General features: G+C 35.7%; 3 protein-coding genes across 6 annotated transcripts in view; 1 reads left to right on the top strand and 2 right to left on the bottom strand.

The window, feature by feature from the left end:
• LOC144972033 (uncharacterized) overlaps positions 1-10,402 on the bottom strand; it is a 13,803-nt gene extending 3,401 nt beyond the window's left edge. The window contains exons 1-11 of one of the 3 annotated variants that reach the window (XM_078913120.1): positions 10,229-10,402; positions 8,475-8,529; positions 7,281-7,422; positions 6,535-6,638; positions 4,557-4,797; positions 3,767-3,843; positions 2,750-2,821; positions 2,263-2,304; positions 1,855-1,911; positions 975-1,022; positions 573-620 (exon numbers count right to left, since the gene is read on the bottom strand). In XM_078913120.1, the coding sequence (XP_078769246.1) occupies positions 573-620; positions 975-1,022; positions 1,855-1,911; positions 2,263-2,304; positions 2,750-2,821; positions 3,767-3,843; positions 4,557-4,797; positions 6,535-6,638; positions 7,281-7,411 (820 nt within the window). In that variant the 5' untranslated portion in view covers positions 7,412-7,422; positions 8,475-8,529; positions 10,229-10,402. Of the gene's footprint in view, positions 1-572; positions 621-974; positions 1,023-1,854; positions 1,912-2,262; positions 2,305-2,749; positions 2,822-3,766; positions 3,844-4,556; positions 4,798-6,534; positions 6,639-7,280; positions 7,423-8,474; positions 8,530-10,163; positions 10,200-10,228 lie in introns of those variants that run through there. The other 2 variants (XM_078913122.1, XM_078913121.1) reach the window with 2 other exon arrangements.
• A 19,564-nt stretch (positions 10,403-29,966) lies between these two features.
• LOC144970792 (N-acetylneuraminate lyase B-like) lies at positions 29,967-41,917 on the top strand. The gene is made up of 10 exons (XM_078910803.1): positions 29,967-30,124; positions 31,670-31,743; positions 32,926-32,996; positions 34,046-34,139; positions 34,995-35,052; positions 35,557-35,632; positions 36,992-37,084; positions 37,870-38,024; positions 39,327-39,498; positions 40,081-41,917. Exons 2-10 carry the CDS (start codon positions 31,682-31,684, stop codon positions 40,257-40,259), a joined length of 960 nt encoding a protein of 319 aa, XP_078766929.1. The 5' UTR covers positions 29,967-30,124; positions 31,670-31,681; the 3' UTR covers positions 40,260-41,917.
• Positions 41,918-44,703: 2,786 nt separating this feature from the next.
• On the bottom strand, positions 44,704-70,146 carry LOC144970791 (uncharacterized). 2 transcript variants are annotated; one of them, XM_078910800.1, is made up of 14 exons: positions 69,623-70,146; positions 66,223-66,459; positions 64,752-64,844; positions 64,290-64,367; positions 60,119-60,228; positions 59,312-59,544; positions 58,900-58,991; positions 57,385-57,523; positions 56,849-56,956; positions 56,196-56,313; positions 55,456-55,680; positions 51,298-54,027; positions 50,580-50,747; positions 44,704-49,451 (listed from the first exon to the last, which is right to left on the bottom strand). In XM_078910800.1, exons 1-14 carry the CDS (start codon positions 70,060-70,062, stop codon positions 49,345-49,347), a joined length of 4,878 nt encoding a protein of 1,625 aa, XP_078766926.1. In that variant the 5' UTR covers positions 70,063-70,146; the 3' UTR covers positions 44,704-49,344. The 2 variants fall into 2 exon arrangements, with proteins under 2 accessions (XP_078766926.1, XP_078766927.1); XM_078910801.1 differs by having other exon boundaries at positions 55,456-55,677.
• Positions 70,147-72,089: the final 1,943 nt, after the last annotated feature.

Genomic DNA, 72,089 nt, shown 5'->3' with positions numbered 1-72,089 from the left:
AAACTCTAATGTTAGTTAAATTGCAAGTTTGCAACAAAACACTAATCCGCAACTGTCAACACGCAGATATATAGCACCCGTACCACCCACTCCTTGATATATTATACAATCAACAGATCACACACAACATATAGATAGTATGAAGTTGACGTCACTCAGGTCTTTGTTATTGCTTTTTTTGCCATCCGCGTTTATGCGTAATTCTCACTAAACTGTATTAACCAGACTATAAACGTTCAAGGTTACACATAGTTTTGTGTGTTGATCCGTTATATTTCCGGATGACAATGTTGTGAGATTCTTAGCCAAGTACATACTATCTATAGGCAACAGAGCCTTTTCCCACGAACCACAAAGGAATGGAACAACCTGGCAGAAGAAATAGTCATAGTAACAAGTCATGAACAATTCCTGGCTGCTCTGAGCGCATACAACATGTTGCATCGCCTGTCGCCAGCATGATGGAGTTGGCTGACTGATTTAATGACCATTGTGGTTGCCTTAGAAAATAACTGTCCCGAGGTTCAAACTACGATATTATTATTTAATTATAATCGGACTAAAGTACTCACGGGAGTTGCTTTGACTTCCGCCATCATTCCCTTGAAATAGTGAGGCAACTGGGAAAAAAATAATAACTCAAAATGAGAGACAAATATTTAATTTTAAGATATAAAACGTGCGTATCTCAAGAAGAAAAAAAAAGAAAAAACAAGATGGGCAATATCATTGAAAACATTGAGAAAAACATCGACTTTTTTATAGTCACATTATAGGTTACATTGACCGTATGCACTTGATTTATTTTGCAGCAATCAATTAAATAATCGTGAGAAAAAGTAAATCTTTTGAATTTAGTTTTAATATTTTTGTTTGTTTCTTTAATACTTGGGTTACTTATTCTCAAAACTATTTTACCATTTCAATAACATTTATATAATCAAAAAAATTACCCATGTTAGATTACAACTTACATTGATTAGTTGCACCATTTTTATTGAAGTTGCTCATCATGGCTGCAACTGTTGGGAGAAAAAATGTAAACATGTAAAAAATTCATAAATCAGATTTTTTCCCCGTATTTACATGTTCAATGCGCTTCACAAAGCTCGATTTATCCCGTCAATAGCCCAAGTAAAACCAAATGTACATTTCATACAATACATGCCGTCTGTTAAGCGCCGTGTGTTATTGATTTTTTAAAATTTATTATTTTATATAAAAAATTAAGTAGGCTAGGTGTTTGGTAGATTGTGTGTTGGTAGTAGTTGTAGTAGTAGTAGTAGTAGTAGTAGTAGTAGTAGTAGTAGTAGTAGTAGTAGTAGTGTAGTAGTGGTAGTAGTAGTAGTAGTAGTAGTAGTAGTAGTAGTATGTAGTAGTATAGTAGTAGTAGTAGTAGTAGTAGTAGTAGTAGTAGTAGTAGTAGTAGTAGTAGTTGTTGTTGTTGTTGTTGTTGTTGTTGTTGTTGTTGTTGTTGTTGTTGTTGTTGTTGTAGAAGATGAAGTAATAGTACTAGTAACAGAAGTAGTAGTAGTAGTAGTAGTAGTAGTAGTAGTAGTAGTAGTAGTTGTTGTTGTTGTTGTTGTTGATGTTGTTATTGTTGTTGTTTTGTTGTTGATGATGAGGTTGTAGTAGCAGTAAAAGTAGTATTTTAGTAGTGGTATTCATGGTATTGACTATCGTATGGATGAAAGTAAAGAAAATTACCACCGCTACGACGACAACAAAGGTGATGATCTTCATATAATTCTCCTATTTCATATTTTTGATGAATATAGTTTAAAGATATGATATTCATTTTGTTTATGATAGTAGATTACGGTAATGACCATCAAACAGAATTCTAATACTAACATGGATTGGAGTTACCACTATTGCCGTTTGTGTTGCTACCGCCGAATAGACTTGCCACTGAAAATTACAGAGATACATAATGTTAGTAAAAAAGCATCCCCTGCATGGAGTCAGAAACAAATTGCTTGCTACTTGCTAACCTTCTTATAAAGTGCTAAGCTGTCACATATTACATTATTGTCACGAAATAGATTAAATGAAATACGTAAAACGCTTTATTAATATTAATTGCAAAAATAATTTTTGATATGATTTCTTAATATGGAAATAATATTTGGTTTACAAAGAGTATGAGAAGGAATTTTATATATTATAATTATCTTATTTGGTATGTGTGTGTGTGTGTGTGTCTGTTATAATTGTCAGATTTTTAAAATTCAATACATATAATGATTGTCAGGTACTCACATGAGTTTCCTCCTGTTGACTGCTTAAACATGTTCATTAGATCTGATTGGATAAGATAATGATAGGATTTATATTCTGATTTGTTATAAACTTATACCAATATTTATGTTCAATTTTTCAAAATTACCACTTAAAGCTAATAAAGAAATTGGAATATATATAAAGAAGAAAATAGTAAATGTTTTTACACGACCTATGGCAATTAACAGTTAAGTGTAGGGGCGAGCCATTAAGAGCCATTAAGCTCATAAAGCGGGTACGTTTCATTATTTTTGTAGAGTTTAACGAATCATTAAAATTCAAGGCAATATTTTGAACAACACGCTACTCTATTCTAAAGTACTTTCCTCAAGATATAACAGGCATAGCAACTCAACCACTGCACTGTAAACAAGAGGACACAACAACATACCAGTCTCTTTATTGTTAAAGCGGTTATACAGTGAATAGTGGAACAACAATCAATGAAAAAAAGTTATGCACTTACTTTGAGAAGCTCCTTGGACTTGCTTCATTAAGTTGTTGCTCATTTGCAAGGCCTTCTGGGAGTAAGTCATCGCTAGTTAGGGAAAGAAAAAAAAGCGAGAATTTATATAGCGTTAAATCCACTAAGCGTGCTTAAGTCGCTTTACAAAGAGTCCCTTGAAACAGAAACACTTATATAGGGCGAGACATAAAGCCTAATAGATAATATTAAACTTCTTTTTTTTCGACAAGGCTGTTAGTGGCCAAGTATTCATTTCACACCTGAGTACGCTGCTGAGAGAATGTGAGTAAAGAGCCTTTTCCAATGACTCAAATAGGAGTCCCTCAGAGTGGGATTCAAACCCATGACCGTCCGATTCGAATGCCAGTGTCATACCACAAGACCACATAGCCGCATAAAAAAATAATATAGGATGATGAATAACAACATTAGACTGTAACTCAAGGTCAAATCTGTAACGTTGTGACAGAAAATGACAGTCAATACTAAATAGTTATACAAAGGATTGTAAAAAATCATCAAACTTTCATCAGTTTTTCATTCGATTTGAATATAACACATAAGACTGTAATTCAAGGTCAATTATGTAACATTACAAGAGAAAAAAACACCAGTTTTAATTAATTGTACCAAGAGTCCCTAAAAATCACCTTGTTTTCATCACTATTTCATCCCATTTGAGACTTTTAAACAAGTTCAGGGTCCTTTAATCGTCTAACTTTTTGTTCGTTCATTTGGTTTAAAAACTATGAAATGGCCAACGGGCGTAGAGACTGGCACCAAAAGAGTGTCTCAAGAGTTGTGAACTCTTTTGGAAAATGAAAATATGAATACATTTAAAATATGTACTTATGATATCCAGGCATCGGTTTGATCTTTTTTTTTTTTGTATTACCTATTATAAATTTATATCTGTAAAAACGCCAGGGTATTTAAAGGCCTTTGGCCTATGTTATCCTTAATGATATCTGATGTGATATGCTATGAATATAATATATTAAATATATTAAGCCTTACTTGTTGGGTCAGCATAAAGTGTTACTTCACTCTTGACGCCTGTCCAGAAAGTGGTAAAGTTTTCCACAACGGTTGCTCTGTTAGGAAAATAAACATAGTAGAAAGGAGCATTTAGAGTCAATTTAACCACAAAGTCAACAAAACTGTACAAAATATAAATTTTACTGAATGGAGGTCCCTATGGCTTAGTTGGTAGAGCATTCACTTCACAAGTAAAGGGAATCAGATCGATCCCAGGTGAAGTCGAGATTCACTTTGGGTCTCAGCAAATTTAGAATGCCCGTTTCTTTCTTTGTTTTTGAAATTGTTTTCATGTCCTGTAATGATTTGCCAAGCTGAGCTATGGAATGCTTTTGAGCTAATTTGGCAATTTAAATTTATGTTTCGTGCAACCACATTAAACAAAGAGAATGTTATTGCCCAGTTGTGTCCGAAAAGGAGAGAAAAATGAGGTCTTTTAAGATCATTTTCATTTTGCTAAATTTGATGATGTGATGAAGGTCGATGAATGATAGGCATAAATGTATGCCTTTACCCTAGAAGATGGTGAAAATCAGATGCAAATATCTACAATTGTTGTAGAATAATAAGTCTATAAAATCAATAAAAGACTTTATGGACACTATATAATATAATATATATATATATATATATATATATATATAATATAATATATATATATTGAGAGACGGACATACAGAGAGAGAGAGAGAGAGAGAGAGAGAGAGAGAGAGAGAGAGAGAGAGAGATTGGTTACTAATTGTTTGTATAAGATGGACAAAAGACTTACGTGAATTGCACATGGCCAAGTTGGAAATCGGGAGGAGTCCAGTTACAAATGATTTTAGACTTGGGCATTGCGTTTGTATGTGTCACTCCACGTTTGCTGCAGAAAGTCACAGTCTTGCCCTGGTTGTTAACGCATGCGATATCTCCGGCGAAGGAGCCCTCTGTACTATCTCCCTGGAGGAAGAATCCTTTGATCTTCTTTGGCGATTGGCCTGTCGTTGATGGATGCTCTTCGATCGTGACTGTGGGAGTTACAAAAAAAACGTTACAAACCTATAGAAGGAACGAAGTTGAGGTCACTCAGCTCCTTGTTATTATTTTTAGACATCCTCTAAGTGATTAGTAGTTACTACATTACATCAGTCAGACTATAAACGGTAAAGGTTACACACGACTTTGTGTGTTGGTTTGTTTAATTTGGTTGGCGGACAATGTGAGTATTTTACCTAAATGCATATCATCTTTTGATCTTTGAATTGTTGTGTTGTATTTGGGGCATTATGGTACAGCAGTATGGTCTTTGTTTCGAACGTAAAAGGTACTGAGTTCGTTTCCCAGTCGCCCTGTGTGGCCTTTGGCAAGTCACCTCGCCCTTCTTCACTTTGAGGCGCTGCACTACGGCTAACGCCAAAAGTACTTTACTTTGGAATAAGCCAAAATTCCCCTTTGTAAAGAATGAAGGGAATCCTAATTATTTATGTATTTTGTTGATTTAGAAAATTGTGATCGTGTTTAAATGATGGTTGACAATGAATGATGAAATTACATTTGAGGGAGACATTTAAAAAATGTGAATAAGGAGGATAGTAAGAGAAAAACAAGTAGGGAAGGGGAAAATTAAGGAGAAGAATAAAAAGAAAAATGGAGGAGAGGAGGAGGATGAGGAAGTGGATGAGGAATAGGAGAAGGTGAAGAGAGCTGAATATGGGAAAAAGAAAAAGAAGAGTCAGTAGTAGTAGAAATAATAACAATAGTTGTAGTAGTAGTAGTAGTAGTAGTAGTAGTAGTAGTAGTAGTAGTAGTAGTAGTAGTAGTAGTAATAGATAAATATAAATATGGCAATTTGTCATTTAGTTACACTTGTTATGACGTTATATGATAACTATAACATTGAACAGATATTTCACTTCTACTTATTTTCTCTCTCTCTCTCTCTCTCTCTCTCTCTCTCTCTCTCTCTCTCTCTCTCTCTCTCTCTCTCTCTCTCTCTCTCTCTCTCTCTCTCTCTCTTTCGCAATTTGTTACAATTGTGGCAATTTGACACCAAAAAATTATCATCATTATCAATTGGTCAGTTAATCTAACATTAAATAAATTAATCAGTTAATCAGTCAACGAATCAATCCTTGGTTTTGCTGTACCATATGAAATATTCAAGATTTTTATTGCTGATGGAACGAACGTCGATTTATACTTGATAGTTCTACATTTAATCTGACAAAACCTTCTCCCAGATGGAAAAAGACTAAATTCATGGTATAAAACATGTTTTTTATTGTTGGGAATTGAGAATGCTTTCCTTTCGATTGCTTTTCCGTGAATTCTTGCTACTCCATCAAGAGGATGGTTTATTATTCTTGATGCCTTTTTCATAGATTTTGAAATTTTTGATTTATCTTTAAGTTGGCATCGGTGAATATATTTATTTGTTTGAAATAATTCTTTTCGGTAACTTTATCTTTTAATAAGTCAAGAATAGCAGCAGCAGTAGTAGTAGTAGTAGTAGTAGTAGTAGTAGTAGTAGTAGTAGTAGTAGTAGTAGTAGTAGTAGTAGTAGTCATAAAAGAAGAAGAAATGGAGTAGTAGTAGTAGTAGTAGTAGTAGTAGTAGTAGTAATAGTAGTAGCAGCAGCAGTAGTAGTAGTAGTAGTAGTAGTAGTAGTAGTAGTAGTAGTAGTAGTAGTAGTAGTAGTAGTGTAGCTACAGCAGCAGTTATAGGAGTAAGTTTGAGCTAGTAAGTAGAAAAAGTTTTTCTCTTACTTGTGACAACTTTATTGGGTGAATACATTAACCCATGCGGTGATGTCACTTTGATTACGTAAGGTGACGGGCTGGCCTGAGGTAGATAGGTGCCGTGATTAGGCCTGACAGAATGAAAATGAAAACATGTTATTGAAATTGTTTGTATATATGGAGAAAGGTTGTGTCAACGTGTTGATCTTCAAGATATGCTGATAACTATGGGTTATTTTTTTTAATGAATACTCACGTCATGCTTTCTCTCATTATTTTGGATTAAAACTACGTTGTGATGTCCTGACCTCGGCTGGAATCTTTTTTTACAGAAGAATAAATAGTCCATTTCATTTTTAGAGGGAGATATTTCTTACAGTTATTTATCTTTATATCATATTATATACTTTTTAGCATTTTGAACGTGCTCATCGTGGGACTCCTTTATTGATTCTTGTAGAGATTTTAAGTAGCCTCAGAGTGGACTCGTATAATACATACGAGTAGATTGCTCTTGATTCTGCCTCTTTTCTTCATCTAGACGATTCCTTTCGTCTCGCTTTATCTTGAGTGCTCAAGTAAGAGTAATAAACTCTAGATATGTTTTCTTTCTCCCATATCAATATCATTCTTCATTGTATCTCTTGGTTCTACCACTTGTCTTTATCTGGACGTGTCCTTAAGTCTCAATTTATCTAGATATGTTTAATTTTACCCAAATCAATATCTTTCTTCACTGTACTTTAATCAAAGATTTGCCCACCGTTTATTACCTGAAGTTTCCAGCAGTGCAGTAGGATGAGAGTGTATCCATCGGATTGCTGCCATTGTTGTGGGCTCCGCTAGGGAATGCCCAAGAAAGGGAAATTACCACGGGTAGAAGGAAGAGGGCCTTGAAAAACATGGTTGTCTGCTCTGGATAGGAAGAAAAACACGATTAGCGTTTCAACTGATCCCATATGAATTTATATGATGATGATGATGATGATGATGATGATGATGATGATGATGATGATGATGATGATGATGATGATGATGATGATGATGATAAGATGACAATCATTATTTTTTTTATAAAAATAATGATAAATGAAAAAAATGATAATAATGATACTACTACTACTACTACTACTACTACTACTACTACTACTACTACTCCTACTACTACTACTACTGTTACTACTACTACTGTTACTACTACTACTACTACTACTACTACTACTACTACTACTACTACTACTGCTACTACTACTACTACTACTACTACTTACTACTAATAATAATAATAATAATAATGATAATAATAATAATAATAATAATAATAATAATAATATTGATAATAATGATGATTATGATGATGATGATGATGATGATGACGATGAGAAGAAGAAGAAGAAGAAGAAGAAGAAGAAGAAGAAGAAGAAGAAGAAGAAGAATATTAATAATGATGATGATGAAGATCATAATGAGGATGATGATGATGATGATGATGATGATGATGATGATGATGATGATGATGATGATGATGACGATGATGATGCATAGATAAACGTTTAAAATTAATCAAGATATGGGTTATACATATAATGCAAATGTTGTTACAATAATATATAAGGCAGGATACAATAGATACTATGGTATGCAGTAGTCACTAGTATGCAGTCGTAAATGAATATTATAATCCATCCCTGTATTAAAATTTAACGTATATGAAAACTGGAGCAAGGGGACTAGACGTGGACTTAGGAGAGAGAGAGAGAGAGAGAGAGAGAGAGAGAGAGAGAGAGAGAGAGGGAGGGAGGGAGGGTATAAGCAAAGGCGTAAGAGAGTAATGTCAACAAACTTTTAATTGTTGAAGCTTGGCTTTTATCCTTTTTATTCTCTTGTATTTATAAATCCAGACAGAATATTTTGATTTTTTGTTAATTTGCATGAGATTAAATATGTTTCTAAAACTAATAACTTACACACGAGTATTGGTTGGGGTTGTTCTTAGACCGGTTCCAATACTGTATGGCTTGACTGTTGGAGGTTAAATATGAATGGAAGAGAATAGAATTATATTATTATTTTTGATAATGTTGATATTGGTTTAAGCGATTAATATTAGTTATTTTGTTTTTCATATCAACGGGAAACCCCATAGCTAAACTGGTAATACGTAATAGCGATGAGCGCCGTTTCGATCCTGGGTTAAGCAGAGATTTTATTCTGACCCTTTTGTCTCATCTGCAGTGCGTGGGTAGTTTAGAAATGGCAGGAGTATTTTTCGATAGACTAGCTTTATGTCTAAATGGTAGCAAGCAATTTCTAATTTCCGTGACACGCTGTACGGACACTAGAATGCACTCCATCCAGTTACATGATGACGGACTTGTATATCATTGTGCTTTAATTGAAGAATATGCACAATGAGGAAGATGAAACATGAAACATATGTAATGAAATGAATGATACATTCATTTTATTTCTTGCTGTAAAAATTAGACAATGGATTTAAACGGCCTTGTTTTCTTTTCTTTTTTTTTATTATTTTGTTGGTTTTTTTGTTGTAGTGGGGGGGGGGGTGTAATTTGTAATATCACCTTATAGGCGCCATGTCTTGTTCTACATGTTAAGTCTTGCTGTTGGCTAGGCACCCCTTGTAAAGCGCTTTGTGCGATATTGCGCTATATAAATCCTCAATTTGATTTTTTTTTCTTTTTCTTCGATCGTATTATTTGCTTTTTAATATCAAAATGATAACACCACAAAAATCCCGACCATTCTTTGGTAAAGGAATAAAACTATTAATGTTCTGCATTAATTTTTTTGTACAAAGCTCTGCAATAAAAATAAAAACACTCCACATCTTGAAACTGAGACACAGAGGGACACATGTGACCCTCTGTCTCAACACCGTATTATGTCGGGAAAAGCTAGATGCTAGAAATTTTGTAGCCACAAATATGAAACTATTTTTCCAATGGTTACGGTGGAGAATAAATACAAGTATCAAAATTCGAGTTTATTTACTCTTAGGCTTTTAGGCCAATAAGTCATAATATTTGATAGCAACATACATGAAAGAGAAAAATTGTAAATTCAACTAAAAAAATAGATATTTAATGATGACATAAATAACCACAAAGATAGAGTGAAGTTGACGTCACTCAGCTCTTTGTTATTGCTTTTTGTCATCCGCTTCACAATTATAATCACATTTTTATTATTTCGAAGAATGTTTCAATCCTTACCTTTTTGCTTACAAAAAAAAAAACCGTCTAGAACAGTTCTATGAAAGTACACATTATTATGACAAGATAAACTAGATGCTAGAAATTGAAATTATAGCCACACAAATGAAACTTAGAGTTATTTTCTATTCGCTGTGGTGGGGAATAAATACAATATCTCACATTGAAAAATCCCAGTAATTAGTATTTCTTCTCATTTTAATTCTAAATCGACTTTTCGAGGTCCCATTCATCCTGACAAAATACCTTTTGGAAACATGTCACATTTCACAATTAAAATCACATTCTGTTTTGTTTTGTTGTTCTGTTGTTTTTGTTTTTTTTTCTTTGTTTGTTTTTTGTTTTGTTTTTTTTTTTATTTTTTTTTTTTTTATTTCATTTTTTTAATTGTCTCATTTCGGAGTAAATTTCCTTTCTTACCTTTTTATTTACCAAAAAAAAAAAACCCTCATAAAACCGCACTGAGAAAATACACGATATCTCACCTTGCTAATTTTTCTCTTTCCGCCCTCTTCCCAAAGCCCAGGTTAAATTATCCCGAGCGTCAACTTTACGAGCAGTTCTCAGCACCTAGCACACGGATCTTCCCTTCAACTGTGTCACAAGGACAGATAGAGGGGGAGAAAGAGGAGGAGAGAAACTGCAGTTTGGTCAACTGCCTAATGGTCGTCAAAAAGTGGTATATGCAAATAAAAAAAATAAATAAATAAATAAAATAGGACCACTTCGCCTCAAAATGGAATTATCGCGGGACTGCTTGGTTAGTGAAGCTTGAAATTATAGCCAAAAGGATGATACTAGTGCCAACATTGTTTCCGTTTTATTGAGAGGAAATAATATAAACTGCTTTAAGAGCTAAAAAGTTTATTGTCGAAAAAAACAATGCAAGTGCTCTCTAATATATAACGTCACTTACGTCGGCAATTGGTAGGTTTTAAGGAGCAATTTCTGCCCAATTTCGAGCAATTTATTTTGATCCCATGGGTTCACTTTCTCTTACTTTATTTAAAAGTTTGTTAAATAGGCAATGCCAGTGTCTCATCCTAAAAAATGAATGATCTTTAAATAAAAAATCAATAGATAGATGGATGGATAGATATATATATATATATATAATATATATAATATATATATATATAATATAGATGATAGATAGATAGATAGATAGATAGATAGATAGATAGATAGATAGATAGATAGATAGATAGATAGATAGATAGATAGATAGATAGATAGATAGATAGATAGATAGATAGATAGATAGATAGATAGGTATATAATAGATAAATGGATAGACGGATAGTTAGATGGATAGATAGATAGATAGATAGATAAATAAATAGATATGTAGATAGATAGATAGATAGATAGATAGATAGATAGATAGATAGATAGATAGATAGATAGATAGATAGATAGATAGTAATGGATAGATAGATAGATATGATAGATAGATAGATAGATAGATAGATAAATAGATAGATAGATAGATAGATAGATAGATAGATAGATAGATAGATAGATAGATAGATAGATAGATAGATAGATAGATAGATAGATAGATAGATAGGTAGATAGATGGAGAGAGAGTGAGAGAGAGAGAAAGACAAAGAGAAAGAGAGAGAGAGAGAGAGAGAGAGAGAGAGAGAGAGAGAGAGAGCATGTCCGATACAACACATTAATAGGTGGAAAGAGTGGACAGAGTGAGTATAATACTTTTTGTAATCAGTAATAAATTTCAACACACCGAAACATTATGTTCACTGTTGCACTTTACTCATAATGGATGTCTGTAGCTGTTGTAGTGATTACTGATATAATATACCCATAACTATGTGCTTAAAATATATAATGTTTCAACCATGTCAACCACTGAAAGTTCCGTTTTGTAGACAAAAAAATTATCATTATCATTAAAAGAGGTCCAATATATTTTTTAAAAGACGTCTTACAACATGTAAAACTTCTTTTTAAATTACAAAATGGTTTTAATGAGAGCAATTCTGCTTTCACAAACTATAGTAATTTATCTGACAAAAAATTGATTGAAAAATTAATTGCACAATTTGTACTGCATCATATATCAAATCAAGAGCGGTGTATGTTCACACAATTGTTGGGGTTTTTTCCACTAGTGAAACTTGAACCCAATATTATGATTCCCAGTTTCATTTTTTTTAAAGTGTTGATAGGTAGCTTTTTCTTTTTTTTTTTTTGTTTGTTTGTTTTTCGATATAAAATTGATTTTTTATTAAGTATATTATCTAAATTATCTTTTCTTTCTTTTTTTCATTATTAATCAAAATTTTGATTTCAAGCAACTCCGACACAATACAGATTTGAGGCGATGTGGTACCAATGTTACTATTCCTTTAATCACGAACCTAAAGCTATAAATGCATACACATACTCCTTTTTTAGTGGTAAGTAACAAACATTCATTTTGCCCTCTCGATGACACATCACTGTTGCTGACATGCGTCATAAGCGGTGACAGTAAATGACGTCAAAGACGAAGACAAATGACGACGACCCGTGAACTCAGTTGTCGTATCACAGGTGAACATCCTCCCTTTTTGTTCTACATACGTATATTGTTACTAAATATAGAATGAGGATGTGTAATCTTAACAAAGACCAATGTGCTATCTTTTGACAAGAAATAGAAGGGTTTTTGTAAAAGTCCGAGTTATGATTTATGACTAAAACAAACCAAAAGAAAAAAAAATGAAGACGAAACAAAGTGATTTTATGGATGACAATATTATTATATTGACGAGAGAGAGAGAGAGAGAGAGAGAGAGAGAGAGAGAGAGAGAGAGAGAGAGAGAGAGAGAGAGAGAGAGAGATGGAGAGAGAAGAAGAAGAAAAAAAAGAAGAAGAAGAAGAAGAAGAAGAAGAAGAAGAAGAAGAAGAAGAAGAAGAAGAAGAAGAAGAAGAAGAAGGAGATGAGAAGGAGGGGAGGAGGAGGAGGCGGAGGAGAGTAAGGAACAGGAAGAAAACAACAGTGAGAAAAGCATTGTTTGTGACAACATAAATAAAAAGAGAAGGTAGAATCGAAGGACTTTCAGAGTTATAAGGATGGCAAAGTGATGATGATGGTAATAATGATGATGGTAATAATGATGATGATGATGATGATGATGATGATGATGATGATGATGATGATGATGATGATGATGATGATGATAAGGAGGAGGAGATGAGGTACAAGCGACGGAGTTTGAAAAGAAGAATTGTTAAGTACCCAAATTATGAAAATCTGCTTAAATAAATTGATGAGTGATTTCCTTTATTTGTTTAACCCTCTCCTACTAATGTTTCGTCATCACAATATTATTTTCTGTCCAGATTATTTTTGTATATCTTATCATAGCACATTTAGAATGAAAAAAAAAAAACAAGCAAAGAAAAAACAATTATCACCGTTTCTTGTCTCATCAGATGAACTTGAATCTGAAAATAACAACCGACATCCAATATCAAATGGCCTGATTTTTTTTTTAGTTAAACAAAGACAAAACCATGGCAAATGCAAGTTCCATCGTGCCAAATCTTAATGTTAATTTTAAGACAGAAAACCTAGATAAGAAATAACTAATAAGCTATGTGCGGCTATGTGGTCTGCTGGTATGACACTCGCTTTCGGATCGGAGGGTCCTAAGTTCGAGCCTCACTCGGCGCATAGTTGAGTCCTTGGAAAAGGCTCTTTACTCACATTTTCTCACCGTACTCAGGTGTAAAATAAGTACCTGGTCGTTAACAGCGTTGTCTCTGTCCCAAATAATTGTAATATCGCCGAACAGGCGTCATGCCTCGTCTTATATGTTATGTGTTGCTGTTGGCCAGGGTCCCATTGTAAAGCGCTTTGAGCACGTTTAGTGGATATTGCTCTATATAAAAGCTCATTTAAAAAATAATTAAGCTAGGCAAATATTAAACATGTGGATGGCATACCAAACATAAGTGTTCACCTCAACGACGCACTAGCATGGTGCTACTGTGATCTGTAAGGGACGAGTGGACCTATTGGATGAGGCACTGCACTTTCATCCGGGAGAGTCCGGTCGATTTAATTTATAGTTATTTTATGGAGCAAGTAATGTAGCTTGTATTGCTTTAGTTGTGGCCCTGCACTGAGGCTGATGCCTGAGTTATATTGGGCTTTCTTTCAAGATACACCCCAAAGACGTCATTCCCAATGTGATGAATAAGTGGAACGTTATCTTATATATATATATATATAATATATATATATATATATATATATATATATATATATATATATATATATATATATTAATATTTACCACAATGTTTGAGACAGTCTACATTAATGTTTCAGGCCTAATTAGCCATCGTCAGGACTGAGTTGGTTTGTTGACTGTTGTTGTTTGTTGAAGTGGTCCGGTTTGTAGTTGATTAACAAGAACTTCCGGCAATGTGGACACGTACCGTACATCTCATTTTTCATGTTGAGTGTGGCTTCCTGAGGGTGTTTGATTATAGTATATTTCTCTTCCAGGCATAAGCTACATTGTTTTGATGTTGGTGTGTATCCTGTTGCTTTAGATAAAATTTTCCATGAAATGTTGTGGTCTAGTTTGTTGTCTTTTAATTTCCAAATATGTTAGCTAGTTTTGCGAATGTTTTTTTTATTAGTGTGTCTAAATGTTGAGGTGTGGAGGTTGTATCTTGTTTTGAAATTGTTTTCCGTTAGTCCTACAGGTACCATATTTGTATCAAACACGATTCAATATATATATATATATATATATATATATATATATATATATATATATATATATATATATATATATCGATGGCCCGTTGATCAAACCTCTGAAGTATAGTATCGCAAAGAGGCTACTTCAGAGGGTTGATCAACGGGCCATCGATATATATATATATATATATATATATATATATATATATATATATATATATATATATATATATATATATTAGGGGACGAAGTGGCCGAGTGGTTACGGCATTGCACTGTGATCAGGGTTCGAGCCCCGCTTCAGACACTTTCGTTTTTTTCCTTGAGCAAGATTATTAACCCCCAATTTGCTCACTTGGACAACATGGGTGATTCCTGTTGACATCAGACATCTTGTTTGATGAAATATCTATATTCCTTCGTGGAATGCCTAGGCGATGATGTCTTTTGATATCGTGGCGCAAAAGGCATAATTTTTTTTAAAATATATTTATTATTATTATTATTATTATTATTATTATTATTATTATTATTATTATTATTATTATTATTATTATTATTATTATCATTATTATTATTATTATTATTATTATTATTAATATTATTATTATTATTATTATTATTATTATTATTATTATTATTATTATTATTATTATTATTATTATTATTATTTCAGATGTCACAAATGTCGTAAAATCCCCAAAAAGAAGTAAAACATAATAACATGATAGTGATATAGAGAAGACATTATACTCTCAAGGGATTTGATAACTCGTCTTTACCACAACACCCGGATTAATTATGTGGGTCGATTGGGGATTACTAAGGTTTCTTCTCCATCTTACCCACTCCTGTCTAATTACCACTGAATGCGTTGCTGTATCTAACTTTCAGCTCTTAGAAAGAGCTGTCATATACAAATGTCCTGTCGAAATTAGATTTAATGGTCTGTTTCGCCCCACAGAAATCGGGCTATGCTTCTTGTGGACCTTTGTTGTATATTATGGTAAGGAATGTGCCTTTGGATCTGTAAGTCCCTAGTGAGTCTTTGAAATGGACTCTAACTCATATTTTCTCGCAGGAATCGGGTGTAAAATAATTATTTAACTTGTAAGAGCGAAGATACATCGAAAAAGAAATTGTGAAAGCGCCTTTCATGTGTCATTTCTCGTCATAAATGTTAATCGTTGCTGACAGTTTGGGACTCTTTGTAAAGCGCTTTGAGCACTAAAGCTAAGCAGTATCGAAGAACTGCAAGAGGTCACAAACTGGTTGACAAAGGCAGTAGAATCGCACAGATTGGAGATCAAGAAAGGACAAGACAGCGCATAATGATGGGCGATAGCTTGCGAAACTGCAACCTCTGCAATCTGATCGTCGGTCAACTAAGGAAATCAAAAGTAAAATTTCACTGGCGGCCACCTCTGCTTTAACGATTAAAGATTTATTTTAGGCAATTGTCAAGATGATAACAACATAAGAACACTGGATAAGATCTGGAAGACCAAATTAGATGCATCGCCATTCTAACCAAACTAAAACTATACAAGTCCTTTGCGTTGTCCATCCTGCTAAATGGATGCGAAAGCTGGGCCTTGGAGACAGAAACCACTAAAAGAATCCAAACATTCGAAAACAAGTGCATGAAAGAGACATCTTGGAGTTTCATGGAAAATCTATAAGACCAGTGATTATGTACATGCTCAAATTGAACACATATCAGGCCCCCAAGAACCGTTGCTTGTTATTGTCAAATGAAGGAAGTTGACATGGTTTGGCCATGTGACCCACCATACTAGCCTCTCGAAAAGAGTTCTTCAAGAAACCTTACAAGAGGCAGAAAAAAGCGGAAGACTGGATGGACAAATTCAGTGGTTAGACACGTTTAGACAGCCCAACCCTGATAAAGAAAGAGGAGGACATGACTGGTTGGTAGCAGCCTATAATGGTTTCGTCTCACACTACAATATTATGACGCTCTATCTTGGCTATTCATTCACGTACAGTCGCGAACCCGCCCGGTATCCTCGTCAAAATGCAACGCTCAACCAGATGCTCTGCGGTTTAGGGATCTTTGCTGGTTCATATGACTGATTGGCGAAGATTGGCTGACTCTCTATGTCTTCTCTATGACCGTTACTGTCATGAGAATGAGGCGATGTGGGGTGAAGTGGGTTAGATAAAAGTTCAAGTTTCAAAGATCTCGGCGGGCGTGTTAGACTCTAAGAGATCCATTTTTAAAACTCTATTTCAACCATTACTTTAGTATCGAGTTAATATAAGTAACAATAATGAAATTGACACTAGAATTAAGCTGAAGAGAGATGACAGCTCTTTCCGTTTGGAAAATGTTCTGACTTTGATTTGGAGACGGAAGTGGGGTCACACCAACCAGAATCCAACAAATATTAGAAACAGACTTTGGCGTGGAGTCCTCCATGAAAGATAAAGATCAAAGCTAGGAAAAACTGCAAGCGTTCAACTGTGGAGGGAATAGGGGGAAATGGAAATACCTGGAGAGTGCTGTAGAAGATGGACAAAAGGAGAAATGAATGGAGAAAAGTTGTTAAGTAGATTTTCAGTTGATTTTATTTTTTTTATTTGTCTATTTACATATTAATTCAGGCATGTTTCTATTTTAGTAACAAAGAAGGATACTTAATACAGCAGAACAGTCAAAGCTTTGATTTTGCATCGGATAAATATGAAGAGCGCCGCCAGAATGACTCTATCGCCAAAAAGACTCAGAGTTAGATTGGCGGCCCCGCCCACGCCAATTCTACTCTCTCCACGCTAAAAGCACTCTACAAAGGGAAATAACTCACACTGGAAAATTCAAGTAACCGAGAGTAATCTCCCTTACCATCAACATCTCAAGCAGGACTGGGTGACCACGTACATCCGCTAAACTAATTAAAAGAGCAAGGTTCTAGATTAATAATAATATAATACACGTGAAAGGGTAAATCAATGAATGTACGTAGAGGGGGTGCACATCATGAGGCATAAAATGTGAAATACTCTACAAGGTTGAGAGATATGATCTTCATAGCAAATTTACTTCACAATGCACATAGACGTCTTTCCAATTTAATACAACAAATTAAGACTGATTTCAAATGTATCCAGTTATTAAGTTACTCACTCAAACTACTCACTCCTCTTCCAATTCAATTTTAAACGGTCCCAATTTCATTCACACATCATTCCTCTTTTCCACCACCCCCTCCCTCTCTCTCTCTCTCTCTCTCTCTCTCTCTCTCTCTCTCTCTCTCTCTCTCTCTCTCTCTCTCTCTTTCTTTCTTTCTTAATCTCTTCAACACACACACACACACACTCTTTTTCTCCCCCCCCCCCTCTCTCTCTCTGTCTCTATCTATCTCTCTTCCTCTCTAACTCTCTATCTTCCTCTCTTAATCTTCAACACAACCAAACACAAACACTCTTTCTCCCCCTCCCCCCCCCCTCTCTCTCTCTCTCTCTCTCTCTCTCTCTCTTTTTTTTTTTTTTTTTTTTAGCTTTGTATTATATCATATCGCTTTCCCACATGGTTGAATGACTGATTGATTTGATTGATTAAAAGAGTCTAGGTTTTGCTTATTGTTAATGACATTAATACGTAAAAGAACAACCGTGTAAGTAAAATTAAAACGAAAGGAAGTTACACCATGAAACTTGGAACGAACTTATAAAGTAAAAAGGTAGAAGGGGGTGGATTGACAGTGAAAGTTGAAGAAGGGGAAGGGGGGGGGGGCGGGGGGAGAGAGAGAGAGAGAGAGAGAGAGAGAGAGAGAGAGAGAGAGAGAGAGAGAGAGAGTGTCACAGTAAAGGTTGTTCACAATTATCTTATTAAATTTTATTTTATTAAGAACTGAATTCATCTCACTCCAGTTATATTTCGGTAGGCTTAGATAAACTTTACCTTCTAATATTAGATCGTCTTTCCTTTTATAGCCTTCCCTCGAATTAATTTCTAATTAGTGAATACTTTTCGTTCTACATTCTGTCACGTAGCCACTTATTATAAAAGCTGATAGGTCTAACATTCGACACTCACTTTCTCTCCACAATCTATGCCGGACGGCCAGTCACTCTATTCCTATATATATATTGTAAGATTTTTATCTTTTGGGACTTTGTAGATATTATATCTACACCATTAAGACGCCGGAGCTTTTAACTTTGATTGTATAATCTTCAAGGATCAAACCCAAGCCCGCTGTACTACATTATAACTCCTTACCAGTTGCCTGGAAGTGGAATTTTACGAGTCCAATCCTGTTATCAGAGGAATAGATCATCCAAGCCCATCAACTGCCTGGAAACGTAAACTTATGAACCTGACATATTATTATAAGTTACGTAAAATATTCATATCTCTATTTGTAACTGCCACGATCACTGTTTATCTCTTTTAATTAAATTTCATCATCATTTTTATTTCATTGTAAACAAATCGTTAATTGTTTTTCATTTATAGTAACTAGTAAATTCTGGGGCCTCATTCTACATATATTTTATGCATAGTCGAGTAGCTCTTTACTCACTTGAGACCATGACATTTTGGAGGGGACACATATAAAGAATTGAATTTATTTAGTTACTTATATCTATTTCATCTAACTTTAAAGTTTAAATTGTAAAACTCTTAATTGCCCCACTTGATCATATTTTAATTGAACTCCCTATTTACAGGATTAATTTTTTTTTCTTTTTCATTTCTTCATTTAAATGGAATAGCAATTTATCCATTCATTCTTTCATTCAAATTGAATAGCATTTTATTGATTCATTCCTTCATTCATTTATTCATTTATAAATTATTCATTCATTCATTCATTCATTCATCCATTCATTCGTTTATTCACTCATTTATCCAATCATTCATACATTTATTCCTCCCTTCATTCTTTCATTCATACATTATCCATTCATTCATTCATCTATTCACTCAGTTTTTCATTCATTCATTCATTCCTTGTCCACTTTGTTATTATATCACTCATTTCATTTTGTTGTTTGCCTCATTCATGAATTGTTTTCAATATGTTTACATTCCATAACGATTCATTCACCTGTCATCAATCAATCAGTGTTGTGAACACATTTTGTAACTATTGTAAATCTTACGATATTTTATTGTTTTGTATTTCAGACATCACTGTTAAACACTCTTCAATGCCTAATTACAATTGTTGAACAACCATTGAACAAGAGAGAGGTCCCAGCCACGAACTGAGTTGGTAAATATATCCTTCATTATTCTCTTTTACATGAGTTGGGCATCACATAGTAACTATAGACATCGTGATTTGTTTTGCATAGTGATTTGTTTTAAATGCATTTTTGGCATATTACTGTTACCGAAAACCACTTATATATTATGTTCTGAAAAGTGAGTCTTTAAAAACTAAATAATAATAAAAGGAGTCTACTAGCCGTCGTGTTATATTTAGTGATAGATAACTTGGGATTATTTTGGCATCCTATTATTGTTATCACACTCTAGTATATTAGCGTCATTGCGAATAATTGTACACAAACTAACGACGAGTCACACACATTGGTGATACATTTTTCGTAGTAACATAGTTTAGAGTACACGCGATTGACACATTGTTATTGACACAAGTCATAATAACTCCGCATTGTATTGACACATTGCTTTATAAGATATAACGATAAAAGGCATCAAATTCAACATACATAATAAGTTGAAATAAGAGAGAGAGATTTCTAAAAATAGAACAGTTCATTCCAGTAAGTGTAAATAAATAAAACAGTCAGTAACAGTATCCTGTCAATATAATATATATAAAACATCGTAACTAATTTATTGCAAAAATGGAAGCATATAAAAGATACTTAAGTCTCGCAAAGGACTTAGAAATACCCCAGGAAAGGATATTTTCATGGTGCGAAGAGAAAATAAAAGAAGAAAAAGAAGAAAGAATTCGTAGAGAAGAAAATGAAGAAAGAATTCGTAGAGAAGAAAATGAAGAAAGAATTCGTAGAGAAGAAAACGAAGAAAGAATTCGTAGAGAAGAAAAAGAGCACGAAGAAAGAATACGCAGAGAAGAACGAGAAGAAAGAGCCCAAGAAAGGGAACTAAAAAGACAAATAGCTTTAGCAGAAGAAGAAACCAAAAGGACCCAAATGATGCTGGAAATTGAAAAAACAAAAACCGGTCATGAAAGAAAACATAATAATAGTGATGAATTTTTCGTGAAACTTCCACGCATGCCAACATACGATGAACGCTCAGACTGTCTAGAATCCTTCTTACACCGATTCGAAGTTCAGGCTAAAGGTTATCGTTGGCCAGAAAGCAAATGGGCCACAGCCTTGATTAACTGCTTATCCGGAGAACCGCTAAAAGTTTTCTATACCTTAACAACTGAAGATGCAGATGACTATGGTAAAATTAAAGACGCTCTACTAAAAAGATTTAGATTAACGGAAGATGGTTACCAGGAAAGGTTTCACACTGCAAAACCGGAAAGTGGAGAAGACTTTAATACATTCGTGAACCGAATTACTCAATTTCTAAATCGGTGGCTTGAGTTGGCAAACGTAAAACAAGACGACTTTGCAGGCCTTTACTATCTCACGCTGAAGAATCGAATCTATCAAGCTTGCAACCCAGATTTAGTCGCATTCTTTAAAGAGAGAAAGCCAGAAAACTTGGACAAATTAAAAATCTACGCAGAAAACTTTAACAGCGCACATCCATTGACACCCCTTAGCAGAACATTGAAGGAACCATACTACGCTGCTGCTGCTCAGAGTCCAGGTACACCTAAAGTTCAGTACTCAAATAGAACGAGCCGATCAATCACTCGGAACACGCAAGTGAAACAAGATGATCATAGTAACAAACCATGGAACAAACAGTTCAATAGAGACCATAGCCGATCCTATCAAAACAAAACAAGAAATAGCACTGACAATAATACTGAGTATAAGAAAACCAACAAACCTATAATTAAATGTCAATATTGTGGAATGAAAGGCCACACAGCAGACAAATGTTACAAAATCGTGGGATATCCAAAAGAAACTGCAAATGCATCACTCCAAACAAGTGTAAACAATCAGACACGAATAATGTCAGGAGAAAATATAAATGTGTATTGCGTGAAAGGTATGTCACTTTTAACACAAACTCACAAATCAGGATCGCTATTTTTTTGTGAAGGCAAAGCTAATGGAACTGATTGCAAAATATTGAGAGACACAGGATGCAGTACAGTAGGAATAAAAGCATCTTTGATCAATGACGAAGACAAAACTGGAAAAACGGTACAATGCATCACATTCAGTGGCACAGTCGAAACCTTTGAAACAGCTAATGTTACATAGAAACCCCATACTATACAGGAATAGTGGAATGCTGTATACTTCCCAACCCCGTCGCTGATGTTATTGTTGGCAATATAAAAGGTCTTAAAGACAACCCAACAGATGTAAAAGAATGGTCATTAACCCAAGAAACAGCTTGTCTAGCAGAAACAAGAAAGATGACGAAGACAACAGAGAAGCCAATGACTATTTCTCTTGAACCACAACAATTTGACAGGAACAGGTTCATTGAAGAACAGAAAAAGGACCCGACTTTAACTTCATATTTCAATATCGCAAACAAAGAGACGAAATCAAAAGTTGAATACATCATTGAAAAAGATATTCTGTTCAGGTTACATAGGAAAAGAAACAAAATAGCTAAACAACTGGTCACCGCCGAGTATTTACAGAAACAAATCCTTGGAATAGCGCACGATTCAATAACTTCTGGACATCTTGGGAGCTCTTCCACATTGAAGAGAATATCCGAGAATTTCACATGGCCTGGAATTACTAAAGACGTCCGAGAATATGTGAAATCGTGTGACACATGCCAAAGAAGAGTCGCAAAAGGCAGAATACCGAGATTGCCATTAGAGACAACCCCAGTTATTGAAAAAGTTTTTCAAAAAGTTGCAATTGACATTATAGGCCCTTTAACAAAATCAGATAGAAACCATACACACATACTAACACTAGTCGATTACGCAACCAGGTGGCCAGAAGCGATAGCATTGAAATCAACTACATCGGATCACATAGCTGAAGCATTGATGACAATTTTTACTAGAATAGGCATACCAAATGAGATACTGTCGGACAATGGACCCCAATTTACATCACATATGATGCATGAAACCATGAAACTCATGGAATCCAACACTCATTCACAACTCTCTACCACCCCCAAGCAAATGGTCTTTGTGAAAGATTTAATGGCACTCTAAAGAATATGTTAAGAAAAGTGTCAGCAGAAAAACCAGATGATTGGGACAGATACTTACCAGCAATCCTATTTGCATATAGAGAAATACCCCAAGAATCTACAGGCTACTCCCCATTTGAGTTGATGTATGGACGATCACCTCGCGGCCCGATCAATATAGTAGCCGACATTTGTAAAGGGAATGAGGAGGACAATAACGAAATTATGTTTGCTTACGAATATGTAAGAAACCTGAAAGACAGAATAGAGGACACGTGTAAGCTAGCACAGGAATCCGTCACTAAAAAAGCAGAGACATACAAGGAATACTCCGATCGAAAAAGCAAGTCAAGAAAATTTGAGATTGGTGACAAAGTACTAATACTCTTACCCGATGACTCGAGTAAACTTTTAGCTACATGGAAAGGACCATTCAAAATAACAGCAGTAAAATCTAATGTTAATTACGAGATTAAAATTAACAACACAACAAAGACATTCCATGCAAATATGCTAAAAAAATATTTTGATAGAGACACAGTGTCGCAACCTATGTTTACTAATATCGAAGCTTCAAATGCAGGATTGATCATACCGTTGGTCATGGGACACAGACACCCGAGACAGAAAAACAAACAAAAATCGCACAATTGCAACCACCTAAGACAAAAAAAGAAGTACGCAAAGTACTTGGGCTCCTAAATTTTTACAGGAAATACATTTACAACCTCGCGCACATCCCCGACACCGCTAACAAATCTGACAAAGAATGGGTCACCGAACAAAATTGTTTGGACAGAAGCGTGTCAGAATAGCTTTAACCAATTAAAGGCATTACTCTGTTCAGAACCAATTCTTAAATTACCCGACATATCAAAAGAATTTGTTGTAAGAACTGACGCGTCTGATAAGGGCATCGCAGGTGTACTATTACAGGAGCATGAGGGAACCCTAATGCCTTGCTTATATGCAAGCAGAAAATTATTGGACAGAGAATCACGATACTCTGTAATAGAGCGTGAAGGACTGGCCATCGTCTTTGCTTTAAAGACATTCAGCAGATATCTACTGCTAAAAGAGTTTGTGGTCGAAACGGACCATAAACCACTCACGTACATAAGAAATAACAAAATGAATAACAGTAGAGTACTAAGGTGGAGTCTATTTTTGCAAAATTACACTTTCAGTATCTCTCACATACCAGGTTGTGAAAATATTCACGCCGACCTACTTTCTCGATTAGTGTAATGACGTGAGAAGGGTATAACTTAACCTCCCATGCATACTGTTAGTTACCTCGCAAATTATGCCAAATCAGAACGCACAAATTCGATAATTTTATTTGTAAACATGATGACCCAACTTAATGTAACATTGAGTATTGTTTGGATATATATACCATACCCATTCATGATTTGGGAAATCTTCTCTTTATCTATTATTGTTATGAATTTTCACTCATTTATGATTAATAATTGAAATGTCAATATTCCATTTACATTTTCATTCATTTCATTCAGTAAATTACCTTCATATCATCGACTTAAATCATGCATCATTGCCATCACTATTGTTTATCACAATGATTTGTAATCACATTGCCATCATGTTGTTCATCACAATGATTTGTAATCACAATCTTTCATTGTTATTGTCACCCATTCATATACCTACGTTAGTATAAACATTTCCATGTCTAGTTAATAAATAATTTAATTGTAGCACAAATCATAACAATGGATTAATGCTAGAGTATCATGATAGTAAATTTACTTCCGTTTGTAAAATCTATCTTTCCCATAATGGTTAAAGAGTATATTTTAAACGTGGGTGGGGGGTGTCACAGTAAAGGTTGTTCACAATTATCTTATTAAATTTTATTTTATTAAGAACTGAATTCATCTCACTCCAGTTATATTTCGGTAGGCTTAGATAAACTTTACCTTCTAATATTAGATCGTCTTTCCTTTTATAGCCTTCCCTCGAATTAATTTCTAATTAGTGAATACTTTTCGTTCTACATTCTGTCACGTAGCCACTTATTATAAAAGCTGATAGGTCTAACATTCGACACTCACTTTCTCTCCACAATCTATGCCGGACGGCCAGTCACTCTATTCCTATATATATATTGTAAGATTTTTATCTTTTGGGACTTTGTAGATATTATATCTACACCATTAAGACGCCGGAGCTTTTAACTTTGATTGTATAATCTTCAAGGATCAAACCCAAGCCCGCTGTACTACATTATAACTCCTTACCAGTTGCCTGGAAGTGGAATTTTACGAGTCCAATCCTGTTATCAGAGGAATAGATCATCCAAGCCCATCAACTGCCTGGAAACGTAAACTTATGAACCTGACATATTATTATAAGTTACGTAAAATATTCATATCTCTATTTGTAACTGCCACGATCACTGTTTATCTCTTTTAATTAAATTTCATCATCATTTTTATTTCATTGTAAACAAATCGTTAATTGTTTTTCATTTATAGTAACTAGTAAATTCTGGGGCCTCATTCTACATATATTTTATGCATAGTCGAGTAGCTCTTTACTCACTTGAGACCATGAGAGAGAGAGAGAGAGAGAGTTTGAGGAAAACATAGAAGACCAAGAGATAAATAGAAATAGAAAATAAGAGATAGTGGGGCGGGGGCGGGGGCGAGGAAAGGAGGGTTGAAGGTTGTACTTTTGCTTTGTTTTCTCCAAAAGGTTGATTGAATGGGACAGAATCAAATTATAATCTATCATTCTATGGGTGGTCATTGTATGTGGAACCGTTACCATTCTGTACAGACAAACCAGAGTTTTTAGGCACAGCTTGGCTCAGCGGTACGATCTTTGCTTCGTACCCGAAAGGTATCGAGTTGGATCACCCGCCGCTACGCTGTGTGGCCTTAAACAAGTCTCCTCGCCCTAGCTCAATTTGCGGCGCCGTACTGCGGCTGACGTCTTCTCTTGGAATAGACCCTAGAGACAAATTTCCCCTATGGGATGGATAAAGGGAATTTTATTTTATTTTTTGAAATTATTTATTGTTCAATGCCTGGTAAGGCAATACAATTTTTTTCTGTAAGTCATCTTTCTTTTGCTCACTCAAAATCCTCAATTTATTGGGACAGCTGTGTTGCAGTGCTTGCGATCTGAATTCTAATTTAATTAACCATTTTCCAACTCTCAGAAACGATAAATATTAATATTAGGCCTTTTTTCTGTAAGCAGTTATCCGCCCTTGGGCTAGAGTCATTTTCGCGTGAATAGAGTCGATCTGGCGGCCGCGAGACAGACTCTAGAGTATTTTTAGCGGCCGCGAGACTAACTCTAGAGTGTCCCTCTCGTACGCCAATTTAACTCTAAAGTCTTCTTTTTTTTATTTTTTTTTTTTTGGTAGAGTCGTTCTCGCGTTGTACACCGCCTTATGCAGATCTATATTATATATATATATATATATATATATATATATATATATATATATATATATATATATATATATATATATATATCAATTAACGCGACCAAGATAGCTAAAGGTTGGAAGTTTGGGTGAAATAGGGAACACCGCTGCCGCACATTGACAAAACACTTTTATCCCACCTTGGCAAGTAAACGTTTACTTCAAATAATGATCACTTTAAATAATCAAAATGTCACAAACCCGAGAATCCGATATCTCTGATTAGAGACTCTTCGACAAGCTGAGAGTCATTTGATTGATCGGCATTTGAAGTAAAGGTTTCATGGCCAAACTATTTTTTTAAATTGCGTTTCGTCAGTGTGAGGCGGAACATGTAAATGTAAGTGGTGATTGACCTTGAAATGATAAAGGCCAGAGATAGTAGTCTTTAGTGCCTTACTGGCATTGTCATGTGTATGTATTATATGATCCTCTTGTTGTACAGGTCATGTACGGGTTTATAATATTATGCTATGAAAGATTCTCATTTATAATATACGGTCAATACATGTAAAAGGCTCCATACACGCACGGTTTTGATAGGCATCCGAACCACGATCAGGCAAACCGGGGTGAAAACGCAATGTGTGTGGCCAAATACCTGGCCGATAAACCTAGGTACGGTCCATCGCTCGCAAAGCCGCTTTGCTTAATATTTTTCGAGGCGATCGGCGATCGGGGGCGTGGCAGTATAAAAAATTGGACAATTTTTTTCGGATTTTCGTTGTTTTGACGTCAGATTCGTGATCAGCGTCGAATTTACAATAGGTTTGATACCAAGAACTATGTTTTTACTCCAAAAATTGATGAAATTAGAAATAAAATTTAATTAATATTGAGGTTATGTAGCCGACAGAACAGTGCTCCTCCCTGTTTTGTGGTATGACTCTCGCTTCCAGATCGGAAGGTTCAGGTTTCGAGACCCGCTCTGCGTTGCGCAGAGTTGAGTCCTTGGAAAATGCTCTTTACTCACATTTTCTCACCGTACTCAGGTGTAAAATGAGTACATGGCCGTTCGTTGAATTTGTTAGGAAAAAATGTCACATCGCCTGACAGGCTTCATGTCTCGTCTTTCAAGTTTAATATTGCTGTTGCCTTGGGACCCCTTGTAAAGCGCTTTGAGCACGTGGATATTGCGCCAAATAAATGCTGTGTTATTATTTTTTAAAAATAATATTTTTATAAATGTTGCGCCAGGAAGAGGTAGATGGCAAAAGTTTCGTTCTTGATCATCGTAAAATTTATAAAGGATTTCATACAAAATAAAAAATAGTTTTCATAATTTTCAATGTAATGATATAATAATATGCCAGTTCTTTTTTTTTTTCCTCCTCACCCGTTGACGCGACATGACGGTCGACCTTGACACAGACATTTGGGATTGGCAGATGCCAAAAAGCCTTGACTACGTGATGACAGGGGTGGGCATTGTAACCCTGAATTATACTCTACAAACAACGCCCCCCCCCCCCCCAAAAAAAAAAAAAGAGCTGTGTGCGTGTGTGTGGTGGCGGTGGTGGTTGGGGGGGGGGGGTGCGAATGCGAGTAGTCCCGAGGAGTACCCGTTTCACCTGCCACGGGAACACTGTCGATTTGTTTTATAAATAATAATAATAATAATAATATAATAATAATAATAATAATAATAATAATAATAATAATAATAATAATAATAATAATAATAATAATAATAATAATAATAATAATAATAATAATAATAATGACGATAAATAACAAATCTTTATTGTCCACAAAATTGAAAAATTTCCGTGGTCTACGTTGCTTTTAAACTTAAATCGGATTGCAAATGTATGGATGTTATGCGTATTGGAAAAATACTCACGACATCTCCATCGGGGTATAACATATTAACACACAAAACTGCAAACGCGAACGTTCATTGTCTGATTGATATAACTTAGTGATAAGTTAATTATAAAATGCTGTCTAAAAGCAATAACAACGGGTTGACTAACGTCCAATTCATTCCTTCTATTGATGCTCTGTGTTAAATTAAAATACTCACAAAGTCCGCCAGCCAGAAATATCACTCCAGCCCAAAGATCTACATGGAATCTTGTACGTTATAGTCTGATATATTTTAATGAGAACTAATCATAAAAATGGGTGTCTAAAAACAATAACAATGAGATGAGTGACGTCAATTTGGTTCCTTCTATAAATATCCAAGAACTTTACTCACTCCATCCGCTCTCTCCTCCTTCAATACATATGAATCTATTCTCTCATCACTTTTTTGTGCGGCTATGCATGTGATCTTGTGAATTGACACTCGCCTTTGGATCGGACGGTACTGGATTCGAGTCCCGCTCTGAGTGGCGCATAATTGAGTCCTTGGAAAAGGTTCTTTACTCGCATTCTCTCACCTTGTTCACTGTTAAAATGAGTACCTCGCTGTTTACAGCGTCGTCTCTGACGGGAAACAATTGCAATATCGCTTAACAGTCATGTCTCGTCTAACATGTTTTTATGTTGGCCAAAGACCCTTATAAAGTGATTTGAGCACCTTTATTGAATATAGCGGTATATATAGCGCAAGTAAATTTTTCTCTCTCTCTCTCTCTCTCTCTCTCTCTCTCTCTCTCTCTCTCTCTCTCTCTCTCTCTCTCTCTCTCTCTCTCTTATAGTTATTGCTACATATGATGGGAATATCTTGGACGGTTATTGATGCTATGAGTTTAGGTAAAATGCTCACAACATCCACCAGTCGGAAATAACGTACCGTCACACAAAACTACAAGTAACCTTGAACGTTAAAAGTCTGATTGATATAATTTAGTGAGAACTAATTACCAAAATGACTGCCTTAATACAATAACAAAGAGTGGAATGATGTCAATTTCGTTCCTTCAACAGTCTAATTGATATAATTTAGTGAGAAGTAATCACTATTGTGCGCAAGACGAAAGATAGAATAACAGACAGTAACTGGGATCGTAGCCTCACTATTAATTAAAATTTATTTCTAATTTCACCAATTTTTGGAGTAAACACACAGTTCTTAGTATCAAACCTATTGTAAATTTGACGCTGATCACGAATCCGACGTGAAAACAGCGAAAATCCGAAAAAAATTGTCCACTTTTTTATACTGCCCCGCCCCCGATCGCCGATCGCCTAAAAAATATCTCCCCGTATGTGGGCAAAAATCATCTGCGATAAACGCAGGGATCGGGTCACAGCGATAGGTCATCCGTCCCGCTATCAGCGGATGTCGGCGTCTATGGGGGGCTTAAGTAAGGAGTAAGAACTTAAGTAGGCATCGAATAGTCCTAGAACAGGGTTGCCAGTTTGGCATCCTTAATGCCAACACCCAAAAGCCAATATTTTAAAATTCGTTTGGCATATTATCATAATACCTTCAACTCTGCTTCTATTTGGAAGGGGATATGTAAGAGGAGGTCATTTGATAACTAGTTTATTATTAATTACATCAGAATAATTACACAAATCTATATATCTACCCATAGTTTAGGTATTTCCCTGCGGAAAAAGTCATAAAAGTTGCCTTCTCCAATGGAAAGTAAAAATTAAAAAGTTATTTATCTGTATAACATTACGTTTTTACCAATAATTTAACTTAAGTTATGTCAACATATAGAGAATATCACGTAGCCTACATACAAGTAATTTTATATTTTTCTAGCGTTCTTTTTGTTGCATTTTTACATTTGATAAAAATCGACAAGCACACGTTGTTTTTCAAAATCTATCTGGTAACTTTTATCTTGAGTCAATCTAAGCATAGATAATGTTTAACAGCCAGCAGTCATGGTTACACATATCAAATAAGTGTGCTGAACCTAGACAGAGGACAATCTGTGTCTGTGTTTGCAAATAAAAAAGAAGCATCGTGCGTTTTTATTGGAAAATATTTAGCCTTTACTGGAGTTATACAACAGGTGGGTGAAATGGCACAAGTCTTTATGAAGAATATATCAGATTGCTTAACTAATAAGACTGTATGCAATGTTCTTGTGGCTTTCGTCTGTCACTCTCAGAGTCTTTGCGCCTGGTAAAGTCAGAAGTGGCAGCGCCAGACGTGGCTGGACAGGCCAATTTGTGAGCTGAAGATCATTCATGTTGCAAATGGCAGCAGGTGAATCCCTCGCAATTCTCCCGGAACTGCCACTGATGCTGATGCTGACCTCTGTCGTCTGCGTTGCCATTCCTCCTTCCACTGATCCACTCTTCTACTCTCACACAACGTTATGCTGTTCACTGTGAGCCTATTAGGAAATGTGAATTTGCCCGTTGCCACCAGGATGGTTATACGTGACCCATCCCCTCAATCTGGTTCGTAATACGTTGGGATGATCAGACCCCGATAGATAAAGTACAATAATAGAATGGAATAGGAGCTTCAATTTAATTTACGGAGGCAGATGATGTTCACTTTTCGGGTTTCCCCCTAGTCAACAGAGCACGATGAGTGAGACACTAAAGACGTTTAGTAAGCAATACACGATGAATGAAAAGCTAAAAACAAATTCGTCTTTAATGTCTCTTGCATCGTGTTTTAGTTGACAAAGGGAAAACCCGTACGTTCACATCATCTGTCTTCGTAAACTGGATTGAAGCGTCCATTCTATATTTTTATTGTTATTCATTTCTTCGAGCTTCAAACAGCAATATTCAATTGTTTTTGACCCCGAAAAGTGAATTTAAAGCTAAAATGCTGAGAAATATGTATCTTTTTTAACTTCAAGAAACGTAATTCCCTGCTAAAAGTTTCATAATTTTTCTGGCTGTCGACAGAAATAAAATAAAAGTCCCAATAACTCACCCGGTAGAGCACTAGCTTCACACGGAAAGGGACCGAGATCGATCACGTGTGAAGTTGAGATTCTTTTTTCTTCTGATTCCCTGATCCACCCATCAATCTGTAATTAGGTAGATGGGTCTATACGCTCTGACGGAAAGAACTTTACGATGGACTAGCGTCCTATCCAAAGGGTAGCAAGCAATTGCTATTGGTCGTTTCATGCTATAGAAACCGGGATTAAGACCGGCTCTATGACGTTGAAAGACCAAAATGAAAGGATAGTAAATGCCCTAATTAAAAAAAATAATAATTGAGCTTTTATATAGCGTAATATCCACTAAACGTGCTCAAAGTGCTTTACAAGGTGTCCCTGGTCAATAGCAACATTTAACATGTAGAACGGGACGCGACGCCTGTTTGGCGATATTACAATTTTTTTGGACAAAGACAACGCTGTTAACGGCCAGGTACTCATTTTACACCTGAGTACGGTGAGAGAATGTGAGTAAAGAGCTTTCTCCAAAGACTCAACTATGCGCCGAGCGAGGCTCAAACCCAGGACCTTCCGATCCGAAAGCGAGTGCCATACCACAAGACCACATAGCCGCAAACAAAAACTCTTAACTTAAGTTCAAGAAGCCTTAGCGTGTGATTTGAGTCAAACTTGTTTAAATTTCAACAGGTCGTGTCCAACATGGAATCGTTCAAAGTGAAAGGTCTGGTGTGTGCGTCATTTACTCCCTTTGACGATGATGGGTAAGCGATGTGTGTACTTATTTACAGGTCTGATAAACTAACTATGTTGTTATGGTCTCATCTTTGCAATAAAAATACTCTCAGACCAGCTCAACGTATTGTCTATTACAACCATATTATTAAATGTCTATGGTTACCAGACCTGATAATAACTGCACGTAGTGGGTGAGCTACATAACAATCTTCTGCTCGTAGTGGCAGTTGGCAAGTTTTGGAGGGTTCTAAAAAAATTTGTTTTAGGTTTGTTTGCTTTTGTTTTTGGTTTTGGTTTATGCTATGTTACATTTATTTATTTTCTGTTTGTTTGTTTATTTTTCTTCATTTTTGTTTTGTTTTGCTTTTGGTTCGTTTTTGTTTTTTTTGTGGGTTTTTTTTTTTTTTTTTTTTTTTTTGGGGGGGGGGGGGGAGAGGGGCTTGTTTGTTTTTTGTTTGTTTGTTTTGTTTTGTTTTGATTTGTTTTTGTTTTGTATTTTTTGTTATTGTTGTTTTGTTTTGTCTTTGTTTTGTTTTTTTGCTTAGTTGTTTGTTTGTTTGTTTTTTGTTTTCTTTTTTAAATTTTTTTCTTGTTCTTGGGACTCTGCTTCCTTTTACTGTTTCATAATCAGTGTACTTCATCCGTGCTTTACATTGGATTTGTATTCAATATGTAAACTACCGAATGGACAGAATGAAAAGTGAAGAGGTAGTGTAATAGTAGTAGTAGTAGTAGTAGTAGTAGTAGTAGTAGTAGTAGTAGTAGTAGTAGTGGTAGAAGTAGTAGTAGTAGTGGTAGTAGTAGTAGTAGTAGTAGTAGTAGTAGTAGTAGTAGTAGTAGTAGTAGTAGTAGTAGTAGTAGCAGTCGTAGTAGCAGTAGTAATAGTAGAAGTATAGTAATTATATATTATCAGTAATATCACCATGCATTATCTTTATTTTATCATCATCATTGTCGTTGTCAATATCAATAATTAAATATCATTTTATTATTGATAGTATCGTTATCACTATAAAATCATTGTTTTCATTATCCTTTTTACTATTATTAGTATTTTTACTGTAATTGTTATTCTATTGTTATATTGATATCATTATCATAAACAGTCCTGAACATCATCATCATCATCATCATAATAATAATAATCGTCATCATCATCATCATCATCATCATCATCATCATCATCATCATCATCGTCGTCGTTTCAGGAATTTAAATCTGTCAGTGTTAGACCCATACCAAAAGTACCTTATAGACAATGGTATCAAACACATGTACCGTAAGTAACCGCCATTATGTTTTTCTACCTTTTTTGTTTCACTATCAATACATGTTATAGTTTAAATGGATAGTTATCTTTCAATCTAAGGTTCACTCATTATAAAAGTGTGGCAACTTACACGTTAATCAAAATTTGTAATCGATTTTACTAAGTTTAAATCTTAATATTCAACTATATATTCTTATAAGGATTTGCTAATTTTTCATCAAGATTTCATCTCTAGTTTGAGATTTCGTGTTTTGAAAGTGGAACAAGGAACGAAAGCATAACAACCACATTTTTCATCTTCCAAAAACAAGCCAGTATGTCATTAGGTGATTTTACAAAATAATAAGATAAAAGCATATTTCATAACTCATGTAAAACGTTCTAATATGAAACAAAGGATTTATAATTTCAATTTATTTCACTTTTATTTCCTATAGCAACATGATCTCTGTTTTATGTTTAGGGTTTTTTCTGTACCAGAAAATTTCATTTCGATACTCAATTACTCTGTGGACAAACTCTTTTCATTGCAATGGCATACCCTTTCTAGAAAATGACCATTTGCTAGTCATTGAAGTTTATAAAATATCTTCATTGACTCCTCTTTAAAATAAAAATAAAACTAAACAAAGACCGGCACATCAGGCATTGTTGTATTGATTTTTTTATTCCTGAACCACAAAACTTTTTTTTAACCCATTGAAATTTCGAAATATAGTCAACAAATTCGGTTTCATGAAAACCATGACATTGAGATTGATAACCAACATATAACCTTGCCTACGTTATCATATAGATTTTATAAGAAGAAGAAGAAGAAGGAGGAGGAGGAGGAGGAGGAGGAGGAGGAGGAGGAGAGAGGGGAGAGGGGAGGAGAGGAGAGAGGAGAAAGAGAGAAGAGAAGAAGAAGAAGAAGAAGAAGAAGAAGAAGAAGAAGAAGGCGACTAATATGTTCCATATTTCAAATTGTGTGAGATAATCATTTGGCGACGTAATTAATCTGTTATAAAATAAAATAAAACCGGTTATCTTATTTCAACATTATGCAAACTTTTCAGTGAATGGCTCGACTGGGGAAGGGACATCACTCACGGTTGATGAAAGGAAGCAGATTACTAACAAATGGATGGAGTTGTCTCGCTTGCCAGGGAGGTACATAGGATGAAAGATTCAATTTAAATCTTTTTTTTTTTAACTAGTACGTTTATATAGCGCATTATCCACTAAACGTGCTCAAAGAGCGTTACAATGGGCCCCTAGCAGACACACTTAACATGTAGGACGAGACATGACGCCTGTTTGGCGACATTACAATTTTTTCAAAGACAACGCTTTTTGCGTACGATGAGAGAATGTGAGTAAAAAGCCTTTTCCAAGGACTCAACAACATCCGCCAACCAGATTAAACATACCAACACACAAAACTGTGTGTAACCATTAACGTTTATAGTCTGATTGATATAATTTAGTTAAAATAATCTCTAACTCGATGCCTAAAAATAATAACAAAGAGCTGGGTGATGCCAATTTCGGTCCCGCTATTGGTACAGGTGAGTTATACTATTTGAAAGCATACCATCTATAGAAGGAACGAAATGGAACTCACACAGCTCTTTGTTATTGTTTTCAGAAAGCCATTTTGGTGATTAGTTCTCATAATTAGATCAATCAGACTATAAACGTTCAAGGTTACACACGTTTTGTCATGTGTAATTGTATCTTATAACCGGCTGGCGGATGATGTGAGCATTTTACCTAAACGCACCGTCAATAGATGGATGATGTACTTCAAAGTATTTCAAAGTATGAAGTATTTCAAATATCATCCGCCCCGCTCCACCACCCCCCCCCCCCTCCCCCTCCCACCTCCCTCTCCTCTTTCATGACACCAATGGTGACCAATGACGTGGTCAATATCAATGGGTTAAAAGATGCTTAAATAATCCTTTTATTCTTTATATCTACATGTAGATTTTATGTGATATTCTTTTCTTTTTTTTTCAAAAGAGAAATGACCATTTTTGTCCAAGTTGGGGGTGGTAGTTTCAAGGACGTACAAGAACTGGTGAGTTGAAATACTGGGTGGTACTCTACTCTCGAATCGACTCCGTTAAAAACCTGCCTCAAGGCATCGTCTCTTAATCAGTGGGGACTTGCCACCTATCCAACATGTACCCGTTGTGGTCAAGAGAGTTTTGTTATTGCGTGAAACGGCTAATATTAATATTAATTGCTTGCTACCCTTTGGATAGGGTATTCAGCGGTCAATTGGCTTGAATAATCCATCAAATGATATAGTATGATATGATATGATATTTTCATTTATCATAGTTTATTAGAGAAAATATATTGTTTCGGTTTGTGAGGTATTTAGATTGTTTTGGGTTTTTTGGAGGAGAGGGGGGGGGGGGGGGGGGATTGTAAAACAAATTGATATGTAAACGTAATTTCAAGAGCATTTTCAAACATTTAAAAGTAACAACTAACATGTGCAAGACAGTTGTCAAAATATTATTTTCGATTTGTAAAGTTGAATGATATCTTATTTTAAGCCTTCTTCTTTCAACAGACAAAACACGCCGTCAAACTGGGCGTCGATGCAGTTTCAACTCTTCCCCCTCTGTATTTCTCTCCAACCAATGTCGGTATGAACTTTTTATTGTTATCCCTTATACATTTGTTTTGCAGATAATCGGGCGAATTTGTGAACGAATTTATATAACATAATTTAACTCAACCTCCGCGATCGTAAACTGACATAGATATGTGTGGAATATAATAAAATAAACAAGACAACACGGATATGAGTTTCTGCTTCAGCACGCTCTTAGAGCTAGCCTCCTTTTTTTTTAATTTATTACTTTTTCTTGTGTGATGAACTATTAATTTACCTATAATCATTTCACTGTCCCAAAGTATTCCTGGCGTTTATAATACGATTTAAATGACTTAAAACTCTCGTAATCGCCACTGAACTTGTGAAAGGTTACTGGATATCTTGAGATCTGGTGGAAGTTAAAGAAAGGAGCCGGTCACTTTATTGTGCCATGTCAGTGACGATACAGGAGTATAGAGGGAAATGTGTGAGTCACTGATTATGTCCCTTGGTTGTGCCCATCATTGTGAACACAATAAGAAGGACAACTCTCATAGAAACAAGGTTTCGAATGTCTTGATGACTATTTATTAGAAGTAATCAAAGCTCAAAAATCACACGACTCAGTATAAACAATTATTAACGACAATACTAACAAGTCCTGTATATTTGGGTCCTTGTGAATATTACTCAGTCAATAGGATTCAATAATCGGATGTCACATCCGCACAGCAAACAGCAGCTTGGTTCTAAAAAAAGAAAATCAGTACTCTTTATTCTTCGTGATGACTCTAACTTTTTCACATGTCATGTGACCAGAATTTATAAAAATCAAAACATGATTTTCTCCACTGGATACACTTTTATGCTCGTCGGAGAAGTATTTTATAAGGGCGGTGATGGAGATAATGGCGTCCGCCCTTGTTCTGATAGTTTAGAATCAGTTACTATGAGTCATTACGAGGGAAGTGACGTCACGACTGTTGAACCCTATTGTCAAGGGTCTGAAGTAGGTAGCAAACGAATTTATTCTATATGTGACCCCCCCCCCCCACCCCCCATCAATGCGGTATAATGTCGATGAACCTGTGACTAAGTTTTAATACATTATGAAACTTTAATTATGCACTGTCATTGGGGAAAGTGATTCTGGTTTCTAAACTTTTAAAAAGAAAAGAATATATAAACTTCTAAAACTAATTAAAGTCACTTTTACTTTATAAACTCATCTCTTTTTAGTAGGTTCATGTCGACTTAATACCAGTTTGGCGCTGTTATTCACATATTATACTTTTCTAGCAAAACAATGATCGATATTTATTTTAAAAACGAGTCCAGCTTTATTTTCGTTCACTTCTTGCCTAGGAATGCATAGAACTTAAACAGATATGTTACTTTACATTAACAGATGAACTTGTAGACTACTGCAGAGCTGTCGGGGAGCTGGCCCCTAACACACCACTGTACTACTACCATATACCTGATCGTACAAATGTTGTTTGTAAGTAATTTGTTCTGAGAATTTGTGTCAGACAAATTTTTAAACATCTATAAACTATTTTTTTTTTTAATATCTAAAACAAAACAAAATATAATTAGTCCCGATTGTTGAAGTGGTAGAGTAAGATTTACACGTTAACTTGGTTAATTCGAATCTTCTAAGTCGTTTTATTTTCTGTCCCACACTCACTTATATTTAGCAGCTATTGATTTACTGGGTCTAAGTTGATCTGGCGGCTAGCACTTTAAATACACCAGAATCCTATCCAAGGATTAGCAATTGTTTCTGTTTGTTTAACGCAAAAGAAATTATCTAGATCTAGGTCAAAACTTAACTTTATTAGAGTTTTGCACCAAAACAAAACCTACTTGAGCTTTTTTTTTTTTTTAGCTTTTATATAGGACAATATACACTAAACGTGCTAAAAGCACTTTACAAAGGGTCCCTGACCAGCAACAACACGTAATAAGTAGAATGAGACATGACCCTTGTTAGGTAATAACGCAATTTCTTTTTCGGACAGAGACAACGCTGTTAACGGTCAGGTACTTATTTTACACTTGAGTACGATGAGAGAATATAAGTAAAGAGCCTTTTCCAAGGACTCAATTATTCGCCGAGCGAGGCTCGAACTCAGAACCTTCCGATCCGAAAGCGAGTGTCATAATACAAGACCGCACAATACGTCGTTTTCAAAGATGGTCAGGATCTTTTTTTTCAGTGTCCCATGTCACTTAAAATGCAATTTCTTCAGTCATTGCATTATCATATTTATATATTATCAGACAACATGGAAGAATTCCTCCAGAAGTGTGCTAAGAAGGTTCCATCTTTACGGGGCATCAAATACACTAGCAAAGACCTCTACGAGGGCAGTAAATGCCTGAGAACTCTTGATGCCAATGGAGTTCCCTATGATATTCTCTATGGCAGGGACGAGGTAAGTAAACCAGATGCTCAAATGAAATGATTAGCATGGTTACTATCTACACTATTATAACATACGATAAAAGATTAAAATAACATTTTGGGAGTATATTATTGTAATAATGATAGATTTGTGAAAGATCGTTTTCTGTTGTTGGCCCAAAATTTAGGAATCATCAGGTCAAAGTGCCCGAAATACTTAAGAAGTTGGCACTTTTTACTAGCATTTATAGAGCGCAATATTCACTAAACGTGCTCAAAGCGCTTCACAAGGGGTCGCTAGCCAACAGCAACATTTAACATGTATGGCGAGACAAAGCGCTTGCGAGGCGATATTACAATTTTTGGAGACAAAGACAACGCTGTTAACGGCAACGGTCAGGTACTCATTTTACACCTGAGTACGATGAGAGAATGTGAGTAAAGAGGACTCAACTATGCGCCGCTCAGAGCGGGTCCCGAACCCCGTACCTTCCGATCCGAAGGCGAAAGCCATACCACTAGACCACATAGCGGCTGAGCACTTGAATGGATTTGTTCGCTATATACATTCATTGATTATGTTATGTTTTAATCCCCCGTGATCGATATCGTGAGCCTACATTTGCGAGTTATATTTGTGCTTTTTTAAAAATATTACTCTTATTCATGATGTCTGCGTATCTCAGCTCGTTAGTCAAACAAATCCTTGTTCTCTTCTCTTACTACGTTTCATTAAACCCTAATTCTTGAGCCTAAAGAGGTTTCCACATGACACCGTTTTCTACTCTCTCCAAACCACGTAAGATCAACCATTTAATATTTTTTTTAATAGAAGATGTTAAGTGTATCTAATACTTTTAGAGAAAGTATCTTACATAATCAAAAACAATTGCAATTGAAAATATAGAATTCTTGAATTTTTGTGTTTTGAATTTCAAACTTGTTCTCTCAATCCTGGTGCGATCTTTGGAGAGTTCCATTATTGGGATCAAGCGTCAAAATCTATGTTGTTATTTTTTATTACTGTATTTGTTATTATTAAGATGGGTGAGACAGGATATGTATATTTCCTGTATTCTTTTAAAAGAATTACAAAGAATAGGCATTCTACATTACTATAATGATGTGCTATTAAACTCGGGTTTTCCTCATAATAAAATATTTTATTTGTTGACCTTACATAATCTTGCGAGAATCTGATATTGTCAACATGTGCAAAGCCTCTCTTTGTCAGCGTATTTCTAATTTTTCATCTTTACCGGACCAAAAAGTCGATAAACCCTTGAAACAAAATTAATACTTCATTTTCCTTTAAACTTTAATGTGTCTACAGCAAGTCCTCTCAGCGTTTGCCATTGGTTTCCAAGGAGCGATCGGTTCCACTTTTAACTTCATGCCCAAACTGTACGGCTGCCTGAAACATGAGTATGAAAATAAAGAGATGGAGAATGCCCAATATTACCAACATAAAAGTGTGGACGTTATCAAGCTGATGTTTGAATATGGCAAGACATTTACTTATAAAACTATTTCAATGACATCTAATTTCTAAAATAACTTTCGTACCAATACACTTTTCGAGCCTCGCTCGCGGCTAACGGAATGAAGTTTATCTTGAGTGCGAAAATGACTAATAATGCTTGCTACCTCTTAAATGAGACTTTGGTCAATGATAACTAATCATACTTCTCAATCGTCATCGTTGCTAATTACTACTACTACTACTACTACTACTACTACTACTACTACTACTACTACTACTACTACTACTACTACTACTACTACTACTACTACTACTACTACTACTACTACTACTAAATACTAATGCTACTACTACTACTACTACTATACTACTACTACTACTACTACTACTACTACTACTCTACTACTACTACTACTACTACTACTACTACTACTACTACTACTACTTACTACTATTGCTACTGCTACTACTACTACGACTACTACTACTACTACTACTACTACTACTACTAATAATAATAATAATAATAATAATAATAATAATAATAATAATAATAATAATAATAATCCTACTATTTAATGTCATTGTTTTAACCCTACCACAGGTTCCAGACTCGGTGGCATTATGGCAGCCCAAAAAGCCATCATGGAAGCCATAGACATCAAGGTCGGGCCTCCCCGATATCCCATGAAACCTCTCGACTCTGACGTCAAAAAAGAATTCGTTAGACGACTCAAAAATCTCGGAGTGTTTGATGAACGTTACACATGTGTAGGAAAATAACTAAAACAGTGAAACTTTCAGTCTGTTGATTGAAGATATCTGAGACCCATCACTCCAAAACAGTACAAAGTCAAAAATTCTAGCATAAATCAAAGTTATAGTATATAGGTTTTAAATGTAATTAATCGTCTCAAAACGATATCATAATAGGGTGAATCAAATGTTTAAACCGATGTTAAAATGAATTCTCTATGTCTGTGGCTTAAACATTAAACACAGTACTCGCTGAATTCCAACACGCCGCTATGCTACACGACACGCAGGAGTATGGTAACCAAATTTGATCTGTATTAATTATAGTAATTCGTTACCGCGCATTTCGGCACGCTCGGATTATAGCACGCCTTTTGGCTTCATCGAAAGCGTGTTAGAATCTAGCGAGTACTGTCTTAAGCTTTACTAAATGAAGTTAAGTTTAAACAAATACCGTCAATAAGGAGAATAAATTTACTGTTTCAAAGTTTAGATAACATAAATGTCCTAGTTATCATTATTTTTACTTGCAACTCAACAGTCTCCACTCCGACATAATTCCAGAATGATGAGATCAGACATTTGTAAGACTTTCTAGAAGATTGACGAGATAGTGTAACAACCAGACATTTGTGAGACTTTCTAGAAGATTGACGAGATAGTGTAACAACCACATTTGTAAGACTTTCTAGAAAATTGACGAGATAGTGTAACAATAGACATTTTCATTTGTAAGACTTTCTATATGTAGGGTTCCAAGAGTATAAGATTCATGTCTCGTCCTACGAGTTAAGTGTTTCTGTTGGCTCGAGACCCCTTGTAAAGCGCTTTGAGCACGTTTAGTAGATATTGCACTATATGACCCAGTTTAGTTTAAAGTTCACTTATTGGAGTGCTCTACTTACGTGTGAAGGTAATGTCCATTCACGAATTGCGTAGAGATTTTCTTTTTCTTTTTTTACATTTCTCTATTTTCCAAACAATAGTGTTTGGATTGTTGGGTTTGTTTGACTTGGCGTAGAGTATTTTGCATAAGCAAGCATCCTACCGAGAGCACCGCAAGAAATTGTTACCGTCCAATATACACAGCAGAACCAGGCTTAAATTTATTCATGGAATCCCCTAAGCTATCGAAATAAAAGGGTGCCTCAATCGAAGCGTTTTAAAAATATATTTTTAAATTTTATCTATTTTTGTTGTTGTGTTGTTGTTGTTGTTGTTGTGTTGTTGTTGTTGTTGTTGTTGTTGTTGTTGTTCGGAACTGTTTAGTCCCTGGAAAAGACTCTTTACTCACATTCTCTCACCGTATTCAGGTGCAAAATGAGTACCTGGCCGTTAACAACGCTGCCTCTGTCCGAAAAAAAAAATGTAATATCACCCATTAACAGGCGTCATGTCTCGTCCTACATGTTAATTATCGGTATTGGCCAGGGACCCCTTGTAAAGCGCTTTGAGCACGTTTAGTGGATTTTGCGTTGTATAAAAGCTCAATAGAACTGTAATTATTTACATGTTTCCACTTGACCAAATAGATAGATGAAACTCTGACTAATTTTATACAGTTTTGAAGAATGGGTCACATATTACAGACAACGGATACATAATGCTTTTTATTGTGTAGTTTTCAGGACGCATCATAAAGTGAATAAAGTATATATAATGTTTATTAATAGATAAACAACTTTGATTTGTACTTGAGTTATTATTGATTGATACGTTTTATGTCTTGAGTTGTATAAATCAAATTTTAATGATCTCATTACGAATAATCAAATGTAGCATCAATATTAGCTGCATGCAGCTGTACAAGCTGGGTTTTTGGGGGGTTTTTGTTGTTGTTGATTTAATGATTATTTAAATATCTATTGTTTATTGGGTTTTGTTAAACTTTCCTCCCTTTTTTGCCGTATCGTCGTTGCTGATCTTACCGGTTTTGTTGCGGGTTTTTTTTCTGCAGCTGCTGTTGTTATTGTTGTTGTTGTTGTTGATGATGATGATGATGATGATGATGATGATGATGATGATGATGATGATGATGATGATGATGAGGGGGGGGGGAAACACATCCCCTTACAGTGAGAACGTCAACATATCATTGCGCATGCATCTCTCTTATCAACTTAGGAAATCTATCGTTTGGTTAATGAGATATCACTGGCTAATTATATTTGAGAAATCACTTTTCAAAATCTTATTATATGCATACTTTTATAAAATACAAATATTATAACCAATAAACTTATTTTGATGAAAAGTTCACAGTGATGCACCAATTAAATCGTTTCTCAGCCATCTTTTAGTCGCAGTTACCGAACCGTGAAGTCAGTGATTTCTACGGCGGATATTCTTAATCTTGGGTCCATTCCTTATTATTTTTCATTCTTTGCAACACATCACTGTGGACTTTTCAACAATATAAGCTTATTGGTTATATTTATATTTTATAAAAAAATATGTATATAATAACATTTTGAAAGGTGATTTCTCAAATATTGTGATATCTCGTTAACCAAAATAGATCTCATTGGTAAAGAGAGCTGCGCAAGCGATGTAATTCTCTCTAGGGTGTGGGAAAACACATTATCGTGCAATAACAGATACTCGCAAGCTCGTAGTGTTATTGGGCACCATAAAATTAACTCGTTTAATATATACAAAGAAATGAAATAATTGTATATCATTCCTATCTAAACAGAGATCATTGAGCGTAAAAATATCAATTGGATTTAATAAAATGATTTACAAGGGAGATAATCCTATCCAAAGTGCCTGAAAATGGTCGCGTAACTTTAACAGGAGATGTAATCCACTAAATATAAAGTATAATTTACAGAAAGTCACAGATGGGTTGCATCTCTTGAACTTAATTTTTTATATTACTTATGGGATGCAACCTAGGCTACCATGCAACTCATCTAAGGCATTAATTTGTGCTTTTATATTTACTTGATTAAATCCCTAATAGCTTATTTGTCCCCTTTTATCACTTGGAAAAGGATTATTTTCCTTTACTTTTCAAATTTCTGAGACCCCGGTAACTGATTCCGAATAGTGGTCATGTTTGTGACGTGAGTTTTACCAGATGGGTTCCCTCCACCCCTTTCTTCCCAGGTTCCTGACACTACAACATCTTCCACCTAAAGCTATAAAGGATGTGTGTATGTTGGTCAAATTGGATGATCCAGTGATATAATAAGTTGGCTTTGCCATTTCTTTTTGATTGATTTGAATTTGATTTTAAAGGTTTTACGGCGATTGCGACAATACACAATTTAGGTCATATCAGCGCCAGTAAAAAGAGGACAATGGAATAGTCAAAATATTCTAGATTTACAATCAAAGCATCCAAGAAAAATTAAGACAAATGGGAATTGATTCTAATAGGGAACGGATGTAGATTCCAAGAGCATACCATCATGTACTTTGTTTTGTTCTTAAGGGTTTTACGGCTCTTGCCGTATTTAGGTTATATCAGCGCAAGTAAAAAGGAAGAAAATGAGATAGTAAAAAGCTCTAGAATTACATACAATTAAAGCACCCAAGAAAAAGTAAGACATAGGGGAACTGGGAACGAAAGGGATCAGATGTAGATTCCAAGAGCATAGCACTAATGTACTTAGTTTGAGATCACCTATAAGTCTCATCCGGACACAAGCACAAAATCCAACAAAGAGGAATACACTCAAATGCTTACCAAAATAACAAATATAATATTACAGAACAGAGAGATGATTTACAACGAAAAAAAAATATCATCTCCCAAAACAATAACTATGCATTTGACCGTTTCCCTCCCAACTAGGACTCCGGCCAGGGCCAGGACAAAACCAAGTAATCTCATTCCAAGACAAAGACAGAAAGCATGTTGGAAAACAGATATAAGGGGATAGAAGAGACAGCATGTACCCCCCTGCCCACTATGGGAGGTGAGGAACCCCACCCAGATGTACTTAGTTTGAGTTCACCTTAAAGTCTCATCCAGCCACGAGCACAGGATCCCACTAAGAGGAACACACTCAAATGGTTACAGAATGTATAACTAACAATACATTTGACTGCTTCCCTCTCAGTCAAGGACTGGACAAAACTAAGTAATCCCATTCCAAGACGAAGACAGAAAGCAACTGGGAAAACAGATATAAGGGAATAGAAGACACAGCGTGACCTCCTGCCCACCACAAGCGGTCAAAAGACACCGCCCAGCATTCCTTTTTGGGTGAAGATATTATCAACTTTTATTTGAATTTGATCCCGGGATTCAAAGAATCTGTTAATATTATCTGATATGTTTGTATAGTACTCATAAATAATGACAAAAACGTCATTACTAATGTCATCCACTATTACATCATCAATGTTTTAGTCAACATCATCATTCTGAAAGCAAACATTATTATTTTGTTCTTGTCCATTCTTCTGGGAGATTTTCATTTGATGATCATATAAAAATAAGAGAAAATAATTCGTGATACTTTGTATTATAGTTTTTATTTCATTTCAAGATTTTGCATAAAAACAATAATTCTAAAAATACACAGGTCTCTACTCCATAATACTAAGATTCAGAATCACACAGAAAAAAAGTAAACACATAAGTCAATAAAATAATACAGTGAATGTTCGAATTTGTTCACAAGGTGGAATATCATATAAATCATAATAACTGTTCATTTCAACGAGTATCAAATAGTCTTGTGTAATGCAAAGAATTATAACACATTCTATAAGCACAACACATCTACGTTGGGTTTTTTAAAATGTTCACATCAATGATGAAAAGAAAATAAGACAGCACAATATTTGTGAGAGGTCTTGTGTTTATGTGCTTTTAAGGTTTTACGGTGCTTGCAACACAATTCGGTCTTTTAAGCACCAGTAAAAAGGAAGACAAAAGAATTCTCGATCCACCATTAAAAGCACATGAGAAAAAGTAAAGACAATAGGAAACATGAAAATTCCAAGCCTCCCAGCTAGGACTCTGGCCAGGGAAAGGACAAAATCAAGTAATCTCATTCCACGACAAAGACAGAAAGCAGACAAAAAGGGATAGAAGACATCTGTGAGATTTCACATTAGTGATAACCTGATGCATATTTGCTGTTTCTTTGTTTTTTAAGGGTTTTACGGCGCTTGCAAGACATTTAGGTCATATCAGCCCTGTAAAAAGGAGGAAATGGGATAGTCAAAAAAATTATAGATTTACATTTGAAAACACACAAGGAAAAGTAAGACAAAGGGGACTGGTTTGAATAGAGAACAGATCATGTAGATTCCAAGAGCACACCATCAATGTACGTTGGAAAACAGATATAGGAGTATAGAAGACACAGTTTGCCCACTATGGAAGATCAGGAATCCCAACCAGATCTATTTGTTGTCAGTTTAGTTGCTTAAGACACTCATTTTAGACACAAACTTCATCTGAGTAAAACATGTCAGAACTTGATCAAACATTGAACAATAGTTGACCATAAAAGCAATCTATTTGCTTATCTAGTCTGATTCTGAGACTACTGAAAAGTTAAGTCATAAAAAAATCCAGCATAAAATATCTATAATGAACAAACTCAAACTATACAAGATATCAATAAATTAACAAAAGAATAAATTCAAACAGATAAATTATGAAGAAGTAATGTTTTGTTTTTAGGGGTTTTAAGGTGTTTGAGATACGTTTAGATCATTTCAGCGCCAGTAAAAAAGGAAGATGACAGGGAAAAAGTTGTATATCCGAAGTTCAATTCACCAAAAACAATGTAAGACAACAGAGTTCAGAAGATTCCAAGCGTGATATATCAAAGTATCCATATTGGTATTAAATTAAAGTCCCATCTAGGCGCAAGCAAAGTGAGGATGAAGGACATACTCAAATGTTTTCAAAGTACAATATATTGTTTACAAGGAAAAAATATCTTCTGCAATATGTACTTGTTTGGATAAGTCGTAAAATATAAATCTTTCATTTGATGACAAAATTTTGAATATTATGAAGACCATGACGATGTTAATAGGTATCCCAAACTACTGTTGTTAACAGGTAAATGTTTCTTCACAAATCATCAAAAATGAGGTCTCTTTGAACAGTCTCTCTTTCTCTTGAATTTAATTTATTGGTGGAAAACGTATACCATTAAAATCAGCAACCTTTGAAGATTATAATATCCCAAATTGAGCCAGCTAGCTTGTTTCAACACAAAGCACCATCCATGTAAACAAAGCCCGTTTTTCTTTTCTTCCCCATTACAAGATTTGTTTTTTTTACAAATAATAAAAAAATGAGGCCTAATTGAAAAGTCTCTCTGTCTTGAACTTAAGTTAATGGTGAAAAACTTATACCATTAAAATCAGCAGCCTTTGAAGATTATAATAGCAAAAATTGGGCCTGCTAGCTTTTTTCAGTGCAAAGCGCGATTTCTGTAAACAAAGCCTATTTTTTTTCTTTCCGTAACCAAGATTTAATTTTCTTCACAAACCATCAAAAAAATAATGGAACTTTAAAAACCTATAACTTTTTTCATTTATTCTTTGCTTGTGATAAATAAATCGCTATTTTCCATGGTTTGGGAAGCAACATGTGGCTGTGTAATTTAATTTTTGCTATTTGTATAATGAAATTTTATTTTGGGATACCTACTGTTAAGGTGAATTCGTCTTAACAACGCCATCCTCTCATCTCTAATTCGTCTTAAGTATTTGAGTCAAGTTTGTTATAAAGGGAAACTCAAAACGTCCATATCATCCGTCTTAGTAAATTAAATCGAAGCTTTCATTCCATTTTATTATTGCATTATTTCAATCTTCTTAGTACATACAGATAAATGCTGTTATTTCCTAAAAAGGAAGAAAGAATGAATGCATCTATGTTATAGTGCTTCAAATACGTTAAAATTCACTTTATGATTAGTTACATCAAACTTAACAAATGATTAACCTTAAAAGATTTCATTATTTTGTGAAGCTTTTACTTTTAGTGCTTGAAAGTTCTCTTCTAATTGTCATTGAGATCATACTTGTATCGACGTAAATTTTCTGTGATTTGTTAAAAGAATATTTGGCAAGATTAATCACATAAAGTAGATTAATATAAAGTTTTACATCAGTTGTAGCAGTGGACCGTTCTCTCGTGTTCAATTTTACTTTCCAATCAAATAACCCTGCAATGTGACTATATCTAGAAATCTACATGTGCAAAAACAAGACGTAAAACGGTCATCATAATGTGTCAGTTATAAATAGTTCAAACTTTATACTTACATAAGTGAGACTCATATTTAATCTAATGTTATAATGTATTTAAAAATTCAACGACAAATCATTCAACTATATTTAAAACTAATTACAGCTAATATACACATATTATATAAAAAAAAAAGATTAATTACATGAACTAAATGTCAAAAACTTGGCAATGGATACAAAAATTACAAGATTCCCAAAATTTTGTTTTGTTTGTTTTTAAAGGTCTTATGGTGGTTGCGACACATTTAGGTCATATCAGTGTCAGCAAAAAGAAGAAAATAGAATTGTCAAAAGATTATAGATTTACAATTGAAGCACACAAGAAAAAGTATGACAAAGGGGAATGGTACAACTAGGGAATAGATGCAGAATCCAAGAGCATAATGTCATTGTACTTAGTTTGAGATCACCTAAAAGTCTTATCCAGACACAAGCACAGGTTCCCACGAAGAGGAACACACTCAAATGTTAACAAATCATAATATAAGAAAAAGAAAAAAATAATACAGTACATAACTGAGATATTAAACAAGGAAAATATATAATCTCCCAAGACTAACTAGACATTTGACTGTTTCCCTCCCAGACAGGGCCTAGACAAAACCAAGTAATCTTATTCCAAGACAAAGACAGAAAGCAAATTGGAAACCAGATATAGGGAATAGAAGACACACACAGTAAGTACCTCCCTAGATGATTCCCAAATGTGATCACTCCTATTTTTACTTATTCCCTTCCCATGAAGCACAGCCAAAAAAAAAAAAAAAAAACATATTGGATTAGATATCTTTCTATTTTAATATGGCAATAACCATATGTGAAGAAAATTTTATAAATTAATAACAATATCTAGCCAAGAGTTGTCTAAAGTTGCTTCATGTTTATTGCGACATCAATCTTCAGTCATTTTTGGCCACTAATATCAGTATACATCAACTTATAACAATAACAAGAACACAAATGTTGTAGAACAGTAACATCAGCATTACGAAATATGTTTTCATAGGTGTAAATTGAAATTATACTTAAGGCTGGAAGAGTGAGAGAAAATCTGGAAACTGAAGGATCCCCAAACAATTTAAAAGAGATTAGTTAAAAACAATCCATTTTGACAATATCTTCGAGTTTGTTATTATTAGAATCACTTAAATGCTGTATTTTCTTTGTGGAAATAAATTTCTAATTTCAGGGCATATATTTGTACAATCGTAAGATTCATGATACCACACTGTTTATTCATAAATCACAACTGATTTAGAATAGACCCAATGTTATTTGCTAACGGTAAATAAAAGAGACTATTTTGAGCATTTCAGTCTGAAATTTTGGTTTCAAAGTCCAAAGTCCGACTTTGGAGAGGATTACCCAAAATCAGAGAAACTATAGTTTATTGGGAAAGGTAAAAAGTGGCAGTCTGATACACTTCATTTCTAACAATTCAATACCGATATCAATGTAAACTGGGCCCTTTTAATGGCAAGTGGGCTATCACATAATGTTTCAAAACTCATATCTTTACTTTCTCACTTAAAAAAAAACCCCGTCAAAGTCAAATTTCGTTCAGCACACAGTTACATCAAACTAAATAAATGCCAGTGATTTGAAGTTGGACCTTAAAGTCTTTGAGAATGAATGCTCTCTAAATAAAAGAGGCCTTTTCAAAAAGCAGTACCAAATGAACTTTGTCAAAACCTTTCTATAATACAGGAAATACAAAAGTGTCCCTAAAACCCAACAATTATGAATATTCTAAATTCCAGAACTTTGATAGCAGGGAAATTTCCATCTACCATTACATTACAATAAAATTTGGATGATGCCTCATCAACACCATCAATATAGTTATGCCTATATAACTTAATCATCACCATCCTCATCTCCTGCCTCGACGGGCACCTTTCCTTGCAGCTGCTCTAGGACGGTGGGCAGAGCCGGGATTTTGAGGAGTGAACATGTTTGGAGTCCCTGGGGTCGTTGCACCTGATAGAAAGTCAGAAAATAAACAATTATTGTTTTTGTTTTGTTTTTCAGGGTTTTAGTTTTAAAGTGGAGGAAATGGGATATAGTCCCAAAAAAAAATAATCTAGATTTACATTTGAAAGCACACAAGAAAGAGTAAGACAACGGGGAATGGTTCAAATAGGGAACAGATGTAGATTCCAAGAGCATACCATCAATGTACTTAGTTTGAGATCACCTAAAAGTCTCATTCAGACACCAGCACAGAATTCCACTGAGAGGAACACACTCAAATGTTTAATTCACTCCATGACAAAGATAGAAAGCAAGTTGGAAAACAAATATAGAGAGAAGAACAGTAAGTAACCTCTCTGCTCACTATGGGAGGTCAGGAACCCCACCCAGAAATAAACAATTAGATAAATAATAAATAAAAATCCCCTTTATTTCCCCAAGGGAAATTTTTTCATCTAGGATCTTTTCCAAAGGATGATTGGAATAGTCAAAGTGCCATCAACGCAAAGTGAGCTAGGACGAGGCGACTTGATTGTGGTAAATTTTAGGGTAGAAATAAAGACCATACCGCTGTGGCACACTAGAAGTAAGTAATGAGGCAGAATTAGCAGTTCAAATTTCTTATATATTTGTGGTAACCAATACGTCTTGGAATAACAACATAAACTCAACTTGGTTTTAAGGCTTAGAACCCCCTATTAGATAATTAAAAAGATAGCCACAGTGTTCCCTTAATGACATTTTGCACATGCATTCCACATCCTGTCAGAGACGTCATTAAATACAGAACTCCCTATATAAAGCAGTATAATCTTAGTCAAAATCTTGTAATAGCAGCTAATAGGCTACATGTCTTAATCAACAGAGCTGCCAACCCCAAGATATGATCAGGCCATAAAAAGGGGAAGATTGAGGGGAAAAAAGTGTACAATCCTAGCTTGTGCAATAAGATACATATACTAAATAAAAGAGAAATGGCAATAACTAATTGAAGTTGAAGTCATAAAAATTATTTACACACTTTTGCAATTGCGATGTATAAAATCCTCTATAAAAAGAAACATCTTTATGTTGTCTTCAAGAAAATTCTCATCTACATTAAATTAAATAAAAAGATTCCATTGAAAAACTTACTGAAGTTAAAAGAAGGAGCAGACACACCACCAGGCGTAAAATTAAATCCTCCATTGTTTGGCATGGTGGGCTGGAAAGCAGGTGTGGAAGGAGTGGCAGAGAAATTGAAACCACCAGAAGGATTGGCTGCTGGCTGGGTAGCTTGGCCAAAGTTAAACCCAGATGAGGCTGGAAGAGAAAAGAAAATAATGTTTATACAAGAACTAGTACAAAAACATCTGACAAATAAAACAAGACTCCTGAAAAAAAAAAAAAAAATTAATCTTAAATCTTCTTTTTATCACAATATCAAAAGCAAATCCAAAATATAATAAAGAAGTAAAGTTAGAGGAATGTGATATTAAATATAAGAGTGCTTTTACTTTACGAGTCTGTCGGATGACATTTGAGCAACAAAAATAATGACAATGAGACTGTCTGCCAAAATATTACTTACAGAAATTTCACTTTCCCAATTCAGTGTGAGTGTGTGAATTTTGCTCTTTCTTTCTTTGCATTGGTTATTTTCTCCTCCCCTAAAAGTGTTTGTAGCCAAAACAGTACTCAATGGGTTCTAGAACACTGAATTCCAATGTAGAAAATTATTTTCGGGCCTATCCTATAATTCAAAATATCTGTAACTATTTTTTTAGTTTATGATCTCCCTTAAAACTGACACTGTAGATTCTAAATATCAAAGCATCGCAACTTGCACCCAAGGACAGAGCCTGCTACTTACCAGTACTTGTGGTGGAAGCTCCAAAAGGTGAGGCTGCATTCTGGCCAGTTTGGTTTCCACTAAAATTAAAAGCAGCTCCCTGAGCTGTGGTGGCTGGGGCACCGAATGGGTTAGCATTGGGCTTTGGGGCACCAAACCCACTGGAGCTTCCAAATGGAGAGGTTGCAGAATTCTGACTTGCACTCCCAAAGACTGGTGCTGTGGATTGTTGGGTGGGAGCTCCAAATGCAGGAGTGGATAATGCTGTATTGGGTGGTGCACCGAAAGCATTAGTACTTTGTCCTGCACCAAAAGCGGGTGGTGCAGCAGGGGTGGGTTGTGAAGATCCAAATACTGAAGGAGTAGCAGATGCACCAAAAACATTTGATTGATTGGCTGCCGTAGTTTGACCAAGCCCACCTCCGAAAACACTCCCTGGTGCAGTTGCTGTTTTGTTGCCAAAGACATTCGAAGCCCCTCCAGTCGAAGACCCTGCTGCTGAGTTAGTACCAGCACCAAATACAGAACCTCCAATGGTGCTGCTACCAAATGCAGATGGGGCTGGTTGAGTGGTTGAAGATGAAGGCTGAGCCCCAAATACAAAAGGCTGATTGGCTGGGGTTGTGGTGCTGGAGCCAAAGGCTGGTGGAGCTGGAGTGGTGGAAGCAGTGGCCAAACCAGAAGAACCAAATCCAGGAGATGTGACATTGGTGCCAAATGCATTTGTAGATGGATTAGGAGCGCCGAAAGCAGGCTGAGTTGTTCCAGCAGGGGAGAAAACAGATGATGAAGCTGTTGATGGTGCTCCAAATATGGATGGTTTGGTTGAAGCTGGTACAGTTCCAAATGGAGTAGGATTGGCACCTGTACCAAATGGACTTTGACCTATAGCAGAGCTATTACTGGCAGGATTTCCAAACGTGCTAGCTGAGGAGGTACTCGCATTGGTTGTGGATCCAAATGTAAACATCCCTGCATTTGACGTAGCAGCAGTTGAACTACCAAAGGGAGTAGGGTTGGTGGCTGCTCCAGTTGGTGTTGCACCAAAAGGACTCGGTATAGCTGTGCTGGTGGTTGCTCCAAAATTAAAAACACCTGAAGCTCCCAACCCTGCCCCTGGTGCTCCAAAAGCAGTACTGGTATTACCTGCAGTAGCTGAAGGTGCTCCAAAAGCAGCGCTGGTACCACCTGGAGCTGAAGGTGCTCCAAAAGCAGTGCTGGTACTACCTGGAGCTGAAGGTGCTCCAAAAGCAGTGCTGGTAATACGTGGAGCTGGAGGAGCTCCAAAAGCAGTGCTGGTATTACCTGCAGCTAAAGGTGCTCCAAAAGCAGTGCTGGTATTACCTTGAGTGGCTGATGGCACTCCAAAACTAGTATTACCTGCAGTGGCTAAAGGTGCTCCAAAAGCCGTGCTGGTATTACCTGCAGTAGCTGAGGGTGCTCCAAAAGCAGTACTGGTACCACCTGGAGCTGAAGGTGCTCCAAAAGCAGTGCTGGTACTACCTGCAGTGGCTGAGGGTGCTCCAAAAAGATTTTTATTTACTGAAGTAGTCGCAGCATTATTGAATGGGTTAGACTGTAAACTGGTAGCATTTGTTGCTCCAAAATTGAATGAGGTGGATGGTGCAGTGGAGGCTTGATTCTGGGAGAAATTAAAACTTGTAGCACTTGGCTTTGCTGTGGACGCAGCAAACATTGGATTTGAGGTCAATGACGCAGTCTGATTAGCTTGAGTTGTTGTAAGGCTTGACGAAGCACTAAATGAAAAACTATTTGGGACAGTAGATGTTGATGAAGTTGCAGAAGCAGTTCCAAAATTAAAACCAGAGACTGGATTGACAGAAGATGAGACAGGATTTGAAATTGTGGTGGCTGTGGCAGTAGTGCCAAATGCAGGTGGAGCTGAAGGGGTAGCCTGAGCAGAGAAGTTGAAACCACCCCCGACACTAGTTGAAGTGGACGTACTCGTTTGTGGTGCTCCAAAGGTGAAACCTCCACCCTGAGGAGTTGATAAAGCCGAAGTTACTGCAGTGTTTGAGCTTGGCTGTGATGAGGCGAGCCCAAATTGAAAACCACCTCCACTAGAAGTACTAGGAGCTGATGATGCTGCAGTTGCACCAAAGCTGAAGCCCCCAGCTTGGGATGTTCCTGGTGCTACTTGCTTAGTAGCAGTGATGACATTTGCACCAGGCAAAACATTACCAGTAGTTGCAGCACTGGCTATAGATGTTTGTCCCCCTAATTGGAAGGTTGCTGGGGCAGTAGATAATGGATTGGTTAGAGCAGTACTTTGAACATTTGATGAAGTCGGTGCTGGACAAGCAATGCTCCCAGATGTGGTTGTTAAATTAGTGGAGAAATTGAAACCGCTGGATTGAGATGAGGCAGTTGAAGAAGGGGCAGATGAAGCTGGTGCACCAAAGTTGAACATATTGCTTGCTGGCAAACCAGAAGCCCCTGATAAAGAGGGTGCAGGAGTTACACTTGAAGATGAGGATAAAATAGTACTGGTAGTATCGACTGTGTTGCTACTGGCCGTAGATGACGCAGATGACATGACACTGCCAAAGTTGACTTGAAATCCTGATGAACTTGAAAGAGCCGTGGACAAGGACGAATTTGTCTCTGACTGAAGACCGAAGGAGAAGTCAGTGCTAGGTGCTGACATACTGGATGTGGTTGCTCCTGAAGTGAGGAGACTTGAAGCAAGTGGTGTGGCTGATGCAACTGATGATCCACTTGTACTTAAACCTGTGATGAAATTGATTGAATAAAATTTTACATCTGCAAGACAGAAAAAAATCCAATTGATTTCATACGGATGAATATTTAGATCCTCCGAGTTCAAATTTTATTTAAAGATAACTTTAAAACTTACAAATTTGAATGTTTGTTCGTTTTGTTTTTTGTTCCCTTTTGTTTTTAGGGGTCTTACAGAGCTTGCAAGACACATTCCAGCGCCAGTAAAAAGGAATATGATAGGGAGGAAGTTGTAAGCTGAAATTAAAAGCACCACCAAAGAAAAGGTAAGACAAAGAGAACAGAAGATTCCATGTGCAATCTATCAACATGCCTATTTTGATAAAACCTAAAAGTACATCCAGACACAAGGAAAAGATCCTGTTAAGGATATATTCAAATGTTTACATATACAATATATACAAAACGAAAAATGATAATAGTACATAACAGATATTTGATTTACAAGGGAAAAAAATATCTCTTTAAAAAAGGAACCATACATTCAAATGCCTCCCTCCAAGTTAACGATCCCTGCCAGGACAAGTAAAAATCAAAGATAGGTCAAGCCGAGAACAATTTGGCAAGAAAAATAGATATGGAAGGGTAAAAGACACAGCACTAGTGACCTTTCCACCTATCATGGGGAGATCAAGGCCCCATCCAATTAACTACAGGAATCAGATCTCATAAGAACTTACTTGTCCAAACAAAATCACATTAAAAAAACAGCAAAAAAAAAAACAAGCCATCCACCAGCAGCTGTACAATATCATATGGGTTGAGTTTGTGTTCAATTTCACCAGCCCTGTCACTAACTTCAACAGCCAAAACAGGACCTCAAAAAATGTTTTCTATCAACATCTATTAGAATTGGATAGGATCCACCCATCAGGTTTGCCAACAATCAACTATTGTGACTCATAATTTTCCAACAAATCAGAGCATTTTCCCTGTTATTAACAAAAATGTATATTGTGTATAAAGAGGCATGCTGTCAGAATTAACATTCCTACATTGTGTATTTCTTTATCTTGGATTAAATGCGGCTATGTGGTCTTGTGGTATGACACTCGCTTTCAGATCGGAAGGTCCTGGGTTCGAACCTTGACAGGGCATAGTTGAGTCCTTGGATAAAGCTCTTTACTTACATTCTCTCAGCGTACTCTGGTGTAAAATGAGTACCTGGTCGTTAAAAGTGTTGTCTCTGTCTGAAAAAATTGTAATATCGCCTAATAGGCATCATGTCTTGTTCTACATGTTACGTGTTGCTGTTGGTCAGGGAGCCCTTGTAAAGTGCTTTGAGCACTTTAGTGGATATTGCGCTAAATAAAAGCTCAAGAAAAAAAGAAAAAGAAAAAAATCCTTATCGGTTGACAAATCATACAACGGGCAATAGCAGGTACCCAGTTGTAAGCGGGATCTGAATGCAATACAAACCTGATTTAGGAGAAACCAATGATGCAGGGGCAGCTGGATTGGTCAACTGTACTAATTTGTTGAGGCTGTCGAGACTGGCTGAAGTTGCAATAGAATTCGATAGAGATGAGGAAGTGCTGACAGCAGCAGTGACTCCAGGAGTTGTAGATGTGGTTAGAGCATCTACCAAAGGTGATGACGTCCCTGAGATTGTGGTATTGGTTGTCTGTAAGGTCAAGGTTCCTGCTGCATTTATATAAAATGAAAAAAATAATAGAAAATAAAATAAAATTCCATTTATTTAAACCCTAGTTAAAATTTGCTGTAAGGATCTATTCCAAGAGAAGACTGGAATAACCCAGGCATCAGCAGCAGTGCAGCTGCACAAAGCGAGGTGACTTGCTCAAGTCTATAATGGGATGGGGAGTCGAACTCGGAACCTTCTAGCTATGAGCAAAGACCATACCGCTGTACCATTCTGCCCCCTTAAGTGGACAAACAAATAGAAAACCTATGACAAAAAAGTATGCTTTTAAAGTGTACGTCAGGAAAAAATCATTGTTAATTTATAAAATAAAATGCTAATTGTTAAAAATTTCTTAAAAATTTTTTTGTCAAAATCATTCTTTTGGTACGATCTGAGATATTATACCAAAAACACAAATTCTGTCTCACCAACGTTATAAACCCTTCACAAACTTAACTTTTTTAAAAAAACGCAAATGCATTGATCATATAATGGGAAAACATTTTATACTGACCAGATGATACTTTATCTTTGTCCTCTGGCTGCAGCAAATCTAAGACTCGTCTCTGATATTCTTTTTGTTTGTCTTTCTCAAAATCTGAGGTGCTCATCAGTCCATCACTTGGAATTGTCTGGAAATGAAAACAAAAATACTCCATTCAACTTAACTTTTTCAAATTTATAGAAACAATAAATGCAAAATCTTATTATTTTTTCTTTTTCATTTGAACTTCAAGAAAAATAAAAGTTTAAAAAATGTCAATTTATTATGAAAGATTCCCCTCCCCGTCTGTTTCACTATCTTAAAATGGATGTGACACAGTTTAACTTAATAAAACTGTTTTTAAGTCTGTGAAAACTTGTCACTAAAATGAAATTCTTTTAATGAGTCATCAAAATGCGAAGAATTTTTTAAAATCTGTAAGTTAAGTGACAATGTGTAATTTTTTACAGGTCTTACAACCCAAATTGTTTCGGGCTCAATGTTATTATGAAAATGCTCTCAAACCAGCGCAAAATTTGGTCCATTACACAAATGTTAAATCACACCCATATCAGATCTGCAAATATGTGAACGTCGGTAAGTGCCAATTTAAACTGCATTAGTAGCAGGCATGAGGTTGAATAACAGCATTGTAATCGACTCATGAAAGAGAGGACACAAACCTTCAATGTACGAAGAGGACTGTTCATGGACAGGCTCTGCTTTCTCATCAACACTCCCTCCGCTATCTTTCTTTTTGTTGGGGCCGATACAGTTGTCACAGATGAAGCCTGAAAGTAAGGAATGTCAATTTAAATTCCAGTACCATTTCACATTAAATTCCACTATCAATAAAAGCATTAATATGAATTAAGCTAATTACCTTGACTGCAAAACAAGGAATAGTCAAAAATATTTTGCAAGAAATGGAAAGCTGAGGATTGTGCAACAGATATGCATAAATATACTTTGCACTATTGAAAAGTGTTTGAGATTGATGATTGTTGTTGAAGATACTTCTGCCACAACAACCTAATTTAAAAAATTACAATTCTTATTGGATACAAAAATAATTACATCAGGATTGAGTAAGAAATTATATTATCTGGATATTGCTTGTTGTCGTAATAGTAATAGTAGTGACAACAACAGTAGCAGCAATAAGAAATCAAAAGGTAAAGTAAGACAACAGTACAATCATTAATTTCATCATACTTACTGAAGTACATGACTGAGAAGTAGGAGATACACTGGCGATGCATGATGGGGTTGACTGTTTCTCAAGACTCACTGCTGTACCAGGGTGTGATGGAGTTTGGGGTTGCAGACAGGTGGATTTTGCTTGTGGTTCACCCAAACTAATGACAAAAAGAAAATACAAAGATAAAGTTACTATGACAAGACATGATTGATGGCTAATAAACATTGAAACGGAATAAAATTGAATTCTTACTACTATATCAGGTCAAATTGTGGAGGTTTTTTTCATTTTAAAAAAAAGTAGCCGTTTTGACACTAAACCTATGAAAACCAATTTTCTAAGAATACAGTGTGGAATCCACATAAAAGGTAAAATACAAAATAATCAAGTTAATCACATAAGTAAAGACAACCTCATCAAAAACAAGCAATGCTTCTAATGATGAAACAATTGAAGTTAGAAGGCTTTCTAATCAAAAATAAACAGATTGTCACTGTAAATTAAGCATTCCACAAAGGACTCCACTCCTTGATGCTCGACAAGTAATAAGTATGATCCACAAACACCATTGTGAGTACATTAAAAGAATGTATTATTTAAATTCAAATCAAGTAAATAAGAAACGGTCAACCAGTTTGTTTATAATATGAAGCAATCGATAAGCAACAACACAACAATCCAATTATTAATTTAGGTCTTACTCTCAGAACTTATTTACAGCGTATTTATTTAGAATTTTCATGAGTTTCATTTTCGATGTTACGAAGTAGCCAAAATTGGTTTAAACGAAACAGTAAAATTCATCAATCAGCCTTTCTATCAGGATTGCTACCTCTGTGAAGGCTATAGATTTGAAAAGAGAAAAAATATTTCATGAATCTGTGCGAAAAAACACAAGGATGTGTTCAAAGTTTAAAAAAGCATAGCTTAACCTCGATCACATTAAGTTATCCATCAATAATATAAATGACATGTGAGCTAAGTGTAGCATTGTGGTACATGCTCTGATTATTGTTGTAAGCCGCGTAGTGTAGACAAAGACGTCGGTATCAGGGATGCCATTTACCAAAAACAAAAATGCCTGATACTTTTTTGTGTAAGGACCATATGAAAATATTTTGTGCAAAACTTCTTTGCATAAAATGGTATTACCTTAAATCATGAAAAAGTGTAAATTTCTAGCCCTCCCTTAACTATTTCCTTTAAACAACGAATAATTTCATCTTTGAAAATAAAACAAACAAAAACAATTCAAGTCTCCAGCAAACAGAAAAACAAAAACAAGAAAACAACTTGATAGCCAGATGGTTTCAAAAAGCCAGTATGCCAGCTTTAACATGGAAAAAAAAGCATCCCTGTGGTATACATTCAATTTGACAAATTGGCACAAATGCAGTCAAAAGACTGAGAATTTACAGGTCTATATTCCCTTCCCCAGGAATGGAGTTCATTTCAATAATTTTGGAGAAATATGATAAAGGTTTACATTGTAATTCAATATTAATTTAACATTAAATTTTAAAAAATACATACTTTCTTTCAAGACTGGAAGCATCCGAGGCTCTCCTCTGTAAGTTGCTTGTATGATTTCTAATTCTTTTCAGGTCTACTCCACCACGTTCAAGCTGCAAATCAAAACAGAAAAAGAATTAACCAACATTAAAATTCTGAAGAAAAGGAAAAATTTTAAACAAACAACATAGAATTGTTTATGTCTTTCATATCAAACACAGACCATAAGTCTAACGTTGACAATAATATTGACTCAACAATGAGTCCAATATTCAAAAATGTCTAAGAGGAAGTGCAACAAAATCCTTTATTTTGTTTTCTATTCATGAAAAATTGCAATAAACAGACATATGTCATGCCTTTTATTTATATATACGATAGATTACGGTAATGCGTGAGAATAAAAAATGTTCGAAAAATACATAAAACTTACAAGAGATAGATTATTTCTAGCTCGCATACTAGAACTCAAAGAGGACTGAAGAGCTTTTTGAGCAAGTCGACTGTTGTTCAAATCAGCTGCATTCCTGGTGTGGTTGTCACTATGACCGTGAAGCAGCATTGGATCATGAGGTCTCTGATCCACTCCCCCAAGGCCTGGCTTGAGATGATTTGAAAATGCATCTACTGCAGGAATGGTTGAAGGGCGCTGATGGGATAAGTGTTCTGGAAAAAAAAAGGGAGAGATGAGTATGTTAAGTCTATCATTTTACCCATCTGCTTGCTTCGCTGATCTACAATAGGTGTGGTGGTCTGACAAAATGTTGCACATACAGGGAAAAATTTGAATCTATGAAGTGAGTGCAAATGTACAGAGCAATATATTCTGAGTAAAATGATGTTTAAATTCTCTAAATTCTTTGTTAGGGACAGAGTTACAGGTACATCAGTGAATCGCAGTGTTTGGATCTCTAAAGTGAGAATAAATGTACAGAGCAATCTATTCAGAGTAAAATGCTGTATAAATCGTCTAAATATCTTAGCGACAGAGTTATAGGCACATCAGCGAATAGTAGTTGAAGAAAATAATACGAGCCATTTCTCAAAACTGCCTAAAAAAAGATTGTCAAATTAATGGTAGTCAGCAAAATTAGAAACTTAAAAGGTAAGGATTGATTAATTCCAAAAAATTTGTAGTTTGCAATTAACTGTGAACGTAATGAAGGCAAATTTATACAAAATGTTATTAAGAATTATTTTTTAAAAAACCAAAAAAAAAATTGTCATCAACAAATCTGACCTATATGAAGCATAGTTGATGTTCCTGGTGTTGGTATCAAATTGGGAAGAGTCTCTGGCATGGGTGGGATAGATACAGAAGAAGCATTTGACTGGCTGCTGTCTTGCCGCCTGTGGAGAAAAAGCATTTTTTATTTTCAAAAACAAGTACAATAGGATTATAAAGTTAATCAGTGATGATAATAGCAATTTGTCAAAAAGGAGGAAAATTTCTCGGTCTATCTATCTCTTCAACCAAAGTGTAAAAAAAGCAGGAACATAGTTTTGTATTAGTATTATGTAATTTATTACTATTACTAGTTTAAATCCATTCTTATTAGACATAAATTTACTTTTTGTAAACATTTAATGAATAGTGACAGCCACACAGACACAATGAAAGAGCAGGGAACCATGTCAAAACAAGAAAACAACACGACATATAAGATCATATGGAGTGGTGGAACCTCTTTCCAAAAAGGAGTAGGGATGATCTTAGACCAAAAATCAACCAAATTTTACAAAGGGCACGTAGCAATCTCAGACAGAGTTTTGCTGGTTAAGCTAAGAGGACCTGTAGTTGACACCAATATTATTCAAGTTTATGCACCAACAGAAGAGGCGACAGATGCAGATATGACAGAGTTTTACCATTCACTAGACAAAGCAAAACGAATGTGTAAATCACAAGAAGTCCTTATGGTAATGGGGGACCTAAATGCTAAGATTGGCAGAGGCAGAGATGGTGACATAATCGGACCACATGGACTCGGAGACAGAAATGAACGAGGAAACATCTGGGCAGATTGGTGTAGAACAAATAAATTAATGATTTCAAACACCTGGTTTCAACAACACCCAAGAAGAACCTGGACATGGCAATCACCAGGGGACAGAGCAAGGAACCAGATAGACTTTATAGCAGTATCATCAAGATTCAGAAATGGCATATTAAATTGCAAAACCTACCCAGGCGCCGATGTAGACAGTGACCATGTCCCAGTTGTTTGTACAGTAAGGATAAAGTTTAAAGCTATTCAGAGAACAGCTGGTAGAATAAAGAGGGATTACAGGTTATGCAAAGACAATGGCATACAAACAAAAATGAGAGAAGAATTTGAAAATGCACTCATGATACAAAGCCAAAGTGAACCTGATAACGAAAAATGTGAAAAACAATTTGATATATTCCAAAAGTGTGTCAAAGCAACTGCAGAAAAACATTTACCAATAGCTCAAATAAACAGCAAAAAGGAATGGATGACAAATGAAATTCTAAACCTATTTGAAGAAAGACGAAAATGCAACAGAGGGTTGCAGAATACCAAACATTGAACAACCACATTAAATCCAAATGCATCGAGGCACACGAGAACTATCTAGACTGGAAATGCTGCGAAATCGAAAGAGAATACAAACCCAACCCCCAACAAGCTCACCAAAGAATAAAAGAACTATCAGGGAAAAGGAAAAGCAAAGCAGCAGGAAGTTGTATCCAAAACAAACAAGGGGATCTGCTATTTGAAGAACAACATATAGAAAGCCGATGGGTAGAATACATAGGCGAACTGTACAATGATCCAAATAGAAATGAACCACCACTGAAATTCAAAGAACCATTAAGCGGTCCAAACATCACCAAAAGTGAAATTGAACATGCCATGGAACGAATGAGGGATGGTAAAGCAACAGGCCCTGATGAAATATCTGTAGAGGTATTAAAAAGCCTAGGAGATCTAGCAATTGATGAACTTCACATATTATTCAACAATATATACAATACTGGGAAAATTCCAGAAGATCTCTGTAACTCTATTTTCATAGCAATACCAAAGAAAGCAGGTGCAGTCAGATGCGAAAATTTTAGAACTATAAGTTTAATAAGCCACATCAACAAAATACTGTTGCGTATAATTATCAACAGGCTAAGGAATAAGATTAACCCCGAAATCGCAGAAGAACAATATGGATTCCAACCTGACAGAGGGACAAGGAACGCAATATACCTCCTCCGTGTTTTAAGTGAAAGAGCTATACAGGTTCAGACCCCACTATACCTCTGTTTTGTCGACTACAAAAAAGCTTTTGATAGAGTACGCCACGAAGAAATACTAAAACAACTGCACTCCATTGGCGCTGATGAGAAAGACCTCAGACTCATGCAAACATTATACTACACCCAGCAGGCATCTATCAAAATCGGAAACTCTACAGGAAATTCCATTCCTATTAAGAAAGGAGTCCGTCAAGGGTGTGTTGCCTCACCAGATCTGTTTAATCTATACCAAGAAACAATCATGAGGGGCATAAATAATATGGAGGGAATAAAAGTGGGAGGTCACAACATAAATAATATAAGATACGCAGACGATACGGTACTCATTGCAACATCAGAAATCCAACTTCAAAAGATTGTTGACAAAGTGGTAGTAGATAGTGAAGCCAAGGGAATGGAAGTGAATATCACCAAAACGGAATGCATGGTAATACAGAAAAACCCCGAAAACAACAACACCTGCAATATAACGATTCACGGCGAGCAACTTACCAACGTAGAAAGTTTTAAGTACCTAGGTTCAATAGTGACAACAGATGGAAGATGTAACCGAGACATACGAGCAAGAATAACTCAAGCCAAACAGGCCTTCATGGACCTGGGAAACATTTTGAAAAACAAACAGATGTCGTTCGGGATTAGATTCCGAGTCTTGAAGTGCTACGTGTGGCCAATCTTGTTATACGGATGCGAAAGCTGGACTACAAATGCAGAAACACAAAAGAACATTGAAGCTTTTGAAATGTGGTGCTTGAGAAGGATGCAGAGAATATCGTATACTGCACACAAAACGAACGAAGAAGTGCTAAAACAAACATACCAACAAAGGAAACTAATGCCCTTAATAGTGGATCGACAACTATCCTTTTTCGGACACATAGTAAGGAAAGATAAGAAGGAATACCTGGCAAGTTGTGGAAAAATACCTGGTAAACGCGCCCGGGGAGACAAAGAAAAACACTCATAGACCAACTGAAGGGCTTCACCAACCTAACAATCCAAGAGCTGTTTGAAAAAGCAAGAGACAGGGAGGAATGGAGAGAGATAATTCATGCAGTATCCGAAGCCTGGACCAGGCATGGAACCTAGAAGAAGAAGAAGAATGAATTTTCCTTTCCATATGTTAAAGGCCTACAATGTTATTCAAATAAAGGACCAGAAAGTGTTGTTTTGTTGTGACTTTTACTTTATGAAGCAGGCTACAATATCTTTGTTACCGAAACCTAGTAGTTTATTCAGCTTATAAATACAACCCAAGAATCTATGAAATTTAAAGCCATAGTCCAAAGGTAAAAATTGCATTATTCTTTAAACTATTGCTTTATTCTAATATATTATCTCTGTATAACCAGATGATTTAATGGATGGTTGAGAGAGAGAGAGAGAGGGAGACAGAGAGAGAGAGGGAGAGAGAGAGAGAGAGAAAGAGAGAGAGAGAGAGAAAGAGAGAGAGAGAGAGAGAGAGAGAGAGAGAGAGATAGATTAAAAAGACAATAGGCACCTACAATAGAGAAAATAAATCCAGACCCATTTGTCCCTCCCCTTCCCCTTCAACGATCAACTAACTAATCAAAGAACACCACTGGTCTTCTGTGTCAATTGTGACATCTGGTGCCATTATGTCCGGCCCGACGTCATAAAAACGGGACCGTCACCAAATTTTACGAGACCTGTGCTCAAAATATGACATAAGAAATAATGGTGATTTTGTGGTTTTGAGGAAAATGTTTGACACGGCAAATTCAGGAGAAAATTTATGAGAAATTCTCAAAATCCCGAAATTCAGCAGAAGATTATCATCGTTGGTTAATAGAGCTTCTTTTATAACTAACAGAATAGACATGAAGATTTGAGGATAAACAAAAGATATTTTGACCAATTGCTGTGACACAGTCAAAATCATCATGATGTAATCAATGTAAACAGATAAAATAAATGAATTAATCACAGAAGTTAGTAATCAAAGTGATACAGAAATTTCCCCTGAGGAATAAGAACCTGGTAAAGTGGGTGGGTGAAATCCAGTGACTCAACCATAATGGTAAAGGCAAACGACTAATGACAAATGAAAGAAAAAGGCATCTTAATCTTTAACTTTTGAGAATTTCACAATTAATAGCTAAACTTTAAACATTACCTTCTTTTTGGCGACATTTGCCACGATGAAAGATCTTCACCCATAGACTCTGATGCATGAGTCTCCCCAAATCTTTTTCTAAAGCGCATTTTAAAAAATGAAAAATAAATAAATAAATAAGAAAAAAGAAATCAAAGAAAGCTGAACAAATTAAGAATAAAAATATTTATATAAATTATAAATGCCAATATATAAACAGAGAAAAGAAATAAAAATAGTTGTTACAAAATTCTGCGTGGTACTATTCTTGTGAAAAATTATCATTGAGGGAATCTTTAAAAAATCTTAATTTATCAAAATAGAGAAAAAAAATATTCCATCCCATTGGATTGTCAAAATCATTACTAACAAATTCAGTTATAACTAAACTTTTCCTGTCAATTATTAGAAATTCTAAAATGAACAGATTTCAATGAAATTTGTAAATATAAGTGGTATTGTTAAAAAGATAAATCAACATACCTTTTCTCTCTCAAAGCAGACACTACTGTCTGGGTATCTAACACCCTTGCCCTGCTTAACTCAGGTGTCACAATTAAAGGACTGCTTTTGAAACTGTAATAAAACAACAAAAATTAGGAAAAAATATATAATAAATAAATATACTTAAGTTAGATCTATTTACAAATAAATAATAAAAAGATTAGATCGAAGACACCCCAGTCATTAAACCAACATGCTCAAAACAATTGCTTTTAAACTACAATATTTATAACAATGTCAAAAAAGATTCCTTAACTTGCAACGGAGGATTAGCAGCAGTAGGAGTTTCAATAGTTATGTTCGTAGTGCAAGGCTTCAAATGCAAGAGGATTTTTAACAGGCCTCACTCGAAATCAATGTTTTATCTCACCCCTCGAGCCACTCCGCAGTGACTGGATAAGTTTGTAGATCTGGCAAAAGTACTCAGTAAAAGACTGCTATTCTATCCAAAGGGTAGTGAGCAATTATCACTGTTCATTTTAAGCTGTTAAGACCCTATGGGTCTGATGGATCGACAAACCCTTAATTCTTTGTTTGATTGTTTTGTTTTTTTGTTTGTTTTTTTGTTTGTTTTTTTCCACATATTTTTAAAAACCCCATCTATAACTAATGACGTTTAATTATATCTAGGTTGCCAGGGATATGGGCACTTAAAATTTCTGAGCAAGGCCTCAACTTTCCTACCACTATAATTCAACGTTTACAAAAAATGGCCGAGCCATATTTTTCTCCACAGTTCGAATTGAGTAGGGCTAGGCATGGAGCTTCAGGAAACGAATTCAGAAATCCCACAGGCAACACTTCTCCACAAGTTAGGAAATACTCCATATGAGAGAGAGAGAGAGAGAGAGAGAGAGAGAGAGAGAGAGAGAGAGAGAGAGAGAGAGAGAGAGAGAGAGAGAGAGGGGAGAGGGGGGGGGGGGAGCAGCAACAAGAAAAATGCAATATTTCTGGTCATGAATCGGGAAGCATCAGTCCAAAAATCATGAGATATTCCCAATTCTCAAATCAAGCCTGGTGTACACAGACGTTTGGCAAGTAGATATAGATTTCTTTCCCATTTGTGATAAGAATAAGAAAGAGGTGATTAAGTGTTGACAAGATACAAATATCTTACTACTAATCAAAAGCATGGGTAAAACTTCATTTCCATATTTCATTGATTTTCAGACCACCAAAGACAATTTCCAACCAAATTCAGACTGCTTGGGCACCCCGTTCAAATTTTCGACCCCAAAAAACTAGACCCAGGCCGAATTTGGGACCTTTTACTGACCTACCTGACCATCCTGATTAAGTCAGTTTGATCTGATGTAGAATTTTGGTGTTTCAATATTGAAAAAAAAAAAAAAAAAAAAAAACAACAAAACAATCCCTTTGGTTTTTCATGTAGAATGTGTATAATAAATGGCATCTATTAAAATTTTACTTAATGAATGATTAACCTTACCTGGGTGCTGCAGGTAGTCCAGAATGGACAGGTGGGGCAAGTTTGACAGTGTTGGGACTCTGTGGTGCTCTAGAGCTAATGTAGTCTGCTAGACCCAAGGACTCCCTTCTTTTCAGACGAACCCAAGGAACTTGGCCAGCCCTGGTCTTCGCAGGATTGCTAGATCCATAATTCAAACTCACTGACCGCCCAACTGGTTTTCCTCTGGACAAAAGAGATGTGCGTCCAGAAAGGGGGCTGAAAGAGAAAGAAAAATATTGTTTTGTTTTTTTAAAGACTGTGTTAATAGAACTAATCATCTTATACCAGAGACGCTTAAAGACACATTACCGAAAGGCAGCAAGAATAAACTCACATCATAACACCTAAAGTAAAATAATTTCTGGATAAGATCTGAAATTAAATCAGATGTTTCTTAATTTTCAGAATTCGGGGAATTTCAGGAAAAGTGGCATCCTGCCTTTTAAACGACTGTACAAAACTCGAACAAAGACAGTCATACACCAATATGAACCTTATTTAACATTTATATTGGCCTGCCCTAAAAGACAACTTACCCCCGGAGTCAAGTTAGGCACTTTGATAAAATTGGCAAACTCCAAGCATCTTAATTTGACCCAGTCAGTTGGATAGAACATGAGAAACCATTTAATTTGATACCTTATTTGTTTCTAAACGACAAATGGTCCAGAGTTATTTATATCTTTCTGTTGAAAATTTTTGTCAATTTTACAGAGAGGATCTGTGATCTCAGTGCTACCTCAAAACGTATGGGTTTGCAGTGGAATTGGCCTACTTATTGTTGGGTATCATTTTAAAGGTCAGAAAAGGAGCTATATTCTCATATAAATAATTCTCATGTATGATAAGTATGAAAAAATAGGGATAACTGAAACTTGAAAAAACAAAAAGGTTTTTGTCCTTTTTCATTGCCTATCATTGTATCAAGTTGAAGTATAATTAAAACATACAATTTTCTTATAATCAAAAAAATGACACTATTAGTAAGCTTGTTTTGTGTCTTTTAAATGGTACCATAATTAACCACCTAGGTTAAAAAAATAACGCCATAATGACCTAAACAGTAAAGGGCCAAAATTAAGTTTTAGAAAAACGAGTTTCACCATACAGTGAGTTTAACGGCGGCCTCTGGACTGGAGTTATCAAAGTGCCTAGTCAAGTCCATATATATATTTTTTTTTTATGTCCTCTTTCAAAATATTACAGTGATAATAACCCCATGCAGATAAAGGCTGAGTAAATCAGTTCATTGTTTTTTAGGAGTTGTCTTTTTAAGGCACCCCTCCTCTAACTCTAATACATTGCAACCTCTCTTAACCAAAAATGTCAGGACTGGAAAGAAATGTCTATATGTGTTGTCGGAAAAAAAAAATAAGGGAGGGGGGAGAGAGGCTTGAAATTTCATTTTCCCTCTCTGTAGTTTATTCATGCTTGGGACCGACCGAATTCTTTTAAATTACATACTCCAATAGTGTTAGACAGGCAGCAATCCTCCTACAGTCTGAAGCATGGGTTATGAGCTAAGTCAGTCTGATATGGGTTAAACAGAATTTCTTCTAGTCCTTTAACAGCTCCACCCCCTGCCCACTGCCCGCATTGTGTCTCTCTCTCTCCACCTCCCCATCCCCCACGTGTTTGCACATATATACATTGGAGTTAGAGTTCGAATAACCACGGGAAACTATTCAGACTCAAGTCCGAATTGCCACTTCATCCCCGAAATTGCTCTGGTGCTGTCTAGTGGCTATAAAGACAGTTTAATACTAATAATTCTAAGATTAGGACTCGAGCCTGAATAGTCTCCTGTGGCTATTCAGACTCATATTACAAAGCGCCTGTGCAATCAACCGATTATTCGGACTCAGTCCGAATAGTTTTCCGCAGCAGTATAGTTTTTGATTGTTTGTTGTTGGGATTTTTTTTTAATCAAAAAAAAAATATATATTATATTGATAATTTCATAAAATTAATGCAAATCCAAATTATGATTGTAGTAACTATCAGCAGGTAGTCTAAACCCGCTTTATTTGACGAGAAAGAAAAAATAATAGAGCAATTGGAAGTCCAGATAGAAATTAAAAAGAAAAGAGTTAAAACTCTTCAAAAGTCAAAGTAACTGTGGCATAAATGAAAAGCTTTTCTAACAACATAACACGATGCCCCAAATAAAATCATGACAAAAATAAATAATTCAAAAATTACATATTCTGATAGTGTGAAACAGGCAACAATCCTTCTACAGCCCAAATTAGGGATATGAGCTGAGTCAGTGTGATATGAGCAAGCTCTTTTTCTAGTTCTTTATCACTCCCACCCTCTGCCTCCTGCCCACATTGTGTTGTCCTCCCCTCTGTATGCGCATGAGTTTGAGTCCGAATAGCCACGGAAGTCTATTCAGACTCGAGTCTGAATTGCCACTTAATTGTTGATTTGGCTCCTTTTGCGTTGATACAAATCTATACAGCAAATTTTCAAAGATGGCTGCACAGCTGTATCTCGATTGCAAAACTAAATTGATGAAATTATTGAAAACAAGCTGTTTTTCTGGTCTTATATAGATAAATCTATTTTTTTCCTTTGGATAAATATCACCTTTCCAAGTGAGCAAGTCAGTATATCTACTATTAGCATTAGTCATTGAAGTGGTACCTGTAGGTATGTGAAATATCAGCCAATAGATTTTTATAACTAACAATATATAGTTATAAGGTATAGGAAAAAAAATCAGAACCTGTCACTTTTGAGGGAATATCGCTATAACCATTGTCGTAATCGTAATAGTAATAGAGAGTTTCATTAGCCCCATTCCACGTCAAGTGGACCAAGGGTGGGAACCACACCCCAAAAAACAGATTTTTGCGAATACTACATGCCATGTTCACTTTTGCACTTCACGCTGCACTATCAACGAGAGAACATAAGAAAACCTAGATAACAAAGCCAAAGTAAAAGTGGCCAAAGTTACAAGACGGGAACAAAGGTTGAAGGCCAGGATAGCACAAACTCAAGATAAAACCCTAACAGAAAGTTGGGAATAAAAGGCAGAGCGCCCAAGCACTGGCAAAAGAAAACCCACAATTCAATAATGCATAACAACACTGCACTACAGTCACTACACATTCATTCATTCACACGGACACTCTCACAAATAACCACAAATAAATCTTGAGAACGGAAACCGTTCAGAGAAATAGAGATCAAGTTTATTTTCCGGAGCAATCACTTCGTTTTTTAAAAATCATTTTTAATATTTAATGTTATTTATAATTATAAGAATAAGATTTTCATTTGTAAACGAGATGGTTCAGGTTAATATTTCTGCTAGTCATAGTCTCGTATTGTATGAAGTCTAAACTAAAATGTTTAGAATAGAAGTTACCTTCTCAACCCCGCATTTGTTTCAATGGCACGTCTCACTTTAGGCATGATGGGAGTTGACAGCAGAGGCCCGTGGACGGCAGTGAATGGTCGATTTCCACTGCTTTGTTGTTCATGGTGCTCTTTCAGGGTCGGTCTACTTGGAAGAGTCCTATTTAATTGTGATCTAGGAAATTCACCTTTTCTTTGGTTAGGATCGATCCCACTCCCAGATTCAATGCGGTGCGTATGTTCATCGTCTGTGGTATGGGCGTGGGAGACACTGTCGGAATCAAATTCTGATTGTGATGATGGAAAATGTGACTTCACACCTACCAAAATGGCATGCTGGTTTTCTGGAAGTTCTAGATTATCTACAGTATTTTCTTTACCATTGCCCTGATTAGATGGAATTTCACTGTCTTTTTGTTTCCTTCGAAAAGGATTCCAATTTTTCCACATCTTCGGCTTGAAAACTTGAAGAAAAACGTCGGTCCGCGTTTCACTCTTTCAAACTCGGACAGGAAATTCGGGAAACTTAGGTCAATTTTCTAAAAATAGAGCATTGTCTTCACAATAACCCGGAAGAACAACCAATCATAATAACACGAAATTAATCTTTTTCGCATCTTTAGTTTTTATTACTCGTAGAATTAATTTCACTTTTTTTAAACCCCCCCCCCTCTCTCTCTCTCTCTCTCTCTCTCTCTCTCTCTCTCTCTCTCTCTCTCTCTCTCTCTCTCTCTCTCTATCCATCTATCTATCTATCTATCTATCTATCTCTCTCTCTCTCTCTTTCTTTCTTTCTTTCTTCTTCTTCCTCGTCTTCTTCTTCTTCTTGGTCTATCATAAAAGACCAAGATGTCAGTTGCAGTAAAGCGCTGCAACGTGAACAATAGAGGAAGTATATATATATATATATATATATATATATATATATATATATATATATATATAAAATATATATATATAAGTATCAATCCACTGTTTAGGTGACCACTGTGAAATGCACCAATTGGAGGACCAAGCATATGTCTTGTTCAAATTGATTAAACTGTTCAATCTTTGTTCAGATGAGTATAGTTTGGTGCCCTACAATGATTTATGAACATAATTCTGATGCTTGATGATCACAATGGTATATAGAAAATTACTCAGTCCCCCTACTGTTTTACTAAGTGTTTCTGCTGCTTTAAGGAGACATTTGGTAAAAACATTAAAAACCTCTTTTAGGGAGCCCGGTATATGTTTATATATGTGTATACCTAAGAGTGCATTTTCAAGGGAGCTACCACCAAATTTACTAAAACAAAGTAAGTCCTGAAGAGCTTCATGGCCAAAGTGTCGAAACTTATCCCAGTGTGCGTAGAGTGAAGTGGCCGAGCAATGCATTTACTAACTCATCCCTCCGAAGGGGGCGCTCAGGGAAATAACCTGGGCTTAAACACGGCAAAAAATTTCCCAGTTGCTCCGTGCGCCATTGTTTTTGCAGTCCCCGACCCCTTTAGAAGCCTGACGACCCAGGTTAAGAACAGAGATAGAAGGGACCAGGCAGAGGAGTTGATTTGTTGTTGTTGTATACCACTGAATGGACTTGGTTTGTTTTGTTTTTAAGGGTTTTACGGCGCTTGCAACACATTAAGGTCATATCAGCGCCAGTAAAAAGGAAGAAAATGGGATAGTAAAAAGTTCTGGAACTACAATTAGAGCACCCAAGACAAAGTAAGTCTTAATCAGGACAAACTTGCAAATCTTCAGCAAGAATAAGACTCAACTTTTGATTTTGTTACTCAAGTGAAATATTATATCCACAACCAACATTGTATAGTCCATGGTAAGATAGAACCAAATGGCACGGGGGGGGGGGGGGGGGGGGGGGGGGGGGGGGAGGGGGGGGGGGGGGGGGGGGGGGGGGGGGGGGGGGGGGGGGGGGGGGGGGGGGGGGGAAGCCATTCCATTATAGATAGTATGCGCTTGGCTAAGAAACTCATAAGATTGCCATCCGGAAGTATAACGGACCAACACACAAAACTATGTGTAACCTTAAAGTGTATAGTCTGGTTAATACCGTTTAGTGAGAATTACTCATAATCGTGGATGGTAAAAATCAATAACAAAGACCTGAGTTACGTCAACTTCGACCTCTCTAAGGACAGGTTTTTGTCATTGATGTTGTTGAGGTCTATAATTGACGTTAAGCGGAGGTTGGTGTTGGGGAAATCTTTTGTTGAGTGCCCAGATGACTGGGCGTCCATTGGGTTCAGGTCCCAAATTGGTGAAGTAAAATAACATAGATTGATTTGCTGGTATTTCAGAATCTCGTTTCAGGATGTGTCCATACAGACCTCACCTGGTTTTAAGTATTGAAGAGAGATCAGTGTTTTGTTACACTCTTGGTACAGTGTTTTTAGGTTTTTTTTTTGTTTTTTTTTTTGGTAGGTATTTGATTCCCCGAACTGTTCGAAGCTGTTTAAGATGGAAGGTGTCGT

Source organism: Berghia stephanieae, chromosome 4 (assembly GCF_034508935.2).
Source record: "Berghia stephanieae isolate SIO BIC M18660-M18661 chromosome 4, UCSD_Bste_1.3, whole genome shotgun sequence".
In the NCBI taxonomy this organism is placed as follows: Eukaryota; Metazoa; Mollusca; class Gastropoda; order Nudibranchia; family Aeolidiidae; genus Berghia; species Berghia stephanieae.
The sequence above is the reverse complement of the archived record's forward strand: the minus strand, read 5'-3'. Positions and strand labels throughout refer to the sequence as shown.

What these genes read in the sequence shown, in the direction of transcription:
- LOC144970792 (XM_078910803.1), top strand. Translation starts at nt 31,682, where the DNA reads ATGGAATCGTTCAAAGTGAAAGGTCTGGTGTGTGCGTCATTTACTCCC. An exon ending in TGGTATCAAACACATGTACC is followed by an intron (nt 32,997 to 34,045) that starts GTAAGTAACCGC and finishes CAAACTTTTCAG; the next exon opens with TGAATGGCTCGACTGGGGAA. An exon ending in TCAAGGACGTACAAGAACTG is followed by an intron (nt 35,053 to 35,556) that starts GTGAGTTGAAAT and finishes TTCTTTCAACAG; the next exon opens with ACAAAACACGCCGTCAAACT.
- LOC144970791 (XM_078910800.1), bottom strand. Translation starts at nt 70,062, where the DNA reads ATGTGGAAAAATTGGAATCCTTTTCGAAGGAAACAAAAAGACAGTGAA. An exon ending in ATCAACTATGCTTCATATAG is followed by an intron (nt 59,545 to 60,118) that starts GTCAGATTTGTT and finishes TTTTTTTTCCAG; the next exon opens with AACACTTATCCCATCAGCGC. An exon ending in AGCTTCCACCACAAGTACTG is followed by an intron (nt 50,748 to 51,297) that starts GTAAGTAGCAGG and finishes TTTCTCTTCCAG; the next exon opens with CCTCATCTGGGTTTAACTTT.